This window comes from Ochotona princeps, chromosome 25, assembly GCF_030435755.1.
Source record: "Ochotona princeps isolate mOchPri1 chromosome 25, mOchPri1.hap1, whole genome shotgun sequence".
Taxonomy (NCBI): domain Eukaryota; kingdom Metazoa; phylum Chordata; class Mammalia; order Lagomorpha; family Ochotonidae; genus Ochotona; species Ochotona princeps.
Window position 1 is genome coordinate 17,289,936 of NC_080856.1, and position 72,089 is coordinate 17,362,024.

Genomic DNA, 72,089 nt, shown 5'->3' on the forward strand with positions numbered 1-72,089 from the left:
CAAAGGCTGAAAGTTGGGGCTGTGCCAGGCCGAAGCCGGGAGTCAGGAGTTGCCTTTGAATCCCCCGCAATCTTGTACTGCTTCACTAGGTGCGTTAGCAAGTGGGACACCCGGGACCAGAACTGACACCTATATGAGATGCCAGAACTGCAGGTGGTGTGGTCATTTGCTGCACCACACCGCTTGCCCCGATCATGTCTATTTCCAAAGTATTTAGAAGGAGCTACTTAGCAAACATTTACTAATTCTCACTGTAGGCCTCTCACTGAGTTAGGAACTTTAAGACACCCAATAAGCATGAAGACATTTCCAAACATTCATGGCAAATGAAATTAGAAGACGTTTTGTTGCAAAGAACATTTGAAATCCAAGCGCAGCTCTCGCATGCTGTATATTTTGCCATGACATTGTTTGAGTCACCTCATCAAAGGGGCTCCCTGACCACAGTCAGCCCACTTTCCCCTCCATAACACACACTCAACCAGCAGAGGAAAGCTGGAAAATTCCCAGGCCAGGACATCCATATCACTACCAATGTATGCTAACAGGTTACACCTGAACCTTCAACATAGCCTCCGGTTGAAAACCAACACATTATTTTGAAAATGAGTGAGAGGAAAGAAATAATCAAGCCATTTATTCTGAGGTTTTTTAATTTGTTTTTGGTGTAAATGAACCTAGTGTTGTGATGGGAAGTTTCTCTTTATAGTCATATTTCTGCTAACAGATGAAAAGGAGTGATAGAATATTAATATTGGATAACTGCTAATGAATTTATAGAAATGGTGCAGTATCTAGGATTTGCTTCTCAATAATATTTAGAATAACAGATTTAACATGAAAGGGATAATCATTAAAGCAAAGTGATGTGTGTATGTAAAGGCTCATTATGTTCTTTCTGCTTTTGTGCGAGTTTGAAATTCTTAATAATAAGAATATTACTTAAAGAAAAAAACAGAATGTGGGCGCTACAATGTAGCTCGTTGAGCTGCAGCCTGCTGCGCTGATATCCCAAATGGGTGCCAGTTCAATTCTTAGCTGCTCTACTTCTGATCCAGATTCCTGCTAACATGCTTGGGAAAGCAGAGAGGATGGCTCAAGTCCTTGGGTCCCTGTACCCACATGGGGAACCCAAAAGAAGCTCCTGGTTTCTGAACATCCAGGTCTGACTAATGGCCAAGTAGGGAGTGAGACCGCAGATGGAAGCTATCTCTCTCTCTCTGCGAACTTTGGCTATAAAATGAACAAGTAAACAATTTTTAAAAAATAGTTAAGGATAGGGCCTGGTGTGGTAGCCTAACAGCTAAAGTCCTCGCCTTGAGTGTGCCCAGATCCCATGTGGGTGCTGGTTTTAATCCCAGCAGGCCTGCTTCCCATCCAGCTCCCTGCTTGTGGCCTGGAAAGCAGTCAAAGACAGCCCAAAGCCTTGGGACCCTACACCCACATGGGAGACCGGGAGAAAGCTCCTGGCTCCTGGCTTCGGATCGGCTCAGCCCCGGTCATTGCAGCTGCTTTGGGGAGTGAATCAACAGACAGAAGATTTTCTCTGTCTCTCCTCCTCTCTGCATATCTGACTTTCCAATAAAAATAAATAGATCTTTTTTTTTTTAAAGTCAATGATATAGAAGATTTTCTCTGTCTCTCCTCCTCTCTGCATATCTGACTTTCCAATAAAAATAAATAGATCTTTTTTTTTTAAAGTCAATGATATAGCCCTGAAATCATAAACCTCCAGACTAATATATTTGCTGAAGACATCAGTAAAAACATGAAATATAACCAAACACGTTGAACAGAGCAATGTACTGAAAGAATAATACAATTTGAGGAAAGGCTTCATTCTAAGTCAATAAAACTGGTCCAATACTAACAACTGATCTTTCAATTTATTGCATTGGAGGACAACTGGAAGAAAAAAGCCACAAAATTGCTTTAGTAGTTACCAAATGGTATCACATAGAAGTCAATGCACATTGATGTTTAAAACAAAAATGTCCTTTGCAAACATGAACACCAAAATCTGCTTGCATTTTCAAACTCTGTACACGTTTGAATTCTGCACATATTCAAGATGACTTACTTATTACTACTGGGTTATTTTTCAAAAAATGTGAAGTCATGCACACACGATCAGAAATTGCATTAGTCACGTCTATTGCACAATTGCCCTGCTCTCCACTTCCATATCTGTTATCAGACTATGTCAAAGGTCAAAAACAATACAAACTTCTAAACGTGGGTTAAGAATTAGAATGAATAAGTATGTAGATTTATTTATTTTTTGAATTTTAAAAAAATAATTATTTGTTTGTTTGGAAGGCAGATTTACACAGAGAGAGGGAGAGAGAAAGAGAGGGAGAGAGAGAGGGGGGGGGGAGGGAGGGAGAGAGAGAGGGAGGGAGAGAGAGAGAGATCTTCCATCTCTGCTTCATTCTCCAAATAGCAGCAATACCTGGGCTGGCCCAGGCCCAGGCCAAGGCCTAGAACTCCATCTGAGTCTCCCACCTGGATGGTGAGAGCCCAACAACCTGGGCCACCTTCCACTGCTTCCCCCAGAAGCATAAGGAGTACTAGCAAACAGCTGGATCGGAAACGGAGCAGCCAGGACTCAAACCAGTGTTCATATGGGATGTTGCTATCTCAGGAAGCAATTTAACCCATGGTATCACCACACAGTTTCTATACTTGGACTTTTAATACAAAACTAGTATTAATTAGAATTCGAGATCTATGGAACATTTGTGCCTCCCCAAATGACCTAAATCACCCCATTTCAGTTGATTCACATACATCAATAATGAACTTAAACAATTACATTCTGAAGAAACCCCCTGAAATCTTAGTAAATGTGATGGTTCTGGCACCGTTTTAAGAGTCAATTTTAAAATGTGAATACTGTTGGCACATGAAGAACCACATTGAGTATATCCAGAATGTGGGGGTAGAATAGGAAAAAGATTATCTTCTGAGAGTGATTCAGTCATGACCCACAAAGCAGCAGATATCTTACAAATGAGCTAAATTGGAAAATGACCCTAATCTGAGAGTAAGGAGTACATCCCTGAAAAGTCACATTTTAGGGAACTGCTGCCCTTCTCCAATTGTTTGGTAACTTGTGTGATGTGTACGAATGGAAACAGAACCTGTAGCATTTTTCACTGTGTGCCTGATCCTGTCCTGGGGTAGAAGGCTTTGATTCTAGAAGGCCAGCTGTGCTAACCTAGACAGGAAGCCAGCACCAGGCAGAGTGAAGCTGGAAAGACCAAGAGCTTCAAAGGCTGGTGTTTGAAAACAAATGGCCAGGAAATTCCTGAAAGAAACCTGGAGAATGCATGGGGGCAAATATTTACTCGCCATAGAAGCATTTGGGACAGAGTGTCTGTTGAGGCATCAGCCATGGGAAGCAGAAATCCGGAGAAGAGTCCAAACCTCGGCAGCCACACGGATGATCTCAGATTTGTCTAATGGGATCTCCAGCTTAAACTGCATTTCCTTCAATTAAAAAAAAGTATCAACACTTCATAATTGTGTTCTTTTATGGGGTATTCTGTGAAATCAGTCAGCAGTGAAAGCCAGATGCCATATAAGCCTCATCGTGAGGTCCACTCTCCCTTGTACATCCCTTCTGCATGCAGCTTCCCCTGCTGTTGCACACACATCTTGTCTTCTCCACTTTCAGAACTCTCAGGTCTGCCCGTATCTTTTGCTTTCCACATCACATTTCTTTGTCTTCACCACTGCCACCACCGTCTCCTGTGGGCTCAGTGATCACTTCACTTTCTTAATCACTGCCTTCTATTCTGCAAACAGCATCCCTCTAAGCACAGCTGAGGAGCCAACTCAGATGACAGACTCAAAGCCAGAAAGAGCATGGCAAAGCGAGAGACAAGAAACTATCTGTCCAAAGTTGAAATGTCTATGGGGAAGTCACAGGTTGTGGTCGAGAACATGCATTTTCCTAGTAACATATTGGTTAATCAATACCATGTCAATTAATGCCATAATGCTGTAAATGGTTGTAAATATTGGGTTGAGTTTTTTACTTGATTGGGATGATACTCTGCTGGTTCTGCCTTTGGACCAGAGATGGTCTCACCAGGAAGCCGTTGAATTTGCCAGGACAATTAGATGCTGGACTTTACGATTGGTCAAAACCTCCAATGAAAGAATCTCAACTGAGTTTGAACTATGGAAATACAGCGGGGTGGAGCAATCCACTGTGGGAGGGGGAGGGTTTGGGGAGGGGCGGGGGGAATTCCAGTGCAAAAAAAAAAAAAAATGTGTGTCACATAATGCAATGAAATTAATAATAATAAAAAAAACAATAAAAAAAAAAAAAAAAGAAACTATCTGTCTTCCTAAACCAGATCAGCCTTGAACTGATTATTACAGAAGGAAGAAGTACACTTAGTTTTATTTTAAGATTTTTTTCCATTGGAAAGTCAGATATACAGAGAGGAAGAGAGACAGAGAGGAAGACCTTCAGTCCAATAATTCACTCCCCAAGTGACCACAATGGCCGGAACTGCACTGATCCGAAGCCAAGAGCCAGGAGATTCTTGCAGGGTCCTAAGCTTTGGGCTGTCCTCAACTGCTTTCACAGGCCACAAGCAGGGAGCTGGATGGGAAGCAGGGCCGCCAGTATTAGAACCAGTGCTCAGATGGGATCCCTGCACATTCAAGGTAAGGACTTTAGCTGCTAGGCTACCATACCAGGCCCTACATTTAGTTTTTATTTAAGCCACTGTTGCAACAGCAAACCTATCTTACTACATCCCAGCACTTGCTGGATATGGGAAATTACAGTCTAATGAAGAGCTGGTCTTAAACAAGTAATGTTAGTCTCATCTTTCCCTGCCTTCCATTGAAGGCTTTGGAAGAGAGGTCACAGCACACCAAACAGGCCAGCCAGGTTCTCTTAGGCTGCCAGAAGCAGCAAGGTGATTAGCAGTTCAAGGTGAGATTTCAGCAGAGCAAGGCCGTGATTCTTATGGGACATGAACTGTCCTTCGAAAGGAAGGACATGGATTTTTGGTCAACTGTGCACATTCTCCATGAGTTCCTTTGTCCCTAGAAGGCAGAGATTCAATCCCGTCGGGCCCAGGACCGGCAAGGTCTGGAGCACAGCAGAGTCGTGAGAAGTGTTCATGGGGTTGAGCAAAGGCCTGTCTGAGATGCAGTCATTGTTTGGAACCAAGCCTGAGCTTGGTCGCACTCTGAATCAGTGATCACTGGCAATTATGAATATAAAACTCACTCAGTTGCTCTCTATACATTTATTACTAAACTTTAGGCAAAACATGTTGCACTGCCTTGTATATATACCTGCAAGAACTGTGTCATGTGTGACTAAGTATCCAAAATATGCTTCCAGATAAGAGTGCTAACAATTTCTTGAACAAGTACTCAGGCCAGTTTTTAAAATTCTAGGTGTAATAACATTAAAAAGTATCTAGATTGTCCCTAGTAACTGTTCTTGACAATAATGAGAACCAATGCTATCTCAGATTTACATAATGATAGAATGAGTACATGGTATTCGGTTATGAAGAAATGAGCCTAATTCAGTAAATGTATATGAAAATAGCTCATTGTTGTGTGATTATTCCTTAGAGATGTTAACAGTAACTCCAGGAAGAATGAAAGACATGTTGCTAGCCCACACTTATTTCTGAGCCTGCATCAGGGATAAACACGACCTTTGTTGCTTTATTGTAGTAAAAGTTGGCCAAGACAGGATTGGAGGGGGAAAGGTGGAAGAAACAGGGCATTAACCCACAACTCCTGCTCTGATTGGTTCTGGGATATTATGCAAGGCCACGAGGAGTCCTATTTGCATCAAGACTGCCTTGCACTGTTGGAAGAAAGCATTAAGAGGGCCTTGGGAAGGATGGAATTCTCTGGTACAAAGAAGGAGACTGAGAAGGCCAAATCTAGAGACAGGGTGATTATCAATGGAAAGGACCTAAGGGAGATGGTAGGAGTGGGGGAGGTTCTTTCTATGAATCTGAAAAACAAAAGAGGCCTGCATCTGTCAGGAACACTCAGATTACATGGTGTTAGCAATCCCCAAATCTTCAAGCCTAACAATAAGAAAAGCTCATGTGCCACAGTCCGTACCAGTTGGCCCTAACTCAGTTCTGCATAATCCCAATTTCAGGATTTAGGAGAGTGGATTAACTGCAGTCTGTGTGATAGAAGGAAACGAGAGAACGGCAAAAAGGCAGATCATGTGTGAGCTTCCAGTGCTGCTCTTAGGAAGAAATGCACATCATCCTAGCTCACATTTCATGGCTACTGCGAGTCACATGACCACACCTGAGTTCAACAGAACAGAGACATAGGTGAGAGGCTATGAATGTGGCTGCTGTAATTTGAATTTAAGGGTCTATTGTAATGGAATAGTTGGTCCACAGGGTGGCAGTACTGGAAGATGAAACCTTTAAGAAGTGGGACCTATTGGGGGGAGTTCTTACATCGCTAGGGTTGTGCTCTAGGATTGTAGTCCTCTCTTTGCCTCTCTGCTTCCTGGCTCAAGATGTGAACATTTGCCCTGATGCCCTCACCAGAATCAAGTTGATTCAGGCACCAAGACTCTGAACCTCCAAAACTGTTAGTTAAGAAATTTCTCTTTATAAAGTTAGATGCCTCGGGTATTTCATTGTAGCAATGCAAAGTTGACTGATTTAGCGGGTGAGCAATGCAGCAGAAGGGAGCTCTGAATGTGAGTGAACAGTAAGATCTACTGCAGGGCCATTCTGCTTTTACTGGTGATAGAAGTTGCTCCTTCCATTTATTCTATGAATATCTAGCAAGACTGTATTAAGTTCCTTGAACCACATCTGCTCTAAGAATACATCTCTAAAGAAGGCAGATTTCTGATCTCATAGGTGTTATTATTTAGTGAATTCCCACTAATAGCCTTGTTTGTTTTGTTTTATTTTGTTTTGTTTTTCCTTACTGGCATAGGGAAGTATACCATCTATTAAGATGAAATAGGAGTTGTTGAGAGGCAAGTGGTTTGGGGGGACAGGGTAAATATGTCAAATAACTACTGAGAAGATGGGAAAGCAAATTGACTAGCAGGAATGAATGGATTGTCCGGCAATGGGACATGTCTTGCTATGAATGGTGAACTTGGGAATCAATGGTGTTCCCTATTAGTGCTCAGGAGACTGAATGCTCTAAGAACAAATTAAGGGAGGATCTAAGGACCAGAAAGCTAGAAGTCAGAGAAGTCAGATGATGCTGACTATACAAAGGAACAGGGTCCAGTTTAGGTCATAAGGAAATACGTAAAGTCTTCGGAGGAAATACCAGGTTGAGACAACGATTTTTTTTATTTCATTTCATTTTATGACACAGTTTCATACGCTCTGGGATTCCCCCAACTCCTCCCCATGCCATCCCCCCATGGTGGATTCCTCCACCTTGTTGCAGTAGTACAGTTCAAATCCAGTCATGATTCTTTCATTGCAAGCATGTACCATGCATAGAGTCCAGCATCTTACTGTCCAGATATATTCAACAAGTTCTTGGGGAGACCATCTCTGGTCTGAAAGCAGAGCTGGCAGAATATCATCCCCTCTAATGAAAAGCCACAACATAACATCAACAACAATTTATAACATTATGGAGTTAATTGACATGGTATTGAGTGACCAATATGTTACAAAATGCAAGTTGTTAACCACATCCTGTGACTACTTCATTGACATTTCAATTTTAGTTTATATACAACCGGCTGCTATACACCTTAAAATGGCTATAGGGTACTATTCAGCTGTCTTGTGTCTATTTTCATTTTTGTATTTAGCAGTTTATAGCGTTGAAGCATAATTTTTACTGAACTTGGCAGATTTTGGGATAGTCCAAACTGGCTTATAACTCTAACAAGGCATATGAGACAAAGGTCTTGAGAGCTAGGGCTGGGCAAGCAGTGAGGGGAATGAGTAAGTGAATAAGAAAGGTGGAATAACCAATTAAGAAATGCAAGGCTGAAACTTAAGGTTTCCACAGGTGGAGAGCTGTTCTTGCTCTAGGATGTGGAAGCTGGCTAAGGATTAGTTAACCTTTATCCAGACCTGAATCATTCCTCCAACACTGTCTCTGGAGTCAAGGGTTATATATGCATATGATTCTATATTGGTCCCACAGCCAAAACCGAGTTTAAGGACTCCTGCTTTTCTGTTTTCCCACTGCATTCTAGATCCCAGTCATTTCACGACAGTTTTGAAAAAGAACTGAGAACCGGCGACATGACTCTTTGAAACCCTTTAATGCTTGCTTCTACAATCTGCCTATATAACTAGACATTTATGTATTTCCATTGAATGAAGTCATACTGGCATTGGTTCTTTTTCCTGCTTCCTACTCAATAACAAGTATTTTCAGACTCTGACACCGGCGTTGCATTAACCCTAGCAACTTGAAGAATAGAAAATGATTATCATGTCCAAATCCCATGAAGTACATAGGGAAAAGAGCGGAAATGTTTACATGGTTTCGAGAACACCAGTCTTTAGGATATTATTTATATAGAGCTCATCAGCTTTAATTGAATTTAGAGTTCAGTGAATTTTTGATTAATGTATGATTATCACCACCATTTGTACCCAATTTTCTTACATCCGTTTGCCATTGTAGCTGCAACTTCAATCCAGGCATGCCATTGTGATCCTTAAGACATTGTGGATGTCTTAGCTGCCAGACTAAAAAGTCAGAATTAACTTCTCTCAACCCCCACCTCTGAAAGCCACCAGTATTCTTTTACTGTATGTTGCCTTTTCTAGAACTTTATGTAAATGAAATAATCTAATCTGCAGCCTTGTGTGTTCAACATCTTCAGCAAAACCAGTTGTATGTGGAAAATGTGAAGCAGCTTATCAGCTAGGAAGACAAGCAAGGCTCACTTACTTTGTCTATCTAGTTTGGCTTCATCCTAAGTAGCAGTGCCCAGGAAAAATCAGATTTATGTCAGTTGTATTTTTCTAATACTCATTAAAAATAATCAAAGATGCATATTTGGTTGCCACTGACACTCATTATCATGTACCATCCACAATAAACAGGTCTCATTTAGGAAACACTGAATGAGAAGTCCTTGGCATTCCTTTATAGCTCTAATTTAAGTCTTATTATCTCAGTCATTGATTCGGGTCATTGAGGCTTAAACAAGTGACCATCAGCAAAATTTATAAATAATGATGACATGTAACACTGTAGCATTCTAACATGTGTGCACTGACTTTATTATATTACATTTTAAGAGAGTTCTTTATTCATTTGTTGATGTGAAAAGCAGAGTGACAAAGAGCAAGAGAGATCTTCCATCTGCTGGTCCACTCTCCAAATGGCCACAATGGCCAAGGCTGGATTAGGCCAGAGCCAAGAGCCAGGGACTCCATCCCCGTCTCCCTCGCCGCCAGCAGGGGCCCAAGCACTTGGGCTATCTTCTGTTGCTTTCAAACCAGGTGCATTAGTAGGGAGTTGGATCAGAAGTGTGGATATTGTCACAGGTAGTGATTTGACACACTGCACCACAAGTTCCTTATCGCTAATTTCAAGTTTGTTTATTTAAAGGACACATTGGCACACACATATACACACACAGAAATACCTTCCATGTGCCAATTCATTCCGCAAATGCCCACAACAGCCAAAGCTGGCCTAGGTCAGAATCCAAGAACTTGAGCCATCACCCGCTGCCTTCCCTCCTCCACGCCCTGGCCCAGCTGCACATTAGCAGGAAGGTGGACTGGAAGCTTAAGTGGAACTCAATCCCAGGCACTCTGATATGGGATACAGGGGTCCAAAGAGGCAGCTTAACTGCCTGTACCACAATGCCCTCTCCTACTAGTTTTAAAGATGAATTTGATCCTTTCCTTTTAGCTTCCTACTCTTATTTCCCAATTTATTTGGTTAGAATTAGAGAAGTGTGTGCTTTGTTATGGCAGCTAAACAAAACTAGTGGAGAGGAAAACTGAGACTTGTCACATGGTATACATGCATTGGTAGGGCATCCTACATGCCGTGAGTTTTGAAGAGCACTTAGCATTGCAGATGAGCTGTTCTGCTGTGCCCAGCACACAACGTCAGCAGAGTGCCAGTCAGTTAGACTAAAAGGACATTGTGGACAACTGTGCATGAGCATTAATTCTTACTGAATGTGGGTCACAGTTACTCTATCACCTCTCTACTTTCAGACTAACACACAGTAGTTTGCCAAGTGTCTCTGTATGGTTTTTCAAAGGGCCCAGCAAGCTAAGTCATTATTTTACTGCAGCGCTGATAAACAACTGGATCCAGGAAGAACCATGTCTTTTTGTAGTGGAAGCTTCTTCTCTGAAAGAGTTCTTGGGAGGTCTTCAGAGAGCTGGGGAAGTTTGTTTTAAAGTTTGTAAATCATTTTTAAAAGTTGCTCACGTACATCTGTCTCTGTGACAGTGCTAAGTGGTTAAGTCTAGGCGTCATGAAGAGAGAGAGGTAGGATCTTCATCTGGGTCACAGTTGAGTTCCACACCTACTCTTCAGGCATTTCTGACCAAGGTGAAATCAGATTGGAATACTGGAGGCGGCTCTGAGACAGATGTGTAGGAGCAGCCGTGGTGCCAAACACGCGCTTCACCTGTGCTGCACGGGAGCCACAGGTGGCCGTGGTTCTCTGAGGGAATGGAACATGGGAGCTGGGGTCCAGTTCTCCATGTGCCAGCAGATGTTTGGTGGGAAAGAGAGAATAATCCAGGGCTTGGAACCCAGGGAAAGGCCCACTGGAGTCTACGTTATTTGTTCTACCGTGGGCGCTCTCTCACATGCTGCTAGTTCAAGAGCAGAAACAAAGAGTGTGTTGTCTTGTGGAAAAAGTCATACCAAATACGAGACCTTGGTTTTGTGCTTTGAATTTTTTTTGTTCTATACCTCAGCTCATTTTAAACTGATATTCTCTCCAGCAAGTGCATTTTTTTTCTCATTGGGAACATGATTTCATTGTCATTTTTCCCCCAGTCACTGCAGGGACTGAAGTTAAAAACACTTCAGCAGGTCTGAATCCGGCATTCAACAAGCAGTGTCAATACACAGACAACGTTAACAGTTTTCATGTGTGTTGAAATTAAACATCAAATGCTTTTTTTTTCAAGAAACTTAAGATCCTTTGTAAACATCAAATTCTTTTTAAAAATAATTTAAATATCAAATTCTCTTTTTTTAAGTCACTGTAAACAAAGTCCACTTTGTCATCAGAATCCTACTTCTTCTCCACATAAAGTGGCACACAACAATGGTCAGTTAGATACACGGATTCCAGGAAGCTGAACAAATAAGAATTTGTCCTGTAAGTAAAGTAGGTTATGTAAATACAAACTAAGAAAAGCATCAAATAAACAGGGACAAATAGACCTGTTTTTGCTTCTTTGTGTGGCTTGACTAATGCACAAAAATCTGCCCCTCCCCCCAAAAAAAACTTAAAAAAATCTTGCCCAGTAATCATCAAAAGGGTCAATCAAAAACAAAGAACACTCTTACTTGTTTGAAACCTCCACGCTGAAAATTGCCCTAAAATTATTTACTGCACGTATCTAGTATCTCGGAGAGTGCCAGAAGGCGTCTTACTCCTCCAAGCTCTTTGCTCGGTCTGTCCCTATACTTAGATAAAGGAGAGTATAGCTGGTTTTATTTGAAAGAATCCCAATTCTGCTCACAGTGCTCCGAGTCCTGCGCAAGTCCTACCACTCCAAGGGCAGTCCCTGGGTGGTCCTATACCTGTTCTCATTAAACTTTTCCCCAGGCTTCTTACATTCTTTAAAACTTAAATTTTAATTAACTTAAAAAGCCACTGAGCATGCAGTCAAAACGAATCTTATTTGGCTTCAAACCCCCAATCACATAGCAGAACTGTCTGCACCTGGACTGAAGTCCGCAAATGTCTTGCGTTATTTAGGGGGGTTACCAGTTCACTTCCCAGGATTTAAGGACGATTCCCAGTGATGACAGCTTTCAGTCACCTCTAGCCCTTGGCCTCTTCCTTCTGGGAGATCACCGGATCCCATCACGTCCCTCACCGGCCTACAGCTAAGGAGGACTGAAGGCAAACCCCAGCTTTCCCGGGACGCTGAGACCGCCCACCCCCCAACTGCTGAGAGTCCAAACGCCCCCTTACAGGAGGGAGAAGCAACCGGGGGAAATCCTCGCGCCAGAACCAAGGGGCCCCCTCGGACTTCACTCCTCCCCGCAACGCCTGGGACTCTAAAAGAGCGTTAGGAGCACCAGAGCGATGGAGGCCGACGGCTCGACCCTTACTCCCAGCGGGAGACAAAGGTGAGGCACTCGGGACACCGTGGGGGAAGAGGGGCGGACTGAGAGGGAGGCCAGGCAGAAAGCGAGTGGGAGGCTCCTCCGGCCCCAGCCGTGTGGCGTGACTGCGGGACGACCCAGAGACCGGGCGGGACCGGGGTGGGGACGCACAGGCCCGGCCACGGAAGGCGAACCGCCTCCTCGCAGCGCGCACGAGTGGCGAGGCTGCGCACGCCCCCCCCCACCCCCGTGCCCTCCCACGCTCCGCCCTTCGGCACCGGGCCGAGACGTGAAACCCAGGCGGACGCTGGGGTCACGCGCCCGGGCCGCCCCGCCGCCCCCTGCTTCCCGAACGAGAGCGCGTGCCTCACGTCCGCCCGCCCCGCCCCCTGCGCGCTGCGCACGCGCGGCCTCGCCCCGCCCCGGCCCCGGCCCCGGCGCGGCGATGGGGTGGGGGCGGGGGAGCCGCGGCGGGGAGGCCGCCGGAGCGCCTGGCCTGCGAGCACGCGAGCCGCCGCCGCGTCACGGCCCCGGGGCCCGCCTCCCCCGGCCCCTCCTCCCGCCCCGTGTCCTCCCCCCACCCCACACTCACACACACACACTCACACACACACCCTCCTCCCCGCCCCGCTCCGACCGAGGGGTGACTTAAGCAACGGAGCGCGGTGAAGCCCATTTTTCTCCTTCCTCACAGCCGCGCCGGGGAGCTCGCGGCGCGCGGCCCCCTGCACTCCGGCCCGAGATGAATGCTGCGGCAGAAGCCGAGTTCAACATCCTCCTGGCCACGGACTCGTACAAGGTAGAGCGCCCCGGGGCGGGGGGCAGGAGGCGGGTGCGCGGCGCGTGGAGCGCGAGGCTGCGGACGGCCGGGGCTGGGGGCGCGGCGCGTGGCGGCCGCAGGCGGCGCGGGACGGGCAGGTGAAGCGGCCGCCGCATTGGGGCGCCGGGTGGAGGAGGGATGGAGGGATGGACGGCTGGAGGCGGGGCCTGGGGGCGCGCGGAGAGGGGCGGGCGCGGCCGGGGGCCGGGGCGGACTGCAGCCGGCGTCGGGGCTCCGGGCTCGCGTGGGCTGCCCCGACGCGCGCGGACTCAGCCCGGCGTGGCCCGGGCGCACGCCCTCCCTCGGAGCGCCGCCCTTTGGGTCTTGCTGGACGGTTAGGTAACGGCGGCCGAGGCCGGGCGGGTCGGGGGGAGCTGCCAGCAGGGCGTGTAGGGCGCCCCCTCCACCCCGCAGCCGTACCGGGTCCCGTGTGCTCGCACCCTGGCTGGGCAGGTAAGTCCCTCCCGGAGGAGCAGGCGCTGGGAGAGGTCGCGGGCTGTAGGGTGGCCCGGCAGCCAGGTTCCTCCGCCTTGGGACCCCAGTGTCTCCCCTCTCGCAGCCCTGCTCGATTCTGCTGTCCCACGCCACACTGGGCTCCGCCTCAGACTACTTGTGACCATTAATGCCCACCCCCCCAACCCCGTCGCTGATGCAGCCAACCTGCTGGGGTCACTGGAGGATTTCTGCGAAAAGGAAAGTGAAAACCCGCGGAGTTTAGAGGAACGGTAGTTGGAAGCCTGGAAAAGTTGTAGAAAGGGAGGTAATACAACATTGCCCCTTCGCACACTGGCGTATGTAGCTAGCCCCCTTTGGTTGGATTTAAAACCCACATTAGTAGAGGGAGGGGCAATGAAAGGGACCAAGCATGGGTTCTTTCCCCTAGTTTCTGAATTAGATGAAGTAAAACTCGACTATGCTTCTGCCAGGTCTGGTAAAGCCAGGACACTTAGAAGACGAAATGTCAGAACACAACAGCCCAGTTACACAGTTCAAGTCTTATTTTTCACTGGAGTCTCGTGGGTGATTTGGAATAGAGCAGTCAAGCACGGAACTCTGGGGTTTGAGTTTTCTGATTGGATTCTTGGCTTTCGTTGTTTTCAAGCCACCAATATTAGGAAACAGCTTCAGAGGATCCCAGTTCACTAAAGTTCTAGGTTCTCCATTTCTTTCTGATCCCTTTGAGGTTCAGGTTAGGAGATTTTGACGAGTTCTCATTTAAACAGAGCCAAAATTTATCAAATGTTCAAATGGAATTGAAAGGCGGAAATCCGCATTAGCACAAGATCATGGTAACACCTGTGGTGCTTGCCTGTGGCCTGATGCCTTTTAACTCCATCCTGGTGTTTTCACGGTCTTCAGCAATCATTTTAGAATAGGATTTCTCATGCTTCTGTACAGTTTTATTTGGCTGAATCTTTAGGTTTCAGATTGTTAGGTGGGATTCACGCATAAAATGATTGACTTATAAATGGGAAATGAAAATAGAGGTTGGTTATTCCAACTTTCCAAACAAAAGTGGATAGCTATTCCTTTAGTTTGTGTTGTGTGCACTGTTATGCGTAAGCAATATAAAATTTCTATAGCATCAGACTTCTGCCATTCTTTGAGCTAAAATAGTGAATTACCTTAAAGTTCAGGACTACTGAACTATATGCTGTTACAGTCTACAACTATTTAGTAGATTTTATTCCATTCCATTTTCAGGACAAACTGGAATAATTTTACCCCCTTCGTAATAAACCTTTCTAACAGATTTTCCTTTCAGAACGATTTTTCATCACCCGCCTCCCCAGCAGTGCCAAGGTGCTGTGTTTGCACTGAGCTGGTGTATTCCACAGCCAACATTTTCATCTTTGGTTTATTTTCCTTGCCTTTTTTGTGGTCCTTACAGCCTATCTGCCATTTTTATCCTTTTAATCTTAGGAGAAGAAGGAACAAGAATAATCTTGAGGCTAGAAGTAAGGAGACTTATATTTGTTCCTTGAGAATGTCCACATCATAGCTTACAAACGACTAACCAGCCAACCTGGGAACTCCTAGCTTTAGGTCAAAGACAGCGAAATGTTGTTGACTTCTTCCTAAAACTGCAGGAAGAATGACTGATAGCCTGTGACAGAGCGTTCTTTTTGTTAGTCGATGGGGAGGTGGCCAAGCACAGGACGGTGCGTGGGCATTTGGTTTCTATCTGCTTACCCTCAAGGGGGCCCAGAACACTGGGGACCCTAGCCAGAGCATGTGAAATCCCAGTATTCGCTTCCAGAACCTGTACAGACGTGGAGCACAGACAAGTGGGGTTCTCTGCCATTTTCATCCAGGGGCCTTTACAAATACAAGAGACTTTAAGCTCACATTGGAATTACCTACTCCTTTGTATTTCAGTTCTGTGCCAGATAGGACAAGATGCAGTAGGGCTGCCGTTGGCCATTGTGGTGTATCAGTAGCATGTGGAATGCTTTGGTAGGGAGACAAGGGATTTGTTTTGTTGTTTTTGTTTTTCACTCAAACCTCTTGGATAGCTATTGGTCTGTTTCCAAATAACACTAGCGATCCTGGTCTGTTGTTTCCCTTAAGATAGGTGATTTTAACATTTTTGAACATTTTACCTTTCTGAGGTCAGTGGAAGATGTTAGCTAGGCTGTAGTAAGGGGGTCATTGGAGTAGGACGCAAAGGGAAGGCCTGGGCAGCACAGGTGTGAGCATTTCCCGTGTTCCACATGGGGCACTGCCCTGGGGGGGTTCCTGGCTCCGCCTCTCTGCCGTGCAGACATTCCCAGAGAGGCAGCCAAGGAACTGGGCTCCGGGCTTCAAGCCCCAGCCCACCCTAACTTTTGCCAGCCATTTGGGGATTAAGTTTGTGGATGGGAACTCACTTCTGTTTCTACCTCTTACATTGAAAAACAAAACGGGAAATCACATGTTAGCTACGAAGTGTGCCACATTGAGTTGTAAGCTGGTGGTGTGGGGTGCAGCATGCTTCCAGCCATGTGCTTCATGGCTGTTGAAGACCTGTTGGGTAGCGTCTGAGAAGACAGAGGAGCGGCACCTCGCTAGCCAGTGGAGAAAAGGTGATTTCTGGCAGGTTTTAGAGTGTGGGTGCACGGGACCAGGACAAGTGCTGCTGTCCTACTTTTGAACTGCTAAGGAAAGCCAGCATTCCTCAGACCTGTGTGCAGAGCACTGTGTTGCATATCCAAGGTCCCAGAGTATGTTAGTATAAGTAATAGTAGTATTCACCCTCAAGACAGCATTTTAAAGATGATTTTGCTTCCACTTAGGATCAGGTAACAAATCCAAGGAGTTGGGGCCTTTTTGAGGAAGAATCTGGAGGTAGATCGGAGTCTTCCTGCAGACGAATTAGTTCTGCGTGGCTTATTGGCCACGCAGTGTCTTCTCTGGACTGTTCTTGTGTGTCATAGCTGCCTTTTTTACTGCTCCTGAAGGGACGGTTGTGTGTTTTCCCCAGGGCTGCCACTCACTGGTTCCTGGACTTGCTTGTGAGCCAAGATGTGAAGATAAGACATAAATTACAGGAAAATCTTGGGCAGCAGAAATAGAATCATAGGTATAAACCATGAGTATACTTCATAGAGATGTTAATTATCTTGCAACGCAGAAATAGTGGAAGCTGCTGGCTTTTTATTGAGCTGATGGAATTTGGCTTCGATGTGAAGTCAAGAAGCACAAGTTGTTAGAAACTGAGTGGCACAAGGTTTCAGGCAAGAGGCCGTGTAATAAATATATGTAAGTGGTTTTGCCATTTCTTCCTTCCCAAGATAGTATAATAGAAAGATCCTTAAAGCTGTAATTGTAAAATTATTATTGCTCCAAAATCAAATAGCCATGCATTATTTTCCAGAGCAACACATAGATGCCCAGAGTTTGAGATTTCTTAAATAATACCGAAAAGAAGAAAGAATCAGTTAAGGCAGAGTTTGTTTTATTTTGGTTTTTTGTTTTGTTTTGTTTTGTTTTGTTGTTTTTGCCTGAATCTAGCATGTTAACTTTAAAGAGGTGAAAAGTCTTGGTCAGTGTAGAATTGAATGTGTCCTCTGCTGATTGCCCTGACATCTGGGTGACTGGACTTTTTTCTGTGGCCTTGGGTATGTTCCCCTCTGTTCTGTCAGAAACAGAGCTAGTAAATGTTGGCTTCTCATTTCTTCACAGAAGGATAGCTGAAGGAGTAGACTGTGCTTGCCTTGGTCAGGTGAGCCCACTGTAGTTGGGAAGATCTTAGGAAGACATCAAGTCAGCTTTATGAGACATACAGAGAAAACTGGACTGCTCGCGCAGAGGGATGCTCCTCGCCTTAAGAAGTCTCATCCTTGGAACAAGGATATTGAGCTTGAAGTTTGTGTTGCAATTGCTTGACCAGCATCCCATAATGGAAAAACCTTCCTCTTGTTAAACACAACAGGGCCAGGACCTTTTTGTTACAGGTATTAAAACATGGCCAGTTACTGCTACTCAATGTATAATAAATTTCAGGTGCTATGTTTTCATGAAGTAAGCCAATCGTACAGCTGTGAAATTAAGTTCTATAATGAAAGCCACATTTTCCTGTGCGCCCTTTTTTCCTAAGGAACTTGTATTGGGACCGGGCTGGTGGCTCAACAGGCTTATCCTCCACCCACATGGCACCCCATATGGGCTCCAGTTTGTGTCTCAGCTGCTTCACTTCTAATCCAGCTCCCTACTTATGGCCTGGGAAAGCAAAGGAGGATGGCCCAAATCGTTGGGACCTTACACCCACGTAGGAGACCTGAAGGTGGCTCGTGGCTCCTAGCTCCTAGCTCCAGACCAGCAGCCCTGGCCATTGTGGCCATGGGAAGAGTACCAGCAGATGGAAGACCCTTCTCTCTTAAATTTGCCTTTCTAATAAAAAAAAGGCACTGGTATTACATAGTGGTGCTAATTTTTTTAAAGATTTATTTGTTTTTATTGCAAAGTCAGATATACAGAGAGGAAGAGAGACAGAGAGGAAGATCTTCCTTTCATTGATTCAATCCCCAAGCGGCCGCAACAGCTGGAATTATGCCAATCCAAAGCCAGGAGTCAGGAGCTTCTTCCGGGTCTCCCATGTGGATGTGGGGTCCCAAGGCCTTGGGCCGTCTTTCACTGTTTTCCCAGGCCACAAGCAGGGAGCTGGATGGAAAGCAGGCCATCTGGAACTAGTACCGGTGCCTATGTGGAATCCCAGCACGTGCAAGGTGAAGACCTTAGCCACTAGACTACTGCACCAGTCCCAGTGTTGCTATTTTTTAAAGACAGGGTGTTTTTTTTTGTTTGTTTTGAAAGAGTCAAAATGAGCTTCTATTTGCTGATGTATTCCGCAGATTCCTGCAACAGCTGGGCTGGGGCTAGGCCAGACCAACACCAGGAGCCAAGAACTCAGCCCCAGCTCCCTGGGCGGGAGGTGGGAGAGACCCATGTCCTTCCTTCATCCACTGCCTTCCCAGACACTTTGGCAGAAAGTTGGGGCTCAAGCGCTCCAGTATGGAGCTTAAGCATTGTAAGTGCCGCTTTACCTGCTGGGCCACATTATGCTTGTTCAGAGAACTGCTCCATTAGCTGCATGAGGGCTCTCCCAGTTTGGAAAACATTTTTGTGGTAAGGTTTGTACCGTTTTTCTTCTTACCCCTTTGGCAAGTCTCCTGCTTAAGCTAGGCTGTCAGATCACTTACGATTATAGAGATGGCCTTCCGGTGTTGCCTGGGTTGTGTTGATCAAATTAGCTTCTGTTGGAGAGGAAACAAAATGATAAAATGTCTCGGGGGACGCAGGACTGGTTTGGAAAGGTAATGGGTGTGTGGGATTAAGATGCATGTTTTCTACGAACCTTTTGAAGGACCATGTATAGTTTATAATTTTGGTGCTGAGATACAAAGATTCCTCAGGACCAGACCAAGCCACATGTTGAGGTTGTATAAATCAAAAAGAAATAGTTGGCTTGCTTAAACTTGATGTCGGTGCTGGACAGGAAAATTGGTTTACGTTACCAAAAGTGTCCCAAGAAATTTGATCTGCAAAGATTTCTACCGGTGTTGTCATGATCTGGCCTGTCCCTTACACTTCAAGAAGTTACTCTTTCTACTCTGTCAGTTAAGCTAAATATACATATTGTAGTTATTTTTAATTGGGAAAATGTTTTATTATGTTAATACTTTAAATAAAATTCAAATTATATTGAACATCAAGTTTTCAGTTTTATTTTTCTTAAGAACAGGTCGGGTTTTTTTTTATTTTTCACGATACAGTTCCATAGGCTGATGGATTTCCCCATTTCCCCTCCTCCCACAGTTTTCCCTAGATTATTAAAATAGTAAGCCCTCCAACAACAGTCACAAGTCCGTCATTCTGCTATTTAAGTATATAATGACATTGTAGGTGCAGACAATGTTATAAAGCCCAGCATCCTATTAAGATATATTTAGTAGTCCATCTTTTATTCATTGGGAGTAGAGATGCATAGTGCACTGTATATTCTCAGAATGCTAATCTCCCTTACATAGTTCCTCTAGATGAATATATGTGTACACATGCTTATCTGTATATATGTTGATCTTGTATCTTGTGTGAAGGTTGCTTTATATCAGATAATTTATTTTTGTCTTTGGGATTGACAATTTCACTGAGCATAATGATCTTTAGTTGGGACCGTTTTGTTGCAAATGGTGGGATTCCACTTTTTTAATGGCTGAGTAATATTCCATGAAATAGATATACCACATTTTTTTTATCTGCCTCTCTATTGACAGACATCTGGATTATTTCCATGTCTTTGCTATTATAGACTGTGCAGCTGTAAATACAGGGTTACAGGTCACTGTTTCATATACTAATCTCATTTCCTTTGGCTGTATTCCCAGAAATGGATTAGCTGGGTCAAATGGTAGATCAGTTTTCAGTTTTCTTAGCATTCTCCATGCAGATTTCTGTAGTGGCTGTACTAGTCTACACTCACCACCAGTGAAGGGGTACGTTTCTGCCCACATCCATGCCCACAGGTCTTAGTAGATCTCCAGATGCAGGTTAATCTCACAGTTAGGTAGAAGCTCATTGTGGTTTTTATTTGTATTTCCCTAATAGCTAGGGAGCCTAAGAATTTTCCTATGTCTTAGCCATTTGAATTTGTTCTTTCGGAAAATGTCTGCTCATCTCCATCGCCCATTTCTTCACAGACTTGTTTGTTTTGCTGTCACTGAGTTTCTGAAGCTCTTAGTAAATCCTGGATATTAGTACCCTATCAGTTGTGTAGTGTGCAAAGATTTTTTTTCCCATTCTGTTGCTTCTTTCCTTTGCTATACAGAAGCTTCCTAGTTTGATGTAGATCAGTTTTCACAGTGTCTCTGATGTAGCCAGTTCCACAGAAAAAGTTTCTTTAGTTATAAGGAGTTGATGTTATAATATGTGGGAATTTATGTTTTAATTAGGAAAATGAAAGATTGCAAAATATGTTTTTGTGGGGTTTTTTTGTTTGTTTTTGCTGCTGCTTCTATCTGGTCTTTTATAATGGTGCCAATATGGACGTTAGAAGAGCTCACTTTCTGTGCCCCTTAATGTAAAGGAAGAAGCCATCATGAGAAGTCATGGACAGTCAACTTAATGAACGTCCACATTTAGATAGTACAGGCTAGGCATCTGTAAATCTGAAAATCCAAATTACACACCCCCAAATCATAAACATTTGGAGCACTGACATGATGCCACCCATGGAAGATTCTTGACTACATTTAACATGTCTTAGAATCACGTACACCAAAAATATCCCAAGAAGTTACCTTCAGACTGTGTGTGTCAAGGTGTGAATGAAACAAAAGATTGTGTTTATATGTGGGTCCTATATGAAATATGTTTCAGTAAATTCCTGCAAATATTCCAAACTGCAAACATTTTTAAAAAGTCAGAAATCCAAACCTTTGCTGGGATCAAGGGTAATCGGGTGCACCAAGTTGTGCTGTAGTGCTGCTTTTTTATGTCTGGGTGCCCGCAGGCGGCTGATGCTTCTCTGGACTTAGAATTGTTAGCAGTACTGTCTTGTCCAGCTAAGGGGCTTGTACTTATGGTCCTTCTTTGGTTTTAAAAGTCAACACTCTTGTGGTTTTAAATAAACTATAAAAATACCTTAGTAAGTAAGAGAATTGCTGTTTTATTTTATAGAAGCCAGGAAAAAAAAGCTGATCAATAACAGGTGAGAAGTATTGCTTCTCTAATTTCAAAGTAATGTCAAGCAGTTCCTATTGTGATGTATGTTGTATGTTGAACTTTTCTGGTATCTAGTAATCAAGGTATTTTACTTTATATAGGTTACGCACTATAAACAGTATCCACCCAACACAAGCAAAGTTTATTCCTACTTTGAATGTCGTGAAAAGAAAACAGAAAACTCCAAAGTAAGGAAGGTGAAATACGAGGAAACAGTATTTTATGGGTTGCAGTACATTCTTAATAAGTACTTAAAAGGTATTAACTTTTCCTAGTACATTTGCAACACTGCTTTTATGTGACTTCTCATTCTCTCCTTTGTTGTATTGTTCTGTTGTTTGAAGTAGGTTTCGAATATTCTGATGTTGACATTTATTTCATTACTGTAATGATTCTTCCTAATCTGTTCATTTGAAGGCATAATTCAGTGTGTTGCTTGGTGTTCTAAACATGAAAAAGACTTTCTGAATCTCCAAGCTTTTGCAGTTAAACACTGAGGGATTAAATAAAGACCTGTTGAATTTTATGTTAGTGGTGACTCTTTTCATATTCTTGGCTACTTTAGGATAAAGAGTTCATATGTCATGTAACGATAAAATTTAAGTTAGGTGCAAAAAGCACTTATTTGTAGCATACCCAGGATCCTTTAAATGGGTTTATTATTGGTATAAAGATACCAAAGACTGATGGCACACTTTAGTTCATTTCTGGAGTTTGAAAGCTTTGTAAAACAGCAGTTATGAGTGATAACTAAAATGTGTTGCCTCTTCTCAGCCAGCATTAGCTCAGGTAGCTCCGCTGTCGTTACTCATTTAACCCTCAGTGTCCTTTAAGTAGGTACTAAACCATTGCTGTCCTCAGTAAAAGTCAACTGAAAGTGTATCTGGGGGCAGAAATGAAGTAATTGTGGAAATAACTGGCTCACTGAAGACATCACATCACATTCTTTATTATTAGGTGAGACAGCTCACCTGGAAAGTGTAGGACACTTTTGAATCATCTCAAGTGTGAAACGTGTCTAACTTAATAGGGATAAGTTAACTTATTGTGAATTTTTAATTACTATGCAAACAGCTTTTTGTACATCTGATTTTATAACAAATTAACATTTATGCTAAGAATGAGTTGTTGAAAATACAAATTCCTTTCTGACTGTGTTATTGGCTCTGTGTAAGTCATTCAACCTTTCAGTTTCTTAATCCATAGAATGGATGAAATATGATGTGGCTAAAAATGTTAATTCTGTGACAATTCAGCAATGCAGAATATCTTTAGAAATCGTAAACAGGAGGTGTTTGTCCTTTTAGGCAAAGTAGTGACCAAAGAGAAAATCCAGGAAGCCAAAGAGGTCTACAGAGAACACTTCCAGGATGATGTCTTTAATGAAAAGGGGTGGAACTACATTTTGGAGGTAAAAACTCTCAATATTCTCAAGCTCTGATCTGCTTTGTATTGCTTTTTAAAGACTGAGTTGTCTGTCTTGTTTGTTTGAAAGACACAGTTGCAGGGAAGGAGTACAAGATTGTCCCTCTGCTAACGCTCCCCACATAGCTGGCACGGCCAGGATGGGCCAGGCCAGGCCAGAGGCAGGAGCCAGCAGCTTCGTCCTGGTCTCCCACATGAGTAGCTGAGGCCAGAGCATTCAGGCCTTCCTTCACCACCTTCCCAGCAGAATTAGCAGGGAGCTGGATCAGAAGTGGAACAGCAGGAACTTGGAACTGGTGCTCATATGGGGTACCAGTGCTGCAGATAGCCACTTAACCCGCTGTGCCACAATGCCAGACCCAGAAGTGTTTTTCAGTTCAGAATTTCCTACAAAGGACTTTTAATAGAAGAATAGATTATCATTCAACTCTTTTCTGCTTGTGTTCTATTGTGGTGTTGGAGTACATCTAGAATTTGTTGGAACAAACTCATTGTTTATCTGAAGAGTAGAGGGAAAGCATTTTAGTTTCGATAACTTTGCAATTTCGGTTTTTGAAAAAATTTTATTTATTTGAAAGTCAAAGTCACACAGTGTGCACCCTTATCTGTCAGTTCACTCCCAAAATGGCCAGAACTGGGCTGGTCTGAAGCCAGGAGCCTGGAGCTTCTTCCGGGTCACCCGTGTAAGTTCAGGGGTCCCAAGTACTTGATTCATCTTCCACTGTTTTCCCAGGCACAGTAGCAGGAAGCTGGATTGTAAATGGCAGCTGGGACTTGAACTGGTGCCCATATGGGATGCCAGCACTACATGCAGTGGCTTTACCCACCTTGCCGTAGTGCTTCTCCCCACCCGTCTTTGGTTTCTTTTGTTTTTTGTTTTTGTTTTTGTTTTGTTTTTTTTCAAGATTGGTTGATTTGGTTGAAAAAGCGAAAGAGAGATCTGGCTCACTCCCCAGGGTGACTGCCACTGCCAGGGCTGGTGAAAGCTTCATCTGGGTCTCCAGTGTGGGTGGCAGGAACCCAAATGCTTGTGCAGTCTTGTGTTGTATTCCCCAACTCATTGTCAGGAAGGTAGACCAGAGGTGGAGCAGCTGAGACAAGAGCTGGTGCCCGTGTGGCACTAGCCCTCTGCGCCATAATGCCAGCCCTGTCTGCACCTGTTGTAGCGGATGTTCTTCATAAAAGCACTTGACAACATTAAATGTAAAAATTAATGTCAGTGCCTACACTCTTATTTTTAGCTAGGTCTACCTTAGGGGGGATAAAGATATTTTAACCAGATGATTAGCAATGCAATAATATTGACAGTTATATTCCCTGATGGTGAATTTGACCTCTATGAAATGTGAAGAGTTACTGGGACAGGCAGTCAAGGACCATGTATGGAGCGACTACCTTCCTTGTCCTCTCTTATCAGAAGTATGATGGGCACCTTCCAATAGAGGTGAAGGCGGTTCCTGAGGGCTCAGTGGTTCCCCGCGGAAATGTCCTCTTCACAGTGGAAAACACAGACCCGGAATGCTACTGGCTCACCAACTGGATTGAGGTAGGGTTTTTTTATTATTATTATTAACATTACTTGAAGATATAAAGACCTGTGAATTGGGATCCTAGAATAGAATTTGCCACAAATGAAGCTTTGTACTCTTCCGCCATCACTAAACTTTTCCAGGCCTCAATTTCCCCCTCTACGGGATGACAGAATCTAAATAACCTGTAAGTTGCCTTTGAGTGACACATAATTTTTATCTAAATAAAATGACTGAGAGTTACTGCCATGAGAGATCAGTTATTTGTTGCTGTTCTAGTTGTTTTTTTACCTTGGAACAAGATCAGAAAAGGGCACAGGTGCATTTTTATAAACCTCAGGCATTTCGTGGCCATTCTGATCCACTTAGTTGGAGGGACTGTGTCCCAGCCTGAATGACTCCTCTGTCCATTCTCGAGTTAGTCTTGGTTCTAGCAGTGCCACCTGATACTCTCAGCTTCTTAGCATAAGTACGAACAAGATCAGTATTCATGTTGTTGAGTTTCCAAGTCTGTGTCACAGGCTGGTGCTTTTTTTATGTGTTTTCCTTGCATGCATATCTAACTATGAGTATGTTTTCACGTAGTCACAGTTCTTATAATTTGCTTAACTGTTCAATAGTTTAATTTAGATCTTATATATAAGAGTAAAATGCCCAAGATTCAACCAAGCTTCAAGTTTTAAACTGTTCAAAATTTACTATTTTCATGTTACCTGAAGAAAGAAAAAGATCTACCATGTGCTGATTCACTCCCACAATGCCACCAACACCCAGGAGTAGACGAGGCTGGAGCTGGGAGCCGGCCTTTAATCATGGTGTGCCATGGGGGTGGCAGGGGTACTTGACCCATGGCTTGCTGCCTCCCAGGGTGCACATTCGCAGGGAGCTGGGATCAGGAACAGAGCTGGAAGTTGCACCCAGGCACTGCCGTCAGGGATGCCAATTCCTACATGGCCTTTGGACAGCTGGGCCTGATCCCACTGCTGTGGACTCTTCAATTTGTTCTCACAACTGACTCTGTAATCAGTTTCTGGTTAAGCTAATTTGTTGTTATTGTAAGATGTGTATGCTATAAAGCATTATATTTGAGATTCACCTGAAAGACCAAAACATTTTGAAAAGTAAGAGGTCCAGGAATACATCTGAATATATATTCATTTTGCTAAATTGACAAAAAAGTTCAACCATTGTTATAAGATTAGAGTATGATGTGTCTCTTTGAAGGGCCTCCAAGTGAGAGGTGGCTGTTCATTCTTAACTAACCACTAATGTTATTAAGAGTAAAGACTGGGGTGAGAGCAGAGCAACAGGTAACTCTAACAGAATCATTAAATGGAAAGTAAGGTTTTGATAAGGGGGGAGGGGCACAAGGAGTGGCATAGGCTTTTCATTGCACAAGAGAAATTGCAGTAGGAGATACACATTTAGTTGGCCAACAGGGTAAGATCCAGACAGCCCTGACTTCTGTATGAGTTGGCATTTTCTCCTTTGGACAGCAAATGATCATAGAAGGTTTTTCAGGAAAGATACAACCTGAGTGAAGAAACTGAGTGAGTGATGACCAGTAGCCATGTGAAGAATGAGTAACAGAAGTTCCAAGTAGGGATTAGCAGGGTCCTGGGTGGCGGGCAGAGGAATTGCAGCAGGAGGCTCGTCGGAGGTTAGAGGTGATCACTTAGAGTTTAGATAATAATTGCCTCAGTTTTCTGTTGTATAACAGCCTGCCCTTAGACTAGTGGCTCAAAACAAATCCTATTTCCCATTAGACTGTGGCTGACCGGATGGTTCTGTGCTGGCCCTCGCCTGCATCTGAGGAGGGTCCCAGCTCCTGCTGCTCAGTCTATAGCAATTGTCAAGTCCAAGGCTAAATCGTCATTTTTGCTTGTTTTATTTGTTGATCACTTAGTTAGGATTTAGGAGAAGCTTATTTTAGAACGTTAAGAAAATGATTGTGAAGGACTATATGATGTAATGATATGGGGAAAATCAGTGGGGGAGACGGAGGAAGGGAAGTCCCAGAGCCTATGGAATTGTATCATGGGATAATAAATTAATTAATTAAAAAATATTTTGGATAAAACTAATTGTAGTCATCTTAGCAGCACTTTGTAAAGCAGACTTGAAGCTGCTTCTGATACGCCACCTGGTGCACAGTGTGGCCAGTGGAGAAGTGAATTCCCAAGCCCTGATATTAACGTGGTTGCTGTAAGCATCAGACTGTTTTGGGAATTTCTTGAAGGCAAAGAAGAGTGAAACTGAGGAATGGTTGTTGTCAAAAAGTGGGAATATAGTGGTTCTTCCCTTTTGCTCATTTAGGCACCGTTAAGAGTCACTGAGTTACAAGAGATGGTAACTCTGCAGTTGCACACCCCATGCAGATAGAGCTGTTTCGTGGGGATCTTTGTTATCTACTAAGGACATCAATCGAACAGAGAGGGTTCTGTGTTACTTAAGTGTCTCTCACTCATGGGCCTATCACATTGAATCAGAATTATCTAGCCAAGTGAGTAGCTTCTTCAGAGCAGGGACTGTTCAGCTGTAGTCTGCAGTCAGTGCTGGTCTGTAACCTGCTTGATCTGTCCACCTCAAGCTCAGAAATCAAATGTCAGAAGGATACGGCCTCACCACCCAAAGTGAATATATTTCATAAACCTGTCAGTCCATGACCAGTTGAAAATCCTTTTAAAATTTGGCCCTTTATCACAGCTTTCCAAGTATTGCTTGCTTGTCTGAAGCTCTAGGTAGAGTAGAAACTACTGTTGTTGAGCTGGTTTGCCTCTTGATTGCTGATTGGTTGGTAGGCTGAGCTATGTAATGTGTCTGGAATACCACAGAGTAGCCAAGCCATGGTACACTTGAAGTGTCTCCTTGGTGTTTCTAATAGCCGGCAGTCCAGGACATCCCTTGGAGAGAAAGCTAGGATTTTCTCAGAAAGAACAAAGTGTTTTGTGTGTTGAGACTTAATGATTAATTTTGTTGCTACAGACTATTCTTGTTCAGTCCTGGTATCCAATCACAGTGGCTACAAACTCTAGAGAGCAGAAGAAAATATTGGCCAAATATTTGCTGGAAACTTCTGGTAGCTTAGATGGTTTGGAGTACAAGTTACATGATTTTGGCTACAGAGGAGTCTCTTCCCAAGAGGTAAGGAACCAAAATGACTGTTAGTGCACCAGTGTAAACTTTGGGGGATATTATTGGGATTGGTCTTGGTTGTTAGTATGTCACATTTTGAAACTCCAAGGACTCAGTCAATAGATACATATTAAGTATCTACTGTGTGTCAGCCTCTGTTCAAGGTACATGGGATATAGCCTTCAACAAAAGTCCCTGTCCTTTATATATTAGATGGACGGATGAATGGCGGATGGATGGACAGAGACAGACATAATAAAAGTATCAGATGTCAAATAATGCCACAGAGAAGCACAAGGCAGGGTAAGGGAAGAGAGAGTGATGGGAGGTGGGGGTGGGGCACTGTGGAGTAGGTCTGAAGAATCCTTAACTATTCAGGAAAAATGGAATCTTGTCAAAAGGAACTATTATAATAGTTAAATATCTTTATAAGAATAGCTAAAGACAGTAATTTCTTGGGGTGCTATATTGTCTACCTTCAATATGGATTTTTCTTTTTTGGAATTTGGTTTCTGGTTAATCTTCTAGACTGCTGGCATAGGAGCATCTGCTCATTTGGTTAACTTCAAAGGAACCGATACAGTAGCAGGAATTGCTCTGATTAAAAAATACTACGGGACAAAAGATCCCATTCCAGGCTATTCTCTTCCGGCAGCAGAACACAGGTAAATGATGATGATGTTCTTCCTGTTGTCTGAACATTTGTTTGTTAAAACTAATCTCCTGTGCTTGTATTGATGCCACTTACATTGCCACCTAGATATTTTAAGCAGTGGGTTTTCTTTGAATGGCTGTATTGCCACATGCAGTGAAGTTTTCTTCGTCAGTCAGATCTGGAAGTGCTCACTGTAGTACTCGTCTCCTTTGTCCTTCCTCACTCTTGGCCGTGACATGTGCCAGTACTTCCTGTGAGATGAGAGTGTTCCTGTTAGGAACGACGAGTGTTCAGAGTCCGACACTTCCTGATGTGCCCTTTCTGCCACATGGAGACTGTGCGTCAAGCGCTGTGTTGGAGAAAGTCGATGTTTAGGGAATAGTGCTAAAGCAGAGATTTTGTAGGGAGCATACAGAAGACTGAGAAGATAAGGTTACTAAGGGCCCTCACATTTCATTTTGACATTGAGCATTAATTATGTGCATGTCATGCTAGGCTGCTGTTGATTAGGCTTTTTTGTTTAAAGCAGGCACACAGTTTCCATTTGCTAGCTCATTCCCCAAATGACCACTTACCTCCCTGAGTAAACATTAGCAGGAAACTGGAAACAGAAGCCGAGCTGCCATTTAGACACTCCAGTATGGGATGTGGGTGTCTCAAGATATGGCTTAACTGCTGTGTAACAGACACTTCTAAATGGGAACAGACTAGAGCAAAGAGGTGATATGATCAGAACCTAGTGTGTTGTTCTGATAAGAGGATAGGCTGTGAGCTGAAAAAAAAGCCTTAAGAAATTAGATTATAGGAAGCTGCCTTGAGGTACTGAGGCCCAAAACTAGGTTGCAGGATGAAGGGAAGCAAGTAGAGACAAGCAAAGACATGAGAGATAGAAATTGTCACAGCTTGGTGATTGGAGTCAAGCCTCGGTGCTGAATGGACACAGCTAGTACTTCGGAGCACTATTGTGTTGGCAGGGCCTGTTGAAAGCTTTCACACACAAGTTTCAAGACTGGTGAACTGAGAAAGGGTTTGTGATGAACCAACAAGCGTTTTAGGGTTAAAGTATTTTTATTTGGACTTAGGTATGCATACATTTCTGAAACTTTTTAATGTGGTGTGTACATACTATACCATCCACTGGTGATTTTCACAGTGGTAACATCCTCAGTACCAGAGATCTTGAAAGTAAAGATATCTATAGGACTTGCCAGTTAAAGTAAGAAAGATACTGGTGGGCATATGGTGAAAATGCACTTTATTTTTATGGCCTTGTGATATAATTCTGACTTCTTCATCCAGGACACTTGAGATGCTGTTACACAGTAGCATCTTTGAAACAATGGCAGGGAACAGTGAAAAGAGCATTGGGCTGAATGCTGGCAAACCTTACAGCTGACACAGTGGGCATTGGGCAATATGCTTACCGCCCTGTTCTCCAGTTCTTCCGTCAACCAAACAAAACTACCTATTAGGTATTAATCTCTCAGTAAAAAGAACCCTTTTTGAGATTGCAAAAGTCACTGTAACCATTTTTACATAATAGAAGCTTCCGTACTGTTTTATTTTTCTCTAAGCACTAATATTGTTTTTTCTTGATATGTTCATTAGTATTAGATAAGCTATAGGTGAAATAAATAATTGCCATTTGAAAATATTAACAGGTAGAGAGCTAATTGACACTGTGTCTGAATATAGGCAGTTATTCATGCCATTTAATTTTATACATATGTATATGTATGTATGTATACAAATACACAGCCTTATACATACATGTGTATATGTATGTAATACATATATGTATGCATGTATGTATTATGGCCATACATATATATACACACATACAATGAAATGGTATGAATAACTGCCTAAGTAATTGCCTCTGAAGTATTAAGTTTTGAAAAATAAAAAAAGACCCAAGTTCCCTGCTGCTATTGGCATATGTTTCAGAAATTCACAAGAAGTCCTTGCATTGCCTATCCAAATAAAGCATTTTTAACCCTTTCTGACAGCTTGGCGTACAGAGGGCATTCAGGCAGTGTGTTTTAGCTCAGGGATTCAAGGAATACCCCCAAAAAACCCACAACAACAAAAGACAGAGGAGTTGATTACTGGTTGAGTGTAATTTAAATGGTAAGTAAGTTCATGATCACCGAAGAAGAATAAGGTGACAGTGGTAGTGTTAAAAACAAATGAGCCAAGGTGTGGTCTGGCATTGAAGTTCCATAGTGGTTAATGAGCATTCATGCAGCCCCTCACCTCTATGAAAACGATGTAACCTGTAATTAACAGTGATTCAGGCATAATACGCTTGCCAAGTCAATGTGTATTTTCATTTTGTTTTCCAGTACCATAACCGCTTGGGGGAAAGACCATGAGAAAGATGCATTTGAACATATTGTAACACAGTTCTCCTCAGTGCCCGTATCTGTGGTCAGCGATAGCTACGACATTTATAACGCCTGTGAAAAAATATGGGGAGAAGATTTAAGACATTTGATAGTATCCAGAAGTACAGAGGCACCTCTCATAATCAGACCTGATTCTGGGAATCCTCTTGACACTGTATTAAAGGTAAATTTTAATGTGTTACTTGATTGTATCAGTGCCCATAGATCATTTGTGCCAATTTCATTTATGTACCCCATTTCTGAACTGTCTGAACTGGTCTCCTTATTTAAAAATCGCAGCCTAGAGAGAGTAGATCTGCCCAAGGTCACACATTAATAGCAGGGAAGAGATGCCAAGAGTTGTGAGTTACATACTATTAAAGTGGCAGACGCACTGGGTTTTCTATTTTACTTCAAAACTAATGAACAGCGTTACAATTTTAATCCTTTGCTTTGGTCACAAGCCATTACTATAGCTTTGAAGTTAGTGCAGAAGAAATATGTGTGAGGATGAGGTAGAATTAGAATAATTTAAAAATACTTCGCAGTTTCCCAGCATTCAGGATTCGGCTTCGCGTCTCTGAAAAGCGCTCACCAGACAGGACTGTTTGATGCCTGCCACTTATAAAATGTTGTATTCAATATTTTTCTTAAGATGTGTCATTTAATCTTTACCAAAAGCCCATTGTACTAGTAAAAACAGTTTAAGGACGTGTGATGAATGTTACTGTCTGTGTTATTGAAGAAAACAAGAGGGTTCCAAAGGTTAAAGTAATTTGCTCAAGGTCACATGTAAAATAAGGAGTCGGATAGCCAGTGTAAGTCCTGAAGTGCAGCCCTCCCACTTTGTCACATTATTTGTCAGCTAGTGTGCAGGTAATAAAATCTACTCTTTGAAAAGGGGTGCCCAGAATCAAGGGGCTCTTCTTGCTCTGATGACAGGCCTGATTCAGATGGGCTTCTTAACCTGAAATATTTGGTTTATGGAAACTTAGTACATTTCATGTGTTTACTACTGTAAACTCAGTCATCTGTATGAGATTTTCCAATAAAGAGTCTCTAGTCAGCTTATCTGGAAGAAAGTGTTTATTGGGGCAGAGGGGAGTCTTGTAGGTCTTCAGCATCTGGCCAAGCTTCCTAAAACAGTTGAAATCTATGTGCAAGTATTCAGGGAGCCAATGAGTGAGGACCCTGAGCACAGTAGGCAGTCTGACCTCAATGAAGAGGGAAAAAAACCTTAAGAGAAACTGGCTTCTGTGTGCTTCATGTCCCATTCTCACACACGATTGAACCAGGGTTATTAGACACAAATCAAAGTCAGGAGTTCTGTAGAATGATACCTCATAACACTTCCTAAAGTCTGTTTATTGCTTAAGTATCCTAAGAGAATTTTGTTCTTGAAGTTTAAAGATGAGGAGGCAAAACTTATTTTGAGCCCCTTTTCAGGTGTCTCAGTTGACTTGATACCACGTAGTTTTAGAAGGCCCATACATACTGCTATAAAATTGTTAAAATAGTTATACTGTCAGGATTGTCTAATAAGGTGAATTGATTAGCTGTTTCACTTGTATTCAGTTTGAGTTACTTGGATGTTTGCTTTTCCATTTAGGTTTTGGATATTTTAGGTAAAAAATTTCCTGTTGTTGAGAATTCAAAGGGCTACAAATTGTTGCCACCCTATCTTAGAGTTATTCAAGGAGATGGAGTAGATATTAACACCTTACAAGAGGTAGGTGTCTTTTCGTGAAAGTTTAAATAAAACAGTTCTGATACTTTTTATTAATTTAATAACACATTAATTTAAATATGTTTTTTTTTGTTAGTGTTAATGATTTCTGTGTATTGATTAGAATAAAAAGAACAATAGCTTTAAAACAGAATAGCCAGCCAAGGAATTTGTATTGTGATGTAATGGGTTAAGGCACTGCCTGTGACGCTGGCATCTCATATGGACTCTAGTTTTGAGTCCCAGCTGCTCCACTTGCAGTCCAGCTCCTTGCTGATGCTCATAGGAATGTAACAAAAGGCAGTTCAGCTCTCTGCCGTTGTCCGTACCCACAATGTCAGGATACATCTAAAGAGCAGAATGACGGATTTAGGACTGCTCTGGAAGGACTATACTGTTGTGGTAATATGGGGAGTTCAGTGGCGGGGAAGGAATATGAGAGGTTAGGGGAAATCCCAGAGCCTATGCAATTGTATCATTTAAAAAAGAAAGAAAAAAAAAAGAGATGGTCTAAGTCCTTGGGCCCCTGCGTCCACATGGGAGACTCGGATGAGGCTCCTGGCTCCAGCCTGGCCCTGCCCAGTCACTGCAGCCACTTGGGAAATAAATTAGCTGATAAAAGATCCTTCTGTGTGTGTAGCTCTGCCTTTCAAATAAAGTAAATCTTAAAAAGTAAATTATCCACCAAACCAAAATTAGATTACTTTTCTGATTTCATTGGCTCTCCTGGATGGTGAGATGAGACGACCACCATGAAAGACAATGTCAAGGACCGTCACATGTAGCCTTAGCCAAAAAGTCTTAATCTGCTCCTGTTGGGCTGAGTTTAAACAAAAGGGAGCTTCACAGTATTTAGTAATGTGAAATTTAGACAGTGTTCACAGGCATATATCAGTTATATTCTTAATTTTAGTTGAACTAAGAGGCAAAGGTTAAGAATAACAGTGATGGAACTTGATGCTTAATTTCAAAGAGGTGATAGACTATTTTATAATTTCTGAAAGAGCAAGAAAGGAATATATTTGTCAGTTTTGATTTGTACATGCACTAAATTAGTTCATGTCCTAATTTTGACAAAATCAAAAATCTGCTTTCTTTGCAACAACTTCCCTGTCCACTGGACTGTGTGCCCACAAGTCAAATATGCACCAGACTGAAGTCAGGAACCCGGAACTCAAATCCAGGTTTCCACATGGGTGGCAGGAACCCAAGTACTTGAACCAGCACCACCTGCTTCTTCCCAGGGTAAAGTCAGCAGGCAGCTGGGAGTGGGATTTGAACCCAGGCCCTGTAGTGTGAGCTGTGAATGTACCCAACAGCAGTTAAGCTGAACACCCATCCCATTTATTATCCTATATATAGGCCAACAGTATTTTTTCTTTCTTCCCCTTGAGTTGTCCTACACTTCTTTTCCTGTGTTATTTTCCTCCACAATTTCTAGAAATGCTTCTGATTTGGTCCAGGGTGACACCCCACCTGGGCGAGGTAGATCCCTGTTGTGATCGGGGTATGCTCACAGCATTACCTCTTCTCTGCCAAGGTGGTCATTGTCTAGGGTGAGCCCTCAGTGGCTGTACACCCCGCCCGGAGTCCTGTGACCCATTCACAGGTCCTGCGCCACCCTCCGTGTGAGCACCGACACCTCTGCAGTGACCATGCCTTGCGTCAGATTCCCACAGTCACAGGGAGCAGAGGATCCACTCCGCCCTACAAGCCTGTCTCGTCCAGTCCAGCTCAGGGTGTACCCAGAGCTCGCTGCCTGTCACTGCTCTGCCAAGGCAGTGAGTCCAAGTGCCCATGACAGTAAGGGGAGGGGTTCCCTGACCCCTTCCGATGCTCCAGGCCACACTCAAAGTGGGGATGGCAGGAAGTATCCCTCCAGTAAAATCTTGTCACACGCACGTGCAAGCCGCAGCAGCACCTCCTCCCTGCTAGTCACCAGGCGCATTGCGAGGGGAGGGGAAGAGAGTGGTGTTTCTCCCCATGGGATGAGTCGGATGCCTTGCCCTGCTCAGTGCTCCCACTGCCCTCTGAGTGAGCTGTGCTATTACCAGCGACTGCCTTGCTTCAAGGGGATGTGTCTCCTCGAGTCTGCGCAGCTCCACAGCGTCTCTTCTTCCTGGACAATGTCCAGCTGTACACTTGTGGCCGACTCTCCCCTGAGGATGTGCTTCCTCCACTTGGGTCACCTTCCCAGGTCAGAACAGGCACGTCTCCCCCGTGCAGCCATCTTAGATGTCTGCTGCTAATTCATGCCTACTCAGATCTGCTGACTTCTTGGTATAAATGTTTTTACAAAGTCATGTTTCTCCTGTTCCATGATTTCCTGCTAATAGAAAAATCCACATGCCTAAGTTTTAAAACTTGTAGTGAAGAAACTTGGCCTGTAATTCAGTGATAGGCAGCATATCTAAAATCGGGACAGTGAAACTGTCCTCTGTCAGACGTTCAGCCTTCGTCACCTGTCTCTGTTTTTCTCTCTTGTACTCTGCATGTTTTCCATGTTAAAGGCCACTTTGCTCATAGCCATGTCCAGGACAAGTAAATCTGGATTTAGAGGCTTTCCATACCTCTTGGGTTCAAGTGCAACAATAAAGACTTGAGACTGGATTAGTGGATGACTTAAAGGACACTTTGAAGTGTGTGTGTTTTCCATCTAGCAGAATTGGTTGGGATTTAAAAAGAAAATACGTGTTCCCTGTCAGAACTGTCTAGCTACCAGAGCTCCGTCCACACAGGACTGCAGGTCGCCTCTAGGTGATCCTGCTCCAGAAACAACCTCCAGAGCCCCTGCCCATCACTGTGCTCATGTCCCTGGAGCTCCAGCCAGGGGAGGCTGCCCGTCTGTCTCAGTGATAGAGTATGTTATACTCTGTTGCCACCACTACCCTTGACCGTTCATTATGTGTGCTTTGTGTGACAGGCAGTGATGGCAGACATCCCTGGAACTGGTAACCAGGGTGATGCCTGAGGCTCACTGTTTTCGCCGTTGGCATCTGGATAGTCTGGGGATGAGAGCAGCTGACACAGGCACACATTTGATGCCGGTTTTTTCTTACTCCCAAATCCACAATGCCCATGATAGAAACAGCACAAATTCAGGAACTGGAATCCCCTGCTTCAACACACATCAGCATTGTTCTATTGGGGACTGCTGGGTCTTTAAAAGAATATGTTCTGTTAGCTTTGTCTCCGCGTTTTTTTCTTGACCTGTTGGAAAATGAATGTAGGATGCTTCATTCATTTATACTGCCCTTTGAAAAGTATCTTCATCTTCTTCCAGATCACTGAAGCTGTTTGTTTATCTTCCAGATTGTGGAAGGCATGAAACAAAAAAAATGGAGTATTGAAAATATTGCCTTTGGTTCTGGGGGAGCTTTGCTACAGAAGCTAACAAGAGATCTCCTGAATTGTTCCTTTAAGTGTAGTTACGTTGTAACCAACGGTCTTGGGGTATGTCCTCTGTGGGTCTAAATGAAGGACAGATAGTGGGTGCAGAGTATGAGTATAATGCAATTCAGATTCAGGACTGTTAACCCATTGTCAAGTTCTACTAACCTCAACTCAAAAATAAGGAAGGAAACACGTTAGGTAGTAGTAACATGGCTAAAGAGATGGGAAAAGGAGGAACAGTGAAGTGAGAGATGATTTAAGATAGATAATGGAGTTTCCCGTTGGTTCAGGACATATTTTTGGATCAAACAGTAAACCATATTTGAGTGAGCATGTCCGTTAGCCTGGCTGTCACACATTATAGATGAGCAAGTACGTAGTTACACCTAGTTCCTGTCAACAGTGGTTTCAGGGAGGTAGGGTATGCAGTGCGGAGTACAGTATCGGGTTGTGTTCCTGAAGCCACGAGACATGCAGCTGAACTGCAATTCCAGCTCTTGCAATAGCCTCTTACATGGGGTTCTGTGGGGCAGACAGGGCAGGTGAAGCCAAGAAGCCAGACTTGGCTCCCATCTGCCACCTTCTTGGTTTAGGAGACTGCCTCCTGCCTCTGGCATCGCTGGCTGTTGCTGGTAGATCGGCCTTCTTTCGTTCTGAACCTGAAGTACTCAGCTGACAGGGAGGAAATAGTAAAAGCAATAAGGGAAAGCTGAAGAACTACCAGGACAGCCTTTGCCTTAGACCCCGATTTCCTCTCCAGAGATTTAGTGTACACAATGTTTCTTTCTTATGTACTACCCTTAATGTCTGAAGAGGATTACACTGGGATATCAGATAGTTTTGAATAGTAAGAAAAGGATACTTTAGAATATTTAAAAACCAGTTAAGGCACATTTATACTTTCAGTTCTTTTTCAAAAAGCCAAAAATGGGTTGCTTTAGTTTCACCCACAAAGGGCCTCAGAACATAAATTATATGCATTTCTAAAGTGAGCATTTGGTAGACATTTAATTAGTCTATTTCTCTTACCTTCATTTGGATTTCAGATTAATGTCTTCAAGGACCCAGTTGCTGATCCCAACAAAAGGTCCAAAAAGGGCCGATTATCTTTGCATAGGACACCAGCCGGCAATTTTGTTACACTGGAGGAAGGAAAGGGAGACCTTGAGGAATATGGTCAGGTGTGTATCTGCTGATTTTTTTTTTTTTAAGCACCAAACATTAAAAAGTTGGTGTTCACAATTACTAAAAAGGTTTCTATGTTATATTTTACTTTGCTTTGAAATTGTTTTCAGAACTTTTTTTTTCTTTTTGTGGATGACAAAGTACTTAAAAGTATATAGTCACTGGAGCTGCATTTTGACACAGCAGGTTAAGCCCCGCCTGCAGCACCAACATCCCAGACAGACACCAATTTGAGTCCCAGCTGATGCACTTTCAGTTCAGCTCCCAGGAAAGCAGTGGAAAATGGCCCAGGTCTTTGCTCCACACCCACATGAGACATGAGTGGAGTTCCAGGCTCCTGACTTTGGCCTAAGTTGGCCCCAGGTACTAGCATTTGGGATGTGAACCGGCAGATGGAAGACTCTAACTCTGCAACTCTTCAAATAATTAAGAAACTTCAAAAACTATTTAAAAAAAAAAAAAAAGACTTTTCCAATAAAAATAAATTAAATCTTAAAATATATATATATATATATATATATATATATATATTTAAAAGATGGAAAATCAGTATCCTGGGCTACTCAAGAAGTTGCTAAATTGGAGAGGTTTTTTATTTATTTGAAAGGCAAAAACATATCTTGCATCTGTTAGTTTATTCCCACATCAAAGCCAGGAGCTGCAGAGGTCCAAGGTGCGTGGGCCGTCTGCGCCTCTCCCAGGCGCGTTAGGGAAGTGGAGCAGTGGCAGCATGAACCAGTGCTCTAAGGGATCCAGCATTGCATGAGGCAGTGGCTCAGTGGGATGCACCGTGACACCTGTCCCTGTTTCTTTTAAAAATTGATCAGTATCCAGTTCAGATGGCTTTCTTTAGTCTTATTTCATTCTCAGCAACTTTATAGGATAAAAAATAAAAATTATGTTATCTAAATATTATAAAATATAAAAACAGTACCTTGATTCAGATTCTGTGACTGTTAGTGAAGCCTTGTGATTCAAGCCAACCAAACTGGAAAAGACTCACAGTATGCTTAAGTAGCCCATATGCTCTCCTGGTCCATAGCATGCCAGAATGCAGTTATATTCATAAATTCAAAGTTTATCAACTTTGTGGTTTTTAAGCCACTGAACTGAAACAATATTAGAGGGAAACTACTCATAATATATATATTTTTTTAAGATTCATTCATTTTAGTTGGAAAGGCAGATTCACAGAGTAGGAAAAGACAAAGAGGAAGATCTTCCATCTGCTGGTTCACTCTCTAGGTGACCACAAAGGCCGGAGCAGAGCTGTTCTGAAGCCAGGAGCCAGGAGCTTCTTCCAGGTCTCATGCAGGTGCAGCGTCCCAAGGCTTTGGGCTGTCCTCTTGCTTTCCCAGGCCATAAGCAGGGAGCTTGATGGAGCAGCAGGGACACTAACCAGCACCCACAGGGGATCCCAGTCCATGCAAGGCGAGGATTTAGCCACTAAGTTGTCACACTGGGCCCTGCTCATAATTATTTATACTCTCAAAACTTTGTTACTTAGCTGTTACTTTCTATCTTGATTCTTTGTACTACGTGAGATTTATTATTCATATTGCATATGTATTTCTTTAAGATTGAGTCACAACTCATGAAATCATAACTGGTTATTATTTAAGGGAAAAAATGGACATATATAAGTGTCTATCAGACTGGCAGAAGCAAGTCCCTTTCTGCATGCCACTGAGCATCACAATTACTGGATAAACCCCTGAGTTGGTATATCCTAGTGAACCATGAAGTCATTGACTGAGAGTAGAAGTAAAAGCTTGAATGTGGCTTTTTAAAAACCTATTTAAATAAGAGTATGTAGATGATACATGGCAATATCTGGAGTAAAAGCTTATACTCTCCTCCACATTTTGTTTTATTAAAAGAAAAAAAGAGCAACATTCTGTGATAGGTGGTATTTAAGTTTATAGAAGAAAATTATACAGCTAGAACAATGTCATTTGAGGGCAACACAGAACAAAAATATTAATGTCATGCAGCTTCATCTTCAAACTAGGTGATGGAAAATGAAATTAATTGTAGAGTTTTTGGGTTTTGTTTTAAAAGAAAACACAGGCAGATCCTCCTTTGTAAGACAGGAGTGGGTTTAGCAGAAGGAAAGGGAATGTCATCCTGACTGTCTTTATCTGTCATTGCTATGGTGTATGGAGCAGAGGTTACATTTATCAGTGACTTCTGGAATATACAGAATCTAACCCGGTCACCAAGCATGAGTCGAGAAATCAGTACCTGTTTTTGTTTTTTTGTGACTGGCACATTTAACAGTCTGACTGACAGGTTCCATCAGAGTGAGATGGTCAGGAGAATAACGGAAGCTTTGGCCGACTGGCTCTGCTGTGCTGTTGGTTTTCAGTGACATGATTCCCCTAGGCAACCAGGCATCTTCTTCCTGACATGGGACAAGACAAAAAGACAGTGGTTAGCCACATTTTCTGTTTTTAAGAAAACTGGCTTAAGAATGCAATAGCATAGTAACTTTACTTCAGAATCACACATAGTAAAATACTGTTAATGAAATGAGCTCGTTCCTTGTCATGAAAGTGAACTCTCAGTGGGTTGCCATTTCCTTGGTATCTTGCGGTTTGCCTACCACACCAGCATTCTTTGTATATCAGATGAGTTCACAGAGTTGAACACCATTAGCTTCTCTGTTCAATTACTTTTTAGATAAATCTTTCAAAGCATGAATAAAGTAGTTTGATGGTCTCTGATACATTTACTAACTTTAAATGTCTTCAGGATCTTCTCCATACCGTCTTCAAGAATGGAAAGGTGACAAAAAGCTATTCCTTTGATGAAGTAAGGAAAAATGCACGGCTGAACATTGAACTGGAAGCAGCTCCTCATCAAGCTGTGTCTTAGGACAGGCATGTGTGGCTGTGTGTGTATACAGGCCTGCCCGCACGTGTACAGATGTGTGTGTACGGGCCTGCCCGCACGTGTACAGATGTGTGTGTGTACGGGCCTGCCCGCACGTATACAGATGTGTGTGTACGGGCCTGCCCGCACGTATACAGATGTGTGTGTACGGGCCTGCCCGCACGTATACAGATGTGTGTGTGAGTATGTAGTACATGAGGTTTACTGTACAGATGCGTGAAGTTTCTTTGTGTTTAATGATACATTACAGCCAAATTATTTGTTGGTTTATGGACACACTACCCGTTTTTTTGTTTGTTTTCTTTTCTTTTTTCCAGTATTTAGGTGATCTCAAATTAGAAAACCCATATAACCATGTAAAAACTACTAATGCTCAAGTAAGCTTTTTAGGGCCCTTTGCCAATAGGTAGTAATTCAACCTGATATTGATCTTTTCACAAATAACAGAACTGAGAAACTTTTATATATAACTGAAGATCACATAAAACAGATTTGCATAAAATTATCATGATTGCTTTATGTTTATATTTAACTTGTATTTTTGTACAAACAAGATTGTGTAAGATATATTTAAAGTTTCAGTGATTTAACAGTCTTTCCAACTTTTCATGATTTTTATGAGCACAGACTTTCAAGAAAATACTTGAAAATAAATTACATTGCCTTTGTCCATTAATCAGCAAATAAAACATGGCCTTAACAAAGTTGTTTGTGTTATTGTACAATTTAAAAATTGTGTCAGGACATAACTCTTTAAAATCACCAACCTCACTGCCCTTTGTAGAATATGTATTAATCAGTCTACATGAAAGAAAATAATGATTCTTACTGGAATGTCTAGGCACTGTACAGTCTTGGGTCATTGTATTGTACCAGTGAAATGCCAAATTAGAGAGGCCTGCACTGCAGTTTTATATGTCACATATTGCCTGTGGCTCTGTTATGCACCTCAAGATTTTAAGGAGATATGTTTTTAGAGAGAATTTCTGCTTCCACTATAGAATATATACAAAATGTAAAATATTGACGAAAGTGGAAGTAGTGTATTTTAAGATAATTACACTTTTGAATTTATTTTTCATATTGTATAGTTGGTATAATTAAATGAATTACTGGAGTGGGTAGTGAGTATACTTATTTTAAATGTTTGATTCTGTTATATTTTTCATTAAGTTTTTTAAAAAATTAAATTGGATATTAAATTGTATGGATATCTTTTATTAATTTTAAAGATCCCTCAAAAAGTAGCACTCAAGCAGTTTCTAAACAAAGGTTGATTTCCAGTTAGTAGCATGACAAGTTTCAACAGAAAATTTAAAAAAATAGCTAATAGAAAGTGTTCAGTATCATACCACTCTGCCAGGTTCTGAGTCAGTCACAGGAGGGAGACTTGTTCTCTTCCAAGTGGTTCTTCTGTGTTGAGGTCTGTTCTGAGGCACGAGTTGGCTCCTTGAGGCCTCCTGGCCAGATTGTGGACTGTAAGCAGAAAGTAAGTGAATGTAACAGATCCCAGACAGTACACAAAACATGGACCTGTACACGAAATTACACAAAAGTTGCAACCCCTCTTCTAAGGAAAAGATTGTGCCTTGCATTTTAAGAGAAATGTTGCTATGCAGGAAAGGCAGGCCTAAAAATTTAATACAAAGTGTTATCTCTCTTCAATCTTTTTAAGAATCTGTTACCGGAAGATGGATTTAGAAAAGCTTTACAACATGCCATTAAATGAGAAATTTTAAAAACTGAAAAGCCATAAGTCATCTGTCTACATAGTTACATAAGAAGTTATCATTAGAATTGGACTCGAGTTATAGAAGACATTTCCTGAGTGGCGTTAGGAGGAAGGTAGGTTTGTTCAGATGCTTCTAAACAGCTACTTGCAGAACAATAAGCATCATTTAATAGCAACTAAGGACCTAATTTTAAGCTGGTTTTCTTTTATGTATTTAAAGATTAGTAGTATTAAAAAGATCATGCCTTCCTCACGCAGCGTACTGAGGGGCTTAGAGTGAGAAGCCCTGTTTATTCTCGAAACCAACCCACCTGACCCCACCCACCCACCAAGGTCTCTGCTTCAGTTTCTTGTGTTCTGTGTCACCAACTCTAAACTACCTAGAGTAGTTTAATCTTGAGAATTGAGAATGCTGAGCGCTGTACACACAACCACAAATTAGGAAATGGTACCAGTGGGTCCTATTTCTGACCCTGATCACACTATTTGACCGGCCCCGTTCTAGACACCGGTTGTTACAGGAACGTTAGCTACAGCTCTGCTGTGTGCCACTCCAGAACGAGCCTGATTCTTGCAGACTAAACGAAATGGTATGTGTGGGATTCAGTCAGTAGATTTGCAGTTGAGATTAATCCCCCTCAATTCATAGGAATTTAAATAGGAGGTAGGGTTCTGTGTAAAGGTCTTAATTTATTTGTGCCATATACTTAGAAGAACATGATTTTTTATGAGTATCCTTTATTTCCTTTCCTGAAACAAATTGTTACACAAGTTTTTATACTGAAGTCCATGTTAGAAAAATTGGAGAAAAATGACAAGGTATTTATTATTGTTTGCCATAGTAATTTAGAACTCATAACCAGATATTTTGTAGTTTTACATTCCTTTTGAACCCACTTACTGGAGAGTATCAGCCGTTCTCCCAGGCTGTATGTCAAATCCATTCTAACATGTACTCAGCATCCGAGATAAACATGTAATAAACATGCAAATAAAGTTTAGCTCTATTAGTCAAATACTAAATGTTGATTTGTGCCTCAAGTAATGCCATTTCCAAACTACCTCTGTCAGTGATTCCTCCAATTTCAGGAACTAGAATTTGAGAGAGGGGGGGTGGCAAGAAAAAATGGCTGACTCACCATTTTCTGCATATGCAACTCCATGGATAGCAGTGCCACTGCTCAGCAACCCTGGAGGGTAGCCATCTGGGAGCGGGGCAGAGTCTGGGGGTCGGGCGGGGAGAGGGTCAGAGCGTTGTTCTGGTGCTGAGCTTTTAGGTTTATGTCCCAAACATTTCACTGCATCTGCTAGGTGGGTAATTGATAAGAAAGGCTTCAAGACACAACTCTCAGTGTGACTTTGCTGGATGGGTGCCAATTGGAGAGACCATAGATGTTTTCCAAAGGAGAATACGTAGCCAGAGTTGGCAAAGCTAGGCTGTGGGCCAATTCCAGCTTCCATTCTCAAAAACGATTTTATTGGAATTTGGCCACACCCATTCATATAACTATTGCTTCATCGGCTGCTTTCATGTGATAGACTGGAATAGTTACAGCAAAAGTGCAGCTTGTGGAGCTTGAAATAAACTGGCTCTTTAAAGAAGTGGACATGGAACAAAACCGGGAAACTCCTGAAACAGTAGTAGAGACAAACAGTTGCTGAAGAGTGATAGGAAAACCAAGAAGCGCAAGATCCAGAAGAGTTTTCAGCTTAGGCTCTGAATGCTGCTGAGAGATCAGAAGACTTCAAACAGCTGCTGAGTGTAGCCACCTGGAAATAATCGGTGCCTTAGAGACCTTCCCTCGGAGATGGAGGCCACATGTGTCAGGCGCGCCGCACAGCTGTCTGGGATGTGAAGTGAATGCAGCAGTGCTTCTGTGTCACCCTCGCTCTAGCCATGCTTTCACTCTCGAAGTAAGAGAACAAGAATGACAACCAGGGATTCCAGAGAAAGCAGAAAACACTGTCCAAATGGATCGGCCTGACAGAGTCTGCCGCGGAGCAGGCGGGTGTAGATGGTGCTTGGGTTTTTTGTGTGCCCAAGGCCAGAGCCCACTTGAAAGTCATGTTTTCTCCAGAGAAAAGGAAAACAACTTAATTATAAACCATTTTCCTGATCTGCTTCATCTGACTTTAAGTTCTGTAGTTTTTTTCTGAACTATTGTTTTTTACATATATAAAATAACACCCACATTTTGTCATTTGAAAATATCAGCTGTTGTGCTTGTATTCACTGTTGTGCTCAGGCCATCCTGAGTAGCTGGAGGAGCTTACTAGATCTTGGCTTGGGTGGAAAAACATCTCAGGGGCTGACATGGTGGCATAGCACCTGCAACACCAGCATCATTTGGGCATGGGTTTATGTCCTGGCCGCTCCACTTCAGATCCAGCTCTCTGCTAATGGCCTGGGAAGGCAGCGGAGGATGGCCCAACTCCTTGGGCCCTCCGTTATAGGAGTGAGCTCCTGGCTCCTGGCTTCTGACCAGTCCAGCTGTAGCCATTGCAGCCATTTGGGGAGTGAACTAACAAATGGAAGATCTCTGTGTCCTTCCCTCTAAAAATATGCCTTTCAAATAACAATATCTTTGTAATTGTCAAGTAGATAAAAATGAACAATCCTGTGGGCTAAATCTGGTCTGAAGGCTGCCTGTTTTTTTTTTTTTAATAAATTGTTAAAAACTTTGATCTCCAGCTTTTCCCTTTGTAATCCTTCCTCCTCAAGCAGTAAACATAATTTTTTTTGTTGCAGCTGTGAAATTAAAAAAACTGTCCTGACAGCACCAACTCTATTCCCGCCTCTCCTTCATTCCATTTGCTGCTTCACCTCTTCCGTGCCTCTGCTCTGTTCTCTCAGTGCTGACCCAACTGCCGAATGAAGGAATTTCCATCTGGCCTTACCTGAGGCTTCTCCTGCACTTGCCATTACTAATGCATGTCTTCCAGGCAGTAGCTGCTTGTCTGTCATAGTGTCTCTTGGGCCTTCAGACCTCTATGACTGTCCTTGTTCCCCCCTCTCTGGCAGCCACTCACTGTCACCAACGAGCTCTCGGGAAAGCTACCTGATGTATCTGGCAGCCCAGTCCTCTGAATGGCTTCTGTGACACATTCCCCCTGCGGTGCCTGCAGTGCACCAGTTCAGACGTCATGCTCTGCACACCCATGCCTTTATCCTAATTGTCTTATTTGGCAGATAAACCAGCCATCCTCGACAAACCTTATAAATGCACATAAGTAATACTGTAATCTGTGTTCTCCAGCTTCTATTCCAGGGTCTCAAGATCTCTGGAATATTACAGAACTTTTGGCAAGTTCTGCCTTCCGTACATCTATCAGAGTAGTTTATTAGAATCTGATCATATTTTTCCAGGCTGAATCAATGTCAGTTACTCTGAACAGTTTACTAAGTGTTCCTCTGTTTCACTATTTAAAATTCTTAAGGTCAGAGATTATCTTTATTGCAAAGGCAGATCTACAGAGAGAAGGAGAGACAGAAGGATCTTCCATCTGCTGGTTCACTCCCCAAGTAGCCGCAACAGCCGGAGCTGAGCCAGGAGCCTAGAGCTCTGATTCCCGTATGTATGGCACGGGCCTAAATCCTTGGGCCATCCTCAGCTGCTTTTCCTGGCACATTAAAAGGGAGGTGATCAGAAGTGAACCAGCACTGCTCTTAAGAGATGCCCATGGGACCTGGCATGGTAGCCTAGTGGCTAAAGTCCTTGCCTTGCACACACCAGCGTCCCATATGGGTGCTGGTTCTAATCCCGGTGGCCCCACTTCCCATCCAGCTCCCTGCCTGTGGCCTGGGAAAGCAGTTGAGGACGGCCCAAAACCTTGGGACCCTGCACCCGCGTGGGAAACCCGGAGGAAGCTCCAGGCTCCTGGCTTCAGATTGGCTCAGCACCAGCCATTGCAGCCTCTTGGGGAGTGAATTAGCAGACAGATCTTCCTCTCTATCTCTCCTTCTCTCTATAAATCTGACTTTCCAATAAAAATTTTTAAATTTTTTTTGAAAAAAAAAAAAAAAAAGATGCCCATGTTGAGAATCCTTGACCTGCCTCAATGTCAGCCCATTTTTCTTGGTTTTTAAGCCCATGAGAATTTAGTGTTAGACACGGAACTCTTTTCAGAAAAACTCTTCAGTTGTGAATAAACAATACAATTTGCATGTAATGGAAGGGGGCTTGTTCTACAGACTCCTAAGAACTTCAGTGAACTTCAGAGCAGAGATTAAAATCCAAGACTCTGTTTTCCAGCATTGTTCTTTGAGCCAAGTAAACTAAATGCAGTTGGCTTCAGCTCAGTTTCTACAGACTTCACTGGGACAGATGCTAAATTGCTGGCTATCTAAAAGATCTTTTGGTGAAGGAACAAACTTGGAGAATAAAATTAAGGAATCTGACCACAGGTTGTGGGAAGATTAAGAAGAAATTCCAGGAGTGTTCAGTTTCAACCAATAGCAGCATATTAGGAAAACTTTCCCTCTCAGAACCAGAAGATTTTTCAGAAAGGTCAGCAGGCCGGGTAGTTCTGACACCCTGCTGCTGCTGCTGAAAACAAGAAACTGATGAGGGACTTATGTTTTTAAGGTTAAGCATTAACAGGACAGTAAAAAAAAAAAAAAAAAAAATTACCAGGTCAACCTCCTAGTGCAGATGGTAGCCTGGAGACAGCCAAGCAGGGAAGGTGCCTGTGGCCTGGAGTATTCACTTCACTGGGGGGCTGCTGAGTGTCAGTGTCAGGACTTGCTGAATGGAGAGACCTTTCTGCCATGAAGCTGTCCCCTCTCTCCCCAAAATTTTCTTCAAGATGAGGGTGAAGCAACAGCTCAGTCCCCACGCCCTAGGAAACTGCAACTAAAATTGCTTTTGTTCTGGGCTGAACAAGTTAAGAAAAAAAAAGTAAATTGGCCTTTGTAATCTCACTCCAAATCCTTTACCTATTGCAAAGAAACTCCAACTAAAAACTTAGCTTAAATTTGACTGGCAGAGGAAATGAAATCCTTCTTGGAAGGACACTTTCATCCCAAGCCTCAAAGAATTCCGAAAACAAGTCTGTAAGGACTGTGAACAGCTCACAGGGTCACCTAACAGGGACACCATGAATACAAACAACAAAAAAGATTCACAGATACTGAAATTATGGGATAGGTTACAGAATAATCGCTCGGTATATTTTTTAGAAAAATTAAATATGCAGTTGAAAATAGCTACAAGGAGTAGGAAAATTTCTAAATGACCCAAAAGATTTTGAAAGGAACACTATCTGTGGAAGTAAAAATAATACCAAAACTAACAGTCATATCAGGAAGCTATAGAGCAAGCCAGTGATTCACCTGGAAGACAGATTACAATTATTTGCAACCTAACACAAAGTAAATGCAAAAAAAATTGTGGGAGCAAGCATTTGGGGCAGCAGGCAAGTCATCTCTGGGCTGTCCACGTTGAGAGCATCCAGGCCAGCTGAGAGCTTGGCCACACCTTCCAGTGGATGGCACAAGCATTGCCCACCCATTTCCTAACTCGTGAAGAGACCACCAATAGGGAACATCTTACCTGATAGGTTCCTGCCCAACAAGGAGGGGTCAGGGAAAGCTTAAAACCCCAACATCCTTCCTGAAGCCTTGGGTGTCTCTTCCTCTTTTCAAGATGCACGCCACCCCCCGGCTTTCTCTCAGGAGGTGCTTTCCCCTTTCCATTCACCTGGTCACTTCTCAAATAAACTTCCCTGTCTCCAGCTGGTTCCCGGCTTTTTATTTCTATATTAAGCTGAGGAAATAACCCACTAGGGTTTTCTGGTAACACACATCACATACTAGAATGCCTGGTTTAAGTCCCAGCTCCTCCACTACCTATTTAATTTTGTGTTATCATGCACCCTATAAGGCAGCAGATAATGACTCAGTTACTCAAATCACAACCACATGAGAGACCAAACAGGTTCTTTGGCCCAGCCCTGGATGATTTGGCCTTTGGCAAGTGAACAGTTGGAATATGCATGTCTTCCTTTCTTAATACTTTTTTTAGAGTGAAAGTTAAGGGACTGGTATTGTGGCATGATGAGTAGGGCCATGTTCTTGGCTAGCATCCCATGTGGGTGCCAGTTTGAGTCCTGGCTGCCCCACTTTGCATGCATCTCCATTTTAATGGCCTAGGAAAAGCAGCAGAGAATGGTCCAAATGCTTGGGCCACACATGTGGGAGACCTGGATGAGATCTCCAAGATTTCCAAGCTCCTTGATCCTGGCTTTAGCCTAGTTTAGAGCTGGCTGTTGCATCATGTGCAGGGTAAATCAAGAGATGGAAGATGGCTGACTCTCTCTAACTCATTCAAATACATCTTTTAAAAATATAAAGTCAAAGGCTGGCATAATAGCATAGCACACTAACCCTTCACCTGTGGCACCAGCATCCCATATGGGCATTGGCTCAAGTCCCGGCTGCTCCATTTCCAATCCTGCTTTTTTATGGCCTAAGAAAGCAGCAGAGGAAGGCTCAAGTCCTTGGGGCCCTGTACCCACATGGGAGAGACCCAGGAGAAGGTCCTGGCTCCCAGCTTTGGACTGGCCCAGCTCTGGCTGTTGCAACCATTTGAGAAGTGAACCAGCAGATCTAAGTTCTCACTGTCTCTCCTACTGTAACTCTGAATCAGAAAAAAAAATTGAAATTTAAAATTGAGAAGTTGCTATAAGATTTATTTTTATTCGAAAGGCATGTTTATAAGCAGAGGAATGACAAAGATCTTCCATCCAGTAATTCACTCCCCCAAATTGGCCACAAAGACTGAAGCTGTGCTGGTTTGAAGCTAAAAGCCTAGAGGTTCTTCCAGATATCATATAGAGGTGCAGGGGTCCAAGAACATACATACATATCATGCTGTACCCTACATAGATAATTACAATATGTATGTTATATATAAATCATCTCTCATTTCTTCATGAGGGATAATAGCATCGTTATATCTTCTAACACTATCATTGAGCTTAGTCCAGAAGTTAGAAGGGATCCACTTTGATCTTATTCTAAACGAAACTCAACTTTCATTGTTTTTATTTCTTCATACTTAAACCAATTTAAAGTAATTAAAATCTAATCAATGTGAAATGTCCTTGACTGCCTCAATATTTTTCAGAAGCACCATCAAAACTAGGACTTTTTATTTGTCCCTATTAAAGTCTAAATTTTAAATAGATTCTTGGTTCTTATCCATCAGCTCATGTGACTTTAACACCTGTCTCATCCTCCACGGCTTTTCCACAAAATCTGTCAACACCAAGAAGCTGGGTGAGTTTTTCCAGTTCAAACTTGGGTTTCTTCAAGCCACTTTGCTTTAACAACAAAGACAACATGGAGAGGATTATTAGGTGGAAAAATCTTTTCTACATCTTTTCTAGCGTTGTCTGGAATCAACCTGTTGACTACTTCTTTCCAGTCATTTGTTTATACTTTTCAGAGCATGACTTCCATCATCTTCTGGATTTGGTGTTGGTATTGAGAAGAATTTTTCCATTCGATTGTTGCAAATTTTAGTAAAACCAACACCAAGGAGATGAAACAAATGACTGTCAGTAGTCTTGACACCATGAACTTCAGTCATGGAACACATTTTGTCTTGGGTAAGACACATGCCACAAAGTTACTCAGGCGGTTTTTGCTTGAGTTATGTACATGCAACTACATCATTCTGCAGGATCAGTAAGACTCATTTCAAATACAAGTCTTGAAATCATCAGATACAGGTTTGGTTGTTTAAATTCTCATGATTATTGTTCTCATAATTCTTTCATTGAACGTAGCAAATGCCTTTAGCCTTAGAAGTCTTTCTTTTTAGGGCCCCACGCGATAGCTAAGTGACTAAATCCTCATCTTACATCACCAGGATCCCCTATGGTCATCAGTTCGTATCCCGGCAGCTCCACTTCCCATCCAACTCCCTGTTTGTGGCCTGGGAAAGCACTAGAGGATGTCCCAAACCCTTGGGACCTTGCATCCATGTGAAAGAAGTGGAAGAGATGAAGAGGTTCCTGCCTGGCACCTGGCATTGGACCAGCTCAGCTCCAGCCGTTTTGGCCACTTAGGGAGTGAATCAGCAGATGGACAATCTTTCTCTCTGTCTCCCCTCCTTTTCTCTGCACTGCTCAATGTGTCTGGGCCTTTTCAACATATAGATCAAAAACTGTGGTTGCATATCCTATAACTTTTTTATTGAAAAGCAGGCATTTATAACAGTGTGGCAAGTCTGAAAATCAGGTTCTTCTCCGCCATGGTGTATTTTTAAATTATTGCTATTATTTACTGATGTTTCTGGAATAATTTTGCAAATTCTGTATTCTTTGACAAGTGTGGCTGCTGGAGTTTGTTTTCCTCAGTGGTCAGCTAAAGACTAGACTTCATAATGCCTAAAGCAATAAAATCTCCTAATCCACGTTCCAGCAGGCGTTTCGTAACCCAACCTTTGCCTTTCTTCCTGCCTGCACAAAGTCTCAAGTTCACTCAGAAATAAGAGATAAGGGCCTTCTGTCTTTCCTGAGTATTCACCATGGCTCTGTCCAAACACCTGGCCCTCTACGTTCTGTGGAGTACATTGAAGGTTATCAAAACCCCTTATGGAAGTATTATTCATGAATTTTTCCTTTTGATTCAGCTGCTTCTTAGCCCCAACTGGTAATGTTGACTTGGGCAGTTGCATTATGAAATAGCTGTTGTTAATTATTTTCAACAAGTTTTCTGTATCCAGGGCTGTTCATACAAAGCTACTTTAGTCGCATTCAAATAAATACATTCTTTGAAGTGATAGCAACTTGATTATAAAAATAGAAATGAAGCCTGCAAAAGAAATAAAGAACACTAACAAAGGACTCTACTCTTGTACTACGTTTATTCTCACATTTCGAAATTCCATTTCAGATATTTCTTTTTTTAAAAGACTTATTTACTTTTATTGGAAAGGCAGATCACATTTATGCAGGGAAGGTGAAACAGAAAAGTCTGTTTTCTGATTCATTCCTCAAATGGCTACAATGAACAGAGCTGAGATGATCCAAAGCCAGGAGCCAGGTGCCTCCTCAAGGTCTCCCACACAAGTACAGGATCCCAAGGCTCTGAGCCATCCTACACTGCTCTTGGGCCATAAGCAGGGAGTAGAATGGGAAATGGACCAGTTGGGACACAAACGTACCCATATGCAATCTCGGCACTTGCAAGGTGAAGATTTAGCCACTAAGCCATTGTGCTGGGTCCTAGCTGTTTCCATATTGTCTTTTTCATAACATACTAATGCAATTCTTTTATTAGTCATCATACTAAATATATGAATTATTTATGTATCAGTGTTTGAGCACTATGAATGACTTTTATCTAGTATTTTCCTCTTATGTGCTGCATCTTTTTCTTTCACTGTGAAGATCTCTTTAGAATCTTTAAGATAGGACTAGTGATGATAAATTCTCTCAACTTTCTTTGGTATAGGACTATTTTTATCTCACCTTTATACCTAAGGATAACTTTGATGGGTATGATTTTTCCGTTGCAGTTTTTTTTTCTTTACTGCCTTGAAAGACTTCCCATTTCACTCATGGCCTGGGAGTTTCTGCTCATTAGATTACTGCTACATGGGCCTGGCACAATGGTTAAGTGGCTAAATCCTCATCTTGCAAGCACTGAGATCCCATATGGGTGCCAATTCATGTCCTGGCTGCTCCACTTCCCATCCAGCTCCCTGCTTATGGCCTGGGAAAACAGTAGATGGCCCAAGGCCTTGGCACCCTGCACCTACAAGGGAAACCCAGAAAAAGCTCCTGGCTTCTGGCTCCTCGCTTCAGATTGACTCAGCTCTGGCCCTTACAGCAACTTGGGCAGTGAACCAGAGGATGGAAGATCTTTCTCTCTGTCTCTCTGTAAATCTGCCCTTCCAATAAATAAATAAATAAATCTTTAAAAACTACTATACAATTTGATTGGGTTTTTTTTGCCTTTTGAAGCTTTTGGGGACAGGTGAGGTCAGGTAGGGCTGCAGCACCTGTCAGCATACATGTGGGCTGGGTCTGGGGCAGGTGGTTTGGGCCAGGCCTCAGCACACACTGACATGATGATGGCCAGGCTAGGTTTGGGCCACCACACCAACCAGTTCTCATGAAGGCCAGAGCTGGTGGTTGGGCTAGGCTAGGCTAGGCTGCTGTACCTGCCTGGGAGGGCTGGGATTGAGGATGGGTCTGGCTGAGCAGGCTATTGCACCTATCAGTGAATGCTGAGACTGGGAGCAGGCCATGCCAGACTGGTCCAGTACCTGCCAGCACTTGCAAGACCCAGGGCTGGGAACTGGCCTGGTAGGGGAATTTCAGGAACTCCTCTCTTGGACTAAAGCTTAAAGTTTAATCAAATGATTAAACTCTACAGTCCAAAGATATTGACTGGTTGAATAGATATAAACAGAAGACTGCGTCCAAGAAACATACTTCATATAGCTGCACCCAGCTGAAGAGGCTCCTGGCTCCTACCTTTGGATTGGCTCAGCTCTAGCCGTTGCTGCTGCTTGAGGAGTGAATCAGCAGATAGAAGATCTTCCTCTCTGTCTCTCCTCCTCTGTGTGCATCTGCCTTTCCAATAAAAATGAATAAATCTTTTTCAAAAATTTTAACAGATTTAAATTGAGACAGACTCAAAAAAATTACAACAGGGGACTTCAAAACCCCACTTTCAGGCCCAGCACAGTAGCCTAACAGCTAAGGTCCTTGGCTTGCATGTGCCAGGATCCCTTACGGGTACCGGTTCTAATCCCAGCAGCCCCGCTTCCCATCCAGCTCCCTGTTTGTGGCCTGGGAAAGCAGTCAAGGACAGCCCAAAGCCTTGGGACCCTGCATCCATGTGGGATAACCAGAAGATGCTCCTGGCTCCTGGCTTTGGATCAGTTCAGCTCTGGCCATAGTGGCCACTTGGGAAGTGAAGCATCAGACGGAAGATCTTTCTGTCTCTACTCTTCTCTGTATATCTGCCTTTCCAATAATAATTATAATAAAAAAATAATAAATCTTTAACAAAAAAAACCCACTTTCATTAATGGACAGATTGACTAGACAGAAACTCAAAAGAAACAAAGCTAATCCATACTATGGGCCAAATGGACCTAATTGATATCAACAGAACATTTTACTCCACAGTTACAGAAAACATCTTTTCATCAGTTCGTGGAACCTTCTCTAGGATAGACCACATCCTAGGCCATAAAGCAAATATCCAAACCTCCAAAAAATGAAATCATAATGTGTATGTTTTCTGACTACCAGAGAATAAAACTAGAAATCAACAACTCAAGAAACCCAGAAAATATGCACATACATGGAGATTGAAAATATGCTACTGAATGAAGAAAATAAAATAGAAATTAAAACATGATCTATCAAAACATCACAAAAGGGCCTAGGAAAATAGCAAGCCAAACCGAAAGTTAGAATTAAAATCAGAGAACACACAGAATTGAAACCACAAAAATGATACATATAATCAACCAATTGTAATGCAGTCTTGACAGATGGTACCAGGAATATTGTTTTCACGTATACGGAAGCATGAAACAATAACTCTGCTTTATACCTTACACAAAAATCCACTCTAAGTGGATAAAGGATATAAACCAACAACTTAATACTTTTAAATTACTAGAAGAAAATATTACTAGAAGGACACTCTACAAGACACAGAAGTAGGCAAAGACCCCAGGAAGCACAGGCAATTAAAGCAAAAAATAGACAAATGGGATTGCATCAATCTAGGAAAATTCTGCACTGTAAAGGAAACCATCAACAAAGTGAAGAGGCACCCAACAATGCAAGAAATATTTGCACACTACACAACTAAAAATTAATATTCAGGATCTATGGAGAATAATAAACTCAAACACAAAACAAACAATCCAGTTAAGTGGGCAAAGGACACCAACAGACATTTCGCAAAGGATGGAATTCAAATGCCTAACAGACATATGAAATATATTCAGATTTACTAGCCAGCAGGGAAACGTAAATCAGAAACACAATGAGGTTTTATCTCACCCAGGTAGAATGACTATCACACAGAAGTCAGAATTCAATAAATGCTAACAAGGATGTGGGGAAATTGTGCCCTAATCCACTACTGGTGGGAATGTAGCCTAGTCTAACCATTACAGAGGACAGTACAAAGATTTCTGATATTTGAAAATTGATTTACCATATGGTCCAGCCATCCCATTCCTGGGAATTTATATAAATGCAATCAGCATATGAGAGAGTTATATGTAGATCGGTATTTACAAAAGTTCAATTTACAATACTAAGATATGAAATCAACCCAGATGCATATCAACTGATGACAGGATAAAGAAAATATATTGGCTTTCTTTGCGTCAAGTAAACAGACCCAGGTTTGGGAGTTCTTTGGGGTGTAGTTCAGCAACAAGCTCCAAAACTTCTTTGAGTCCCAGGGAAAGTGAAGAGGAAGAAAAGAGACTTTGGAAGCAAGAACGACAATTCAGTGAGGATGTTGGCTGCATTCGTCTTCCGGAAGGTATACCAGAGAATAAAGCTTTTCTTTCTTATTTTTTCAATCTTATTTTTACTTTTTCCTTATTTTTCCAAGGCAGAATGGAGGGGAAATGAGTAAGAATACAGTTATAGTTAGAGATCCAAAAACAACAAAGTAGACATAAAGGGGGTGGGGGAGAAAGGACCCCGTTATGTTCCCTTTGAAAGAATCACTCAAAGGAACGCCACACCTCAACCCTGCAATGACTGAAAAATTTGGCTCCAAGTATTGCATAAAAATAAGAGAAAGGCATCACCTAACTGCAAATGGAAAGATTTATTTTTAGTCCATCCGTTCCACTTTTCCCATGTGATAGATTGAGTCAGGCATTATGACAAGCATGATAGGTTGAATTGTGTCTTCCAGAAAAGAGAGAATAAAATCCTAGTCTCCAGGACCTAAGAATGTGGCCCTGTTTATAGATGGGGTCTTTACAGAGGTAATCCAGTTAAAATCAGTTCATTAAAACAGACCGCAATCCAACATGACTGATGTATTTTTATACATTTCAACAAAAAGGGTGGGGGTAGAATTTGGACACAGACAACATGCACATAGGGAGATTTCCATGAAGGCACGCATTAAGGTTACAACCAGTGCAAGCCAAGGACTGCTAACAACTGCCAGCAAGTCACCCACAACATGGAAGAGATCCTTCTTGCAGTCAACCTGCTGACACCTTGACCTTGGAGTGTCAGCAGTGAGTATCTTCGGTTTAAGGCCTTGTAGGGCCATAATCTTTGTAGGGCCTTGCTGGGACAGAACTTGCAGACAGTCAGCTACTCAGGTTCAAGGTCTGCAGTGCTCTGAAACTTTGAGGCTCAAAAAACAAAAAGAATCTCCAGCAAGTGAGAGCAGAGAGTAATCATACAGGTTGCTGAAAACATCTCTTGATTTACAGACCAAAAAAAAAAAAAAAAAAAAAAAGTCCCAGAACAAGTGGCTTGCCCAAGTTCTCACGATGGAAGAGCCATGAGTCAGACTCTATGTTCTGATGTCCAGTCCACAGCTCCTCTGTCAAGGCCTGGACTGAAACTGCAAAGATCCTTTAACACACAGGTTGCAGGCATCTAATTGTAACACCACAGGCTGGAACTACTTAGTTAAGCTAGCATGGAAGCAGAAGTGGGGAGAGCAGGGTCATGTTCATCATTATGGAGTCTGACCCAGGGCTGAATCAGAGGATTACAGCTGACAGAACTAGATACTCCTATTATCCACAGACACATTGAATTTCTGGTCCTTTCCTTACTTCCTGCTCAGCAATGCTGCACTCATGTGAGAACCATGGAACACAGAGGGTTAAAAAGGAAGAGACTGAACACAGTTCAAATACCAAGAATGTATCAGTGCCTGCAACAGATTTGCAAGGACCTTATTAGAATTCAGCTCAGAATAAACTTTCTGATAAAAGTTTATTAACAAAAGCTTAAAGTGGAGGCTTTTTTTTTTCTTCTCCTCTATTCCTAGAAGAAAAGATAACTGCAGATTGCATAGAGTTTCTAAGAGGTTTGTCCTCCTGATTCAGAAATCATGGAGTGTTTCTCTCTCCAAGTGTCCTCCAAACATGCAAGGAGAAAAATCATTTCTTCACAGAGGAAGTTCAAAAGGACCTTGATTCCCTCTCGGGAACATGCCAGGTACTAGATAATTATGCATCCAAAGGAGCAGCAGTAAATTAAAAGCCTATGTGCAAGATATAGGTTTATCTTCCAAATTCAGATTGAAGGCAAACAAGGGCACCTTCATTCTCTTCCACCTACTGTTTCCTTTGGACCTGGGCTTATTCTGACTAGATTCCCATCCCTAGAAATGGTACAGGGCTTCAATGAAAGTGAGCCAGGGCCTGAAGGAGCTGATGAGTCAAGAAGGGTCATGTGTCACCTGTACAAAGGGTGAAAGCAAAGTCCTTTGTTCACATGATCAGAAACAACCCAATGGAAGGAAGCCAGGTGCAGTTTGTGCACTGATGGACCGAGAAGATCCAAGAGTTCAAGTATATATATGGGGCGGGGATAGTTGGAGGAGAGGGTGAAATAGGGGCTGAGTTTGTCCAATCCAGCCCTTCAATTCTCCAGCCTCCGTACCTCTCATCTCCACACAGCCACACATGCCAGGAACTGCCCATCCACTCCCATCCACAAAGCTAGAGAGAATAGCTATGTTAGGTCAAAACTTCCTGTCCCTGCACACCACCACAGCCTCTTAATTTCCGGCACCAACCAATGTCCCTCTCCAGAGGAGTTTGAAGCTTGGTTTCCCTCTATCCAGCAGTTCCTCTGCCTGCACTTCAAGTGGCTGGCTGCACAGTCAGTCTCAGTGCATATAGCATTTCCCCAGTGAGGACTCCAAAGTAGGCACCTTGTCATTCATTCCCTTTCCACCCATTATGTTTTCATCTTTGCATTTAATTGATAGCTCATGTAATATTCCAGCTTTGTTTCCTTTTTCTCTCCACCTATTAAATGTAGCAATCAAGACCCTCAACTGTCTTTCAGTCTACTGTATTTCCGATGAGTAGTGCCTAGCAGGTAGTCTGTATTGACTGAATAAACTAATATGCAAGACAACTGAAAATTGATCTACCATATGATGCAGCTATCCACTTCTGGGAATATATCCAAAAGAAATGAAATTGGCATATGACAAAGTGACCTGGAATCTTCTAAAGACATGGAAACAGCCCAAATGCCAATCAAAAGAGGAATGAATAGAGAAACTGTTATATCTACTCATGGAATACTATTCAGCCATTAAAAAAAGGAATGAAATCCTACCATTTGCAATCACATGGTCTCAACTGGAGACCATTATGCTCAGTGAAATAAGCCCATTCCACCCCCCAAAAAAGCATATGTTCTCTCTGATATAAGGCAATTCCCATGCAAAACACCAAATCAATAGACATATAAGTAAACATATATAGATAGATGGATGGATAAGCATACTATATAGAGAGATAAGCATAGTATATTGTATATATACAATATATAGTGTATATATAGATAAGCATAGTGTATGCATATAAAACATATTCTATATATGTATATATGTGTGTGTATATATATATTTATCTAGAGGGACTGTATAATGGAGACTAGCATACTGTGAAGTAAAGATGCATTGCAGTATGCACCTCTACTCCCAAATGTAAGATGAACTTCCAATGAATAAAAGATGGACTGTTAAACATATCTTGACAATAGGATGCTGGACTTTCTACTATTGTCTATTCCTACAATGTCATGATACATTTAAATAGCAGAATGGTAGACTTGTGACTGTTGCTGAAGGACCATATTATTGTAATAATATGGGCGGAAATGGTGGGAGGGAGGGGAAATAGAGAGGGTGGGAGAGGAAATCCCTGAGCCTATAAAACTGTATCATAAAAAATTAAAAGAAAAGAAAGAAAGTTAATACAGTGAGGCCAGCACAGTGGCATAACAGGCTAGTCCTCTGCCTATATTGGCACTGGTTCATGTCCTGGCTGCTCCAATTCTGATCCTGCTCCTTCCCTATGACTTTGGAAGGCAGTGGAGTATGGTCCAGGTACTTGGGTCCCTGCACCCATGTGGGAGATCCAGAAAGAAGCTCCTGGCACTTGGCTTCAGATCAGCTCAGCTCCAGCCACTGCAGCCATGTGGAGAATGAACAATCAGACGGAGCATCTCTCTCTCTCTCTCTGTAAAATCTGCCTTTCAAAGAAAAAAATAAATAAATCCTTTTTTTAAAAGAAGTTAATATTACTGGAGGGAAAAGTTCCATGGATTTACTCTTTCGGGGGGGGGGCGGTGGGAAGAGGAAATTGGAAGATTTAGGGTGAGTATGAGAAAAAAACTCAACTAAAAAACAAACAGTAGAATCTAATTTTAAAAACAACATACAATGATTGCCAAAGATTTTTACCAGAGGGAGAAATATGCCATTACAATAGGAAGTGGGAACAATTATAATATAATATACAGGTCATCAAAGATCTCAGCACTCCAAACACTTGTTGATACCTTCCCAGAGAAAGACTTGAGACAAACTTCCTTTTTAACTTGCTTCTTGTACACCTGCCATTCAGTGGGGTCCTGCATACCTAAGCGAAAGAGGAGCTCTAAGGCCATTGGGAAGAGAACAGCCTATGACCCGCAGCACATGGCCTTGATCGGCTGCTCAGGCACAGCTCCCACTTGGGGCAGACTGCGTTATTGCTCAACACTACAGAGGCTGAGGCCACATTCCTTCCCAGGTGACCTTCTACGTCAATCTAACATGAAATATCTCTGCTTCTTAGTCAACACTGCCTAGGACAGCAACCTTGATTATCACTTTATGTGACTTAAGGAAACTGTCAGACATTCAACATCAGGGAGTAAAAACAATATGGAAAATCCTCATGTATTGTCATTGAGCTTCAATAACTGTCAGGTTGCCCATTTTAAAGGCAACTCATTTTTTCTAAAATGTGACCCTCCTTTTTCAAGTATATGAGTCTGGAAATTCTGTGTTGTGGCCAAGAAAGTGCTTCATAAGTAACTGTGATGCCACAGGAGACTGGTATCCACTGTCATCACGGAATGAGAGCCGGAGCACAATCGTCTCTAGCTCATCCGTAACACACAAAAGTGCCTATTAAATAACAGGATACCAGAAGACAGAGAAAAATGATTAACCTATAAAAAAAGCAAATGACAGGATAGCAAGAGATCACAAAGGAAGAAAAACAATAGGAGAGATAATGCTTATGTATCTTCAATGTACATAACACCCTTGACTCACAGAGAGCGCTTACACATTGTTAATACTACCAATAGCAATAGCTATAAAAGTTCATAAAATAAAAATAAATTTTGTGCAGTACATTTACAAAAGTTATAAGCAGGGATGGTTTGGTCAGGCATAGAAGAAAAAGTGAAAATGACCAATGATCTATGTGCTCAAACTCATTAATTTCCAGAAAAAGGCAAATTAAATTGGAGAGAAGCCATTTCTCCCCACCACATTATCTAAAATTGAGATGATTCTTCATCTCCAAATGCTATTAAGGTTTGAGGAAGATGTCTGTGTGTTCACTAACAACAGCACAGTAAATTCCTGCCAACTTTTTGATAATTGTCTAGTACCACATATTAAAGCAGATAGCACACCTACTCTTGGACTCAGACATCCTACTTCAGTTCATCCATATAGGAGAAATAAAAGTATATTAGGACATATTCTCTGTGACAAAATTAGTAACTAACTCTTACTAAGCACCGCGTGCAAAATGTTGTGCTAAACACAAAAATGTCTAAATTAATCCACATCAATGTTATGAGGCAGTTAGTCTTACAGGTAAAGACACAAATTTAGCCCAGTTAAATATATTACCCAATGTTTTTATAAATGTGCTTAAATGCTGGAGTTGGAACTTAAACCTGTCAACATGACTCCAAGAGTTCACCCTCTTACCCACATTTCACACTGCCAAATCAGAGACAAATAAACAAAAATGAAAACTAACAAATGCCATTGATAGAGACAAGGTAGATAGAGACATGCTTCAATCCAAGAAACATGAAATATTCAATCTTACTTTGGTTTTATAATTAAACTCTGGTTGTACTAGGGGTAGGGCTTTCTGTGGGAACCCAAAGGAGAAATTGCACGAAACTGTTTGCCAGTTAGTTTTGAGCAGAGATTTCTCTCTGAGGCAACCTAAGCTTCTCCCTACAAATGAGTCTGACAAGAGACAGGATTTCTAATCAGGCTACGGGCCAGGTGCAAGTCCCAAAGGGATAAGGTGTGGGCAGCATTTTTAGCTGGCAAGGAAATAATGATTGTGACAAAAGACCCAACTGAATAATCGAGACCTTGATGATTGAGGACACATTGTTTCTTTTTTGACCCTGAACCTAATGTCACAGGAATTGGAAGATGCTTATGAAGAGCATTATGTGATATGTTTTAGCACTTTTCCCTCTTAAAAAGTGAAACATCTTCAAATATTTTTGAAAACTCCTATGTTTTCATTTCTGAAGCTGCAGCAGAAGAGAAATAGAATAGTGAATGTGTCCTGTTTTAAATGATGATTATTGGGTTTAATCCACATGAGGTTGGTTGTAACTACACCTCCTCAAGTGTGGCAGTAGCACCCAGTTGCCATCTGGGTGCCATTAAATGGGTCCTTTGGCTCAAATCCACGTATACAGTCACTAAGCTGCACGGCCTTTGACATCTTTCTTAACTTTTATAAGATATTTCCCTGCCTACAAAAACAGAAATGATTGTAGTGTGTGCCACCTCTTAGGGTTATCAGGAGGATTAAATGAGACAACGTATGTGCTTTTTAAAGCAAAGTGCATAGTCAGTATTCAATAGATACAGGCTTCTTTATTTTGTTTTGTTTTTTTTAAGATTTATTTATTTTTATTGGAAAGGTGGATATACAGAGAGGAGGAGAGACAAAGAAGAGTTGTAAAGTCAGTGAGCTTTCTGGTCAGTTAGTTTTCTGGAGTGAACTCTGGAGTCAGTGTATAGACAGTGGACATGTCTAGTGCTAATGTCAAGTGCTAGCCAGAGACTTTAGGAAAATGTCAGAAGCTCAGGTTTCTTAACCCATGAAATGGAATAAAAATATCTTCCTTCAGAGGGTAGTAAGATTTCCATTGGTAATGGATGAAACATATTTTGTAAATTATGCAATACAGAAATGTAGAACTTTATGATTTTCCCAGGAAAATTGAGGACTTAGTGGAATAAATCTAAATAAACACAGAACAGACCCATAGAGCAGTTTCTCCACTGAATAGATTTTTATTACTGAATAAATTTAAAGTAGTTAAGAATTACAGAAATTGACATCAATTATGTAGCATATGTGCTTTGAAATGATAACCTAAGGACCGTGGGACACAGGCTAGTTTTCAGCACAAGTAGAATTGGACCACAGGACTCGTAAGCATCAGGAGTATGCTTGGGACCACAGAATATACTTTGACTATTAGAAGATATTTGCTTCTTGCTAAGTTTAATTCTATGTCTCAATGAACTCTAGGGGGTGGCAATGTGGTGTAGTAGCCCAAGCCTTCACCTGTGATACTGGCACCCCATACTGACAATGGTTTGAGTCCCTGCTGCTCCACTTCCAATCTAGCTCCCTTCTAATATGCCTAGGAAAACAGTGGAAGATGACCCCAGGCTTTGGGCCCTGGTACCCACATTGGAGATCCAAAAGAAGCTCCAGGCTCTGGCTTTGGACTAGCCTAGCTCCAGCCATTACAGCCATTTAGAAAGTGAGCCTATGGATGGAATCTCTCTCTCTCTCTCTCTCTCTCTCTCTCTGCTTTTCAAATAAAAATAAATAAATCTTAAAAAAATAAACTCTCATGCAGACAAACAGAAAAATGTCTGAGGGTCTTCCTCTTTTTCTATTTCTCTTCTCACTCTTTCTCTCTAAAGACGTCCATACACATATCAACAGAACACAGTAAGTAAGCATTCACATTTCTACAAAAAAAAATGAATTATAATCAAGTCAGACAAAAATGGTGAATAAAAATTCATAAAAGCTTTATTTATTTGCTTGAAAAAGAGAGAGAGAGAGATCATCCACCCCTGGTTCACTCTCCAGATGGCCACGACAGCTGGGGCTAGACCAGGCTAAAGGCAGGAGTCCTGAACTCCATCTGGGTCTTCCGCAAGGGAAGCAGCAGCCCAAAGACTTGGGATCATATTTTGTTACTTCCCTAGGCACATGAGCAGGGAGTTGGATCAGGAGCAAGGCAGCCAGGACTCAAACCATTGTTCACATGGATGACAGTTTAACATGCTTCACCACAATATTGGTTTCCATTTTTTTTTCTATTTGTATTAATGAATTTATTTGTGGCAGAAAAAAATTAAGAGAGACAAGGGTTTTAAAACATCCATCTGCTGGTGTTGTCCCTTTGCCTCTATGCAAGCAGGACTAGCAGTCCAAATGTCTAGCTACTTTGGTCTCTGCGTCCCTTCACATGTCCATCATTGGTCTTGCACCAACTACATTCGTTGTGACCAGGAAGATGCTTGAGCAGTTCATCCTTTTGATAAACTCCATGGAAGAGGAGGAGGAGGAAATTTTTTTCAACATAAAACTGAGTCAATCGGCATGTAAAAAATCAAGCACATGGCCCACAACTAGTTAGCAACATGCAATACAAGCTCAGAGGACTTTCTTCTCAGTATCTACACCCATTCCCAGTTTCTCCACCTCAAAGAAAACTTCCATTTAGAAATGCGGAAATAATTATTTAGGGAGGAGAGAAATACACATTTTCAGTAGTTAGACAATGAGTGCCTACTCTAAACCAAGCACTGCAGAACGCAGGAGGCTAAGTGAGAATTGACCCACTCAGGGCACAGGTTTCCTCTCACACCAGCCATGTTCTCACCACCACTTTCCCACCCCACCACAGAACCACAGTCTCCAGTAGGTCATCCATCCCTCTCCAAACCCCTCCCATCTCCATCCCCACTCAACACAATTTGGATCTGATCATTCCACTTGCACTCTTTACTCTCAGCACTATCTGCCCCACACCAAGTTCACCCAACATACCATATGGAGCCCCTTTTCCAATGGCCTTTTTCTTTGCCAGCTCCCAAACCCTGTGTGCCACCTTGATCCACCTCCTCTGGGGACTTCGTCTCCATCCATTCTCACAGGCAAACTCATGCCCATAGCTGGCTTTGCTCCTGCTCCAGGGAGCAGCTGTAGCCAATGTCGTGGCTGCTGCAGTGTTCACCCTGGAGGCAAACACAATGTGCTTATTGTCTCATGTTCTCTGGGACTTCCAGCCTAGTTTCTTGAGTTGCTTAAGAAATTTGTAGGCAGGGCCCAGCACGAAAGTCTCCTGGGATCCAATCTGCAAACAGATTCATGTCCCACATGCTCCATTTCCCTTCTAGCTCCCTGCTTATGACCTTGAAAAGCAGTGAAGCATGGCCCAAAGCCTTGGGACCCTGCCCCAGCATGGGAGACCAGGAAGAAGCTTCTGGCTCCTGGCTTCAGCTCAGCTTAGCTCCAGCTATTGTAGCCTCTTGGGGAGCAAACCGGTGAATGGAAGATCTTTCTTTCTGCATCTATTTCTCTCTGTGTGTCTGCCTTTCCAATACAAAAATAAATGTTTTTTTGTTTTTTTTAAAGATTTATTTATTTTTATTACAAAGTCAGATATACAGAGAGGAGGAGAGACAGGGAGGAAGATCTTCCGTCCGATGTTTCACTCCCCAAGTGAGCCGCAATGGGCCGGTGCGCGCCAATCTGAAGCCAGGAGCCAGGAACCTCCTCCAGGTCTCCCATGCGGGTGCAGTGTCCCAGTGCTCTGGGCCGTCCTCGACTGCTTTCCCAGGCCACAAGCAGGGAGCTGGATGGGAAGTGGAGCTGCCGGGATTACAACCGGCACCCATATGGGATCCCGGGGCTTTCAAGGCGAGGACTTTAGCCGCTAGGCAACGCCGCCGGGCCCAAAAATAAATGTTTAAAAGAAAAAAAAAAGCAGAAATCTGTAGGGGATCCTTCCATCGGAGCGACTCCTACACAGCCTTGGGAGGGTCTGGAATTAAGGGCTGGGGGCCAGCGGAGTGGAGCGGGCCTGGGAACTCCCCCATGTGTTTGGGTCCCAGGCAAGCAGGTAGGGAGGGAGTGTTGGGGCCCCAGGCTGGCTGCTGGCATGCTGGCATAGCAGTGTCCTGGTGGGCTGGGCTTGTGGACTCATTAACATGATTGAGTCCAGGATGGATGGAGGGGTGGAGTCCCAGCACATAAGCTGAAGGACTAGTTCTGGGAATCCAGGTGGGTGAGTAGGTATGCTGCCAAACCAGGCTGCAGAACCCATGTGTTCATAGGCATGAGGTCTGCGGATTGACCAGGGAAGGTGGTATAGGATGTATGGGAAAGGGGACCACTGAGGGAATTAAGTTACAGGTAAGGAATGACTTCTAGGGGATTTCTGCTGACAAGACCACTGCACTTACAGATAAGTGAGGAGGCTGAGTGGTTTGGAGGAAAGAAGCCAGGGGACATTTCTGGGTCAGACTGATGCATCCACCCATGTGGGAGACCTCAGCTGAGCTTGTTATCATCAACTACCACTAACCATCACCCACTGGCACTAATTGAAATTAAGGTTGGGGACTTCCCTGGGCAGGGCTAGATCACAGTATCTGCCAGTGAGCGTCAGAACAGGAGACGGTAATGTTAGTCTGGGTCATGACACTAACCAATACATGAGAGAATAGGGTCTGGGGGCAGATTTTGTGGAGAATATGTGGCCTCACCCTTGTGGAACTGCAATATCCACTGGTTTACTCAAAAGCTGGGGTGGGTGACAGGCTGAACTATCATGACCATGTAACTCCCCCAACACTCATGGGTGCTGGGATAGTCTAGGAACAGGCTGGGATGGTCCAGGCTGCAGCACCCATAGGCGTAACCAGGAATGGGGTGTGGGGCAGGCTAGGCTGCAACATCCATCAGCTCACACAAAGGCTAAGACAGAGGAGACAGACTATGCCAGATAAGGGCCTAGCACCCACTGGCACATGTGAAATCTGGGTCTGGGGGTGGACCTGGTGGGGGAACTTGGGAAACTCCCCTAGTGGGTTGTAGCTCCTGCTGGTGAGCACATGAGTAAATTCTGGGTATTTTTCAGGACAGGCAAGGCGGCTCCACTTGTGGGCAAGTGTGTGGGCTGGATCAGGAGTGGGGCAGGGGGGAAAGTGGGGTGGGGACTGGGCAGAGGGGGACCAAAGCTTAGCACTCTAGCATGTGCAGGAGCCAGAATGGGGTGAGGGCCATGCCAAGCCATCACACCTACAAGTTTGCATGAAATCCAGGGATGAGGGAAGACTGAGCAGGGTGAGGTCACAATATCTACCAGCAAGTGCTGACACTGGGGGACAGGCTGAGTCAGACCAAGCTTCAACATCCAATGGCAAAGGCCAAGGTAGAGTATGGGCTATGCTGGGTTGGGTCAGAGCAGCCACTGGCATACACAAGATCTGTGGCCGGGAACAGGCCTGGTTGGGGAGCTAAGGGGATGTATTGGCTGGGTTGTGGTTCCTACTGGTGAGCACAAGAGCCAAAATGGGGATGGTGAACTGCGTTGGACATGGCTGCAGTATACCTTGGTATGAGTGTATCTTGGCCTGCATCTGGGGTGTGCCAGACTTGGCTAGGCTCCATCACCTGTTGGTGCTCACAAGAGCCATGGTGGGTGTAGGACAGGCTGGGCTGGGTCTCAGCACCCACTAAACATGCAAGGGCTGTATCTGGGGGTGTGCTAGACACGGCTGGGCTTTAGTACACATAAGGACCAAAATGAGTATAGGTCAGTCAGGTTAAGTCTGCTGTACCTTCCAGGACAGGAGGTGGGCCTTTCACATTAACAATATACATGCTTTAAAAATAAAAAATAAAGAGTATGGGGTCTGGTGCCAGAATACTCAGTTCAAATCCTCTAGGAAGTCACTGTATCTCTCTAGATGACAGCGTCCTTGCATGCAAAATGCACATAATAACTGTACCTATCTCATAAAGCACTGGAATCAGGTCTAAATGTGTTTGTTCATGAAAAGGGTTTTAACTAATGCTGGGGCAGATCCTGACTATGAGCTGCTGTCAACCTTCATATGACAGACTAAAGGATGCCCCTCTAAGAGCTACAGCTTGCTTGTCTATAAGAGCAGATGCACTCATAGTATCCACAGGCCCTGGCGCAGGAGCTGTATGCTTCAGGAGAGCATCTACTGAGTGCCCTGAGTGCAAGACATTGTTCATAAGAGATGTTCAGGGCACTTTTCCTGCCGCAGATGAGTTGTATTTGAGGTGAGGGGAGACCTGCTTCACTTGGCCCCACAGGAGGCCTGGCAACATCTAATAGCTGTTGGGGAAAGGTTTAGTTGAGTGGACCCATGTTGGGCAGGCTTCCCTTTGCACCCTGGGTTCTCAGGACCTAGCAGCTGCATTCTCTCTCCATGTGCGTCTCCCCTCCCTTTCCTCTCAATTCCGCCCACCTGATCTCTTGGTCCATTTCCCTCTTCTGTTCTGTAAATGTACATGACAGCCCATGGTTCTACACATACATCTGCTCTCTTGGCCAGAGGAGCCATCAACTCCACAGCACAGCCAGAGGGGAACTTTCAGAGGGACCTGGGCCAAAGCTTTCAGGAACATGGTTCTATCCATATTGCTTATTAGGTCAGGCAAGGACACTGGAGCTCAGAGCAAGGCCAGCGTCTGCCCCAGACCATGACTCAGAGGCCAGCATGGCAGGAGAGAACAGGCCATCTGGCAGCCTGTCTCTGTAATGCAGACATACCCTCCTCTCTGCCACCAGCCAGAGGTGGGCCCCATATGACCATGAAGGAGGGAGCAATGGTGCAGTGAATTCAGAGTGTCTTGTGTTGTCTTTCCCTCTGCCATTTCTTGCCTTCTCTTTCATCCTCATCTCCAGTTAAGAAAGAAGGAAGGGAGACAGGAACTAAGACCTTGGGACAACCTGGATGCTAATGTAATCCAAAACACTAGGTGTGAGTTCTGGCCAGCAGTTCTCAGCAACTTTCAGCCCAGCTACTCCAGGCTCCTTGGGCTGAAAATACCCAAGCATCTGATGAAGCAGCTGCTAGTTAAATTTAGCCTTGGCAAACCACGAGTGCTGTGGGTGCTACAAGCAGCAGAGTGGACAGAATGATGCTCTCATCACAGACGTGAGAGCCTCTGGCAGAGTGCTGATGGCAACGCCTCCTGGGAGGGAAGTAGGGCAGGGGACAGGAGATGGGTTGGGCCTAAAGGCAGTTCTCACCCTGCAGTACTAAGACAAGAACCCATCGCTGGTGTTCCCATATGCCGATCAGAGACAGCATCAGTGAGTGAAGTCTAAAGATGTACACAAAAAAGAAGAGTGAGGACTGGGAAATGTTGCAGAGCAAATGGCCCACCTAAAGCCAGTAACAGATGTTTAAATAACTCAGGTTAGCCAAATAAAACCCTGCATTTGGTCCGTAGACTTTAGTTAGGCCAAGTAGGAAATCCCAAGACCATGATGTTACTGTTGTTTCTCTAGAGCTTTCTATTATCACACAAGCAGACCACGGCCTTAAGTTTTCTTAGCTAATTTGGTCATTCTTACTGACTCTTTTTAAAAGCAAAAAGGAATAGGCATTTAGCTTAGTGGTTAAAATAATCCTGTCTTCACACATTCAGGTTCAAGCCCTGGCTCTGGCTTCCCTCCAATGCAGACCCTGGGAGGCAGTGGTGATGGCTCAAGTAACCGTGTTCCTGTCACCCACACAAAAGATGAGTTTCTGGATCCCAGATTCAGCCCCTTCCCCAAGCCTTGGTAGGCATTTGAGGGCACTGTGTGAGTGTGTCTGTGTATCCATACCTTTACCTCTCAAACAACCAACCAAAAATAATTCTTTAAAAAAAGAAAGGAGGAAAAGATGGAGGGAAAAAGAAGAAATAGTTAGCACACATGAATATTAATTTGTAGATTAGTATTTACTAATACTTTAAGATTTAACTGAATGTCACCTGTGTGAACCAGCAGTTGCTGGATATGCAGCACATTTGCTCTGGAGTCAGACAGGCTTGGATCTGGATTCCAGCTCTGCCAACACTAGGAAATTGAACTTTCCTAAGCTCAAGCCTCCTCCTTGGTTGGATGGAAATAACATTCCTACTTTAGAGTGGAAGTTATTCAAATAAAATAACCTAGGGTAGTGTTTCCAATACATATTAGATGAACTTCAAACATATGGGAGCTGGGTTCCGTTGGATAGTGACCCAAAGTGGTTGTGGGGTGGTGACAGCATCCTCCTCACAGCTACCGAGCAGAGGGGCTGAGCCAGGCAGAGTCACACTGCCCCCCTGTGCTCCTTTTGCACACTGCACCCGCGCCAAGGTTCAACTGCTGTTTGAGATGAGGCGGTCAGACCTGCAGACTCCAGCAGAGTGGGCAGAGTGGGTGTTGGAGGCAGCGACTCGATACTGGTTTGTCTGAGTTCCCAAGTGAGTTGCCCCACCAGCGAGTACTTGGCCTCATTTCCCTGACATAGCTCTTGATTATGTACGAGAGTCACACAGAGAAATGTTAGAATGAATATCCATTTTCATCCAACTCAGACCTGTGAAATAATAGCAGAGGGGAAATTTGCAGAATACACACACACACACACACACACACACACACACACACACACACACAGATGGAATAGGACAAGCGCGAGACTGTGGATAGTGAGCCTTAAGATGAAAGATCTTCTTTTCTGTGTCTCCTCTCTGTAAGTCTGATTTTCCAATAAAGATATAAATCTTTAAAACAAAAATTCTATTTCCCACAATTTTCAAGTACCCTTGTATATGCTTTTATATATTTTAAAAACATAATAGTCAGCAATTATTCCAATAATGCTGTGTAACAAGCCAAGCTCAAAATCTCAGCAGTACACAAAAATCACTTCTTTCTTCCTCACATACCTGTGGATTGTCTGATTGTGTCAGGCTGTAGGTCAGGTTCTGGTCAGTTTCCTGTAGGTCTCATTCTGAGGAATCATTCAGGGCCTGTACTTCTCTTGTGGTAGGGGCACAGGAAGTCAAGATAAGTCACACGGCCATATTTAAAATCTCATTCAGTCATAGAATGAGGACCAAAGGAAATCCTTGGGCTAATCTGACATCAGTGGAATAAGAAAATACATCCTCATGAAAACAGAGTTGGTGGTGAAAAAGGGAAAACAGATAATTGCTAAACAAGCAATATGCCCCAGAGTTCCGTGGGAAGTCAGGCACAAGATGATCTGGGGGGGAGGGTGTAGCAGTACAGTAGCCTACTGGCTAAAGTCACCTTGCATGCACTAGGATCAGACACAAGCTATGAATTTTAACAAAGTGCTTGAAATAGGCTTCCATTATACTATAGTATGAATGTGTCCCCCAGACTAGAAACTTAAGCCCTAGTGTGATAGTGTTTAGGGAAGGGACATTTAAAAGGTTATTAAATCATAAGGGCTCTACCCTTGTGAATGAGTTGATGTCACTATCGAGGGACTAGGTTTCTGACAAAAAGGACGAGTGCAGCCTTCTCTCTCCTGTCCTTCTGCCATGGGGTGGCACACCTCTGCGAGTGTGCTACCCCAGATACTACACATACACGAGAAGATGCCAGATGCTGCTGTCACCACAGACTTCCCAGCATCCAGGGAAAGAATATGAAATAATGTAAGTTGAAATTTAAATCAACCATAAGCTTCCATAGCCAACTAGGAAACAAAACAGAGACTGATTCATGATCCAATGCCAGCCACAGGGTAGGCAGCTCTAAGCCACGGTCTAGCCAAGGTCCTTTCAGCATTGTGAGCGATCGGACAGATGGCTGACTCATCAAATGGAAAAATTCTTCATCCAACAACATAGTACACTTCCAGTGAATCTGTTAGACAAAGGGAAAAATTCAAAAGTACTGGACAGATGAAATGAATGTGTCAACACACAACAAAACAATGTCATGGCATCAAGGTGAAGCCAAGTGCTCAGGTACAACGATTCAGTGAAAGCAATGCAGAACAGGAGGCTTGAGGTCCTCACAGTGGCTAATGCAGAAAAAGAACTGGTGGGCGTTTCGCTCATTTTAACAACAATTTGAGGGCCCGGCGGTGTGGCCTGGCGGCTAAAGTCCTCGCCTTGAATGCCCCGGGATCCCATATGGGCGCCGGTTCTAATCCCAGCAGCTCCACTTCCCATCCAGCTCCCTGCTTGTGGCCTGGGAAAGCAGTCGAGGACGGCCCAAAGCTTTGGGACACTGCACCCACGTGGGAGACCTGGAAGAGGTTCCAGGTTCCCGGCTTCAGATTGGCGCGCACCGGCCGTTGCGGCTCACTTGGGGAGTGAATCATCGGACGGAAGATCTTCCTCTCTGCCTCTCCTCCTCTCTGTATATATCCGGCTTTCCAATAATAATAAATCTTAAAAAAAAAAAAAGAAAAACAAAAAAAAGAACAATTTACGTCAACAATATGATGTCACTACTTTAATATAGAGAGAAACAAAACCGTATTATCCATAGAGTTCAAAGAATGGTAAATAAGTTAAGAATATTGCTATCTGGGCCCGGCGACATGGCCTAGTGGCTAAAGTCGTCGCCTTGAACGCACCGGGATCCCATATGGGCGCCGGTTCTAATCCCAGCAGCTCCACTTCCCATCCAGCTCCCTGCTTGTGGCCTGGGAAAGCAGTCAAGGACAGCCCAGAGCCTTGGGACCCTGCACCCACCTGGGAGACCTGGAAGAGGTTCCAGGTTCCCGGCTTTGGATCGGCGCAGCACTGGCCATTGCGGTTCACTTGGGGAGTGAAACATCGGACGGAAGATCTTCCTCTCTGTCTCTCCTCCTCTCTGTATATCTGACTTTGTAATTAAAAAAATAAATAAATCTTAAAAAAAAAAAAAAAAAAGGAAAAGAGACGATAGGCACTGAAGAAGCTGACAACAGCACTGTCAGGACTTTTTGACAAGCACCCTCCACTGCCCCAATCCAGCCATTTGTACCCTCTGCCTCTTACCACCTAGATTTTAGCAGAGCTCCTCCTAAGTATGTGTGTATGCTTCACATCTATGTATGCATGAAGCAGTCGGACTCCAGGATCTCCAAGTTACCACTCAGACAGGCCTCAAGTGGGGAGGTTGCAGAGACAGCCCTGAAACTCTCCAGGGTTTTTCACTTTTCCAGCCCCCTATAGAGAGTAGCACATGGAAAGGTTAATGCAAAGGCTCTGGTAGGAAGTGACCTACACCAGTTTCAGGAGCCTCAATCCCAGGGATTCTCCTTCATCTGTTGCCAAAAGAACATCATTTACTCTTTGATGGGACTCGACCACAAGTCAGGAGTTACCAGCCACCTTCTGCCTCTTCAGGAGCAAAGTAGGCAGGTGCTGAGGGACACATAGGAAAAACCAGCGGAGAGCTGAGAGAGTGGTCTGAGAGAGAAGCACTGGCACTCCTACCCCACAAACTGTCCCAGGACACAGTAACTGAAAGCAGCACAGCACTGCTTTGGGTCAGGAAGCTGGGGCAGCATGGCTGGGTGCAGTCAGGATATGGACTGGAACCGTGAGTGTGGTGGTCTCCAGGCTCTGCACACTCACAGCCAGGGAACCCTGTGTGGAGCTCACTCTCATGGGTGTTAGCAGGCCTGAGTCCTTGCTGGCATGGCACATAGACCTCAGTTTCCTGACTTTGCACCTCTCTACAACCTCTCCACAGTGCTGCTTGCAGCAAGGCAGCCTGGCTCCCAGAGACGGAAACCCAGTCAGCAAAGGCGAGCAAGGCACAAGTCACAACCTTCTGCCACCTCACCTAGGAAGTGACATTGCATCACTTTTTGCTATGGTCTCTGTGTTAGAAGCAAGTCTAGCTACGGTCAAGGGAAGAGGATTACCCAGGCACAGATACATCGGCAGCCATCTTACAAACTGCCTCCCCTGACAGTTGAGCCCAAAGCCAGATAATTTCTGGTTCTTTCCAGTTACAAGATGTATGTTGTCTCTGTGCTGTATTTAGTTCAAGATGGGTTTCTGTCACATCATGTGTAGCCCCAAACAGCTTTTCACTAATACATGATCCCACACATTGAGGAATAACACTATCGTCAGTGAAACACCAGAGGGGTAAGGGTGAGGTCATCAAACAAGCCGCAGCCCCACTGGACGCAAAACTGTAGAATTCTGAAATTCTTAAACCTGTAAGATCCTTGATGATATTTTTGGGTTTATTCTGCCTGGTTATAAAAATCCAGCACTCTGAGAGTCTTCTCGGCTAATTTAGCATGCCTGTGTCAGTGTGAGAGCATGCCAAACTCCGGATTCTACTGCCAAAAATGACAGTGAATAGAATTAGACCATCAGGAGTGCAATTAGTTTAGACATGCTATTAACACCTCAACCATGAACACAGAAGGGGAAATTAAAGCAGTGGAACACTGAAAGAAACTTTAGCTTAGAATAAAATTCTGCCTCACTTTTTTAATTGCAATGTCAATTTAATAAAAAATATTATCTATATACAAATCATGTGAACTTCTAATGACCACTTGTACATTAAGAGAAAAAAATATCTGCTATTGCTAATATGTGTTTCTAGCTAATAAACTATTCT

General features: G+C 43.1%; 1 protein-coding gene across 1 annotated transcript; it reads left to right on the forward strand.

Annotated features, from left to right (window-relative positions):
- The first annotated feature begins 12,871 nt into the window (after window positions 1-12,871).
- Window positions 12,872-41,329, forward strand: NAMPT (nicotinamide phosphoribosyltransferase). Its single transcript, XM_058681339.1, has 12 exons — window positions 12,872-13,090; window positions 21,415-21,571; window positions 22,621-22,724; window positions 24,156-24,284; window positions 27,253-27,411; window positions 27,931-28,067; window positions 30,403-30,628; window positions 32,054-32,173; window positions 35,483-35,623; window positions 36,610-36,744; window positions 39,503-39,680; window positions 39,815-41,329. The coding sequence occupies exons 1-11, from the start codon at window positions 13,034-13,036 to the stop codon at window positions 39,623-39,625; spliced, it is 1,488 nt and encodes a 495-aa protein (XP_058537322.1). The 5' UTR covers window positions 12,872-13,033; the 3' UTR covers window positions 39,626-39,680; window positions 39,815-41,329.
- The last annotated feature ends 30,760 nt before the right edge of the window (window positions 41,330-72,089 follow it).

What these genes read in the sequence shown, in the direction of transcription:
- NAMPT (XM_058681339.1), top strand. Translation starts at nt 13,034, where the DNA reads ATGAATGCTGCGGCAGAAGCCGAGTTCAACATCCTCCTGGCCACGGAC. An exon ending in GAGGAGTCTCTTCCCAAGAG is followed by an intron (nt 27,412 to 27,930) that starts GTAAGGAACCAA and finishes TTAATCTTCTAG; the next exon opens with ACTGCTGGCATAGGAGCATC. An exon ending in ATATTAACACCTTACAAGAG is followed by an intron (nt 32,174 to 35,482) that starts GTAGGTGTCTTT and finishes TTTATCTTCCAG; the next exon opens with ATTGTGGAAGGCATGAAACA.